The sequence below is a fragment of the Ranitomeya imitator genome, chromosome 2, assembly GCF_032444005.1.
Source record: "Ranitomeya imitator isolate aRanImi1 chromosome 2, aRanImi1.pri, whole genome shotgun sequence".
NCBI classification, from domain to species: domain Eukaryota; kingdom Metazoa; phylum Chordata; class Amphibia; order Anura; family Dendrobatidae; genus Ranitomeya; species Ranitomeya imitator.
In genome coordinates this window covers 791,065,786-791,125,625 of record NC_091283.1, presented here as the reverse complement: position 1 = coordinate 791,125,625, position 59,840 = coordinate 791,065,786, and the positions used below count along the sequence as shown (strand labels likewise).

The following is a 59,840-nucleotide window of genomic DNA, read 5'->3' as shown; positions in this document are numbered from 1 at the left end:
AGGCTATGTTGTGAGGCGAAATTTTAACCCCGTGCGTTCCAATTCACCAAACAATTTTGCCCCTATCTACATAATGGGGAAAAAGTGAAAAGAAAAGTGTTGGAGGCAAATTGACAGCTGCCAGATGTGAACAAGGGGGACTTAAAGAATGAGAGCGATGGCGCCAAAGAGTATATACCGTACAGTTGCTAAGGTGGGGCCCCGACATGGGATACTCACCACACACGGGGATATGAACACACACACAAAATGCGCCACACACTACCACGTGCTTGAACACATATACCACCCTCAGCACACATTTCACCACACATACACCAACCTTGCCACATAAAAGTCGAAACACAAAAGTCGCAGCTCAAAACTCGCCACGTGCAAAACTAGGCTCATGCAAAACTCGCCACAAGTGCAAAACTCACCTCATGGAAAACTCGCCACACGCAAAACTTGCACACGCGGAAAAATTGCCACATGCACAAAAGTTGCAACACATGCAAAAGTTGCCTCACACAAAACTTGCACATACTCAAAACGCACCACACATAAAACTCGCCATGCGCAAAACTTGCTGCACACATCTTGCTACACTAACCTGTCACATGCAACTCGACACAAAAAGTTGCTACACGCATGTCGCCACACGCAACTCAACACACACAACTTGACACATGAAACTCGCCCTAAAACACACACAAGTCTGGTATTCTCCTTCAAAAATAAAAATCTGATTAATAAGCAGACAAACTACAAGAGCAACAACTGTACCATATAGGAAATACGGCAGCTGTTAGTCACATGACCTGTCTATTATGTGTATGTGTGAGCTAATATATACTGCCGGGGGGGAGGGCTTCCTGTTGGCTGGGGATATATCAGGCTGCCAATTTAGCTTACAAATACTGAGGTAAAAATACTGACCAAATAACGTGTGAACGAGGTCTAATACAGGAGGAGGTAACACAGATATATACTATATACAGGAGATGACACACAGGTATATACTATATACAGGGATGACACACACATATATACTATATACAGCGGAGATGACACAGGTATATACTATATACAGGAGATGACATACAGGTATATACTATATACAGGAGATCACACACACTTATATACTATATACAAGGGAGATGACACATAAGTATATACTATATACTGGAGGAGATGACACACTGGTATATACTATATACAGGGGAGATGACATATAGGTACATACTATATAAAGGGGAGATGACACACAGGTATGTACTATATACAGGGGAGATGACACAAAGGTATATACTATATACAGGGGAGATGACACACAGGTATATACCATATACAGGAGCAGATGACACACAGGTATATACTATATACAGGAGATAACACACGTATATACTATATACAGGAGGAGATGACATACAGGTACAGTGGGGCAAAAAAGTATTTAGTCAGTCAGCAATAGTGCAAGTTCCACCACTTAAAAAGATGAGAGGCGTCTGTAATTTACATCATAGGTAGACCTCAACTATGGGAGACAAACTGAGAAAAAAAAATCCAGAAAATCACATTGTCTGTTTTTTTAACATTTTATTTGCATATTATGGTGGAAAATAAGTATTTGGTCAGAAACAAACAATCAGGATTTATGGCTCTCACAGACCTGTAACTTCTTCTTTAAGAGTCTCCTCTTTCCTCCACTCATTACCTGTAGTAATGGCACCTGTTTAAACTTGTTATCAGTATAAAAAGACACCTGTGCACACCCTCAAACAGTCTGACTCCAAACTCCACTATGGTGAAGACCAAAGAGCTGTCAAAGGACACCAGAAACAAAATTGTAGCCCTGCACCAGGCTGGGAAGACTGAATCTGCAATAGCCAACCAGCTTGGAGTGAAGAAATCAACAGTGGGAGCAATTACTAGAAAATGGAAGACATACAAGACCACTGATAATCTCCCTCGATCTGGGGCTCCACGCAAAATCCCACCCCGTGGGGTCAGAATGATCACAAGAACGGTGAGCAAAAATCCCAGAACCACGCGGGGGGACCTAGTGAATGAACTGCAGAGAGCTGGGACCAATGTAACAAGGCCTACCATAAGTAACACACTACGCCACCATGGACTCAGATCCTGCAGTGCCAGACGTGTCCCACTGCTTAAGCCAGTACATGTCCGGGCCCGTCTGAAGTTTGCTAGAGAGCATTTGGATGATCCAGAGGAGTTTTGGGAGAATGTCCTATGGTCTGATGAAACCAAACTGGAACTGTTTGGTAGAAACACAACTTGTCGTGTTTGGAGGAAAAAGAATACTGAGTTGCATCCATCAAACACCATACCTACTGTAAAGCATGGTGGTGGAAACATCATGCTTTGGGGCTGTTTCTCTGCAAAGGGGCCAGGACGACTGATCCAGGTACATGAAAGTATGAATGGGGCCATGTATCGTGAGATTTTGAGTGCAAACCTCCTTCCATCAGCAAGGGCATTGAAGATGAAACGTGGCTGGGTCTTTCAACATGACAATGATCCAAAGCACACCGCCAGGGCAACGAAGGAGTGGCTTCGTAAGAAGCATTTCAAGGTCCTGGAGTGGCCTAGCCAGTCTCCAGATCTCAACCCTATAGAAAACCTTTGGAGGGAGTTGAAAGTCCGTGTTGCCAAGCGAAAAGCCAAAAACATCACTGCTCTAGAGGAGATCTGCATGGAGGAATGGGCCAACATACCAACAACAGTGTGTGGCAACCTTGTGAAGACTTACAGAAAAAGTTTGACCTCTGTCATTGCCAACAAAGGATATATTACAAAGTATTGAGATGAAATTTTGTTTCTGACCAAATACTTATTTTCCACCATAATATGCAAATAAAATGTTAAAAAAACAGACAATGTGATTTTCTGGATTTTTTTTCTCAGTTTGTCTCCCATAGTTGAGGTCTACCTATGATGTAAATTACAGACGCCTCTCATCTTTTTAAGTGGTGGAACTTGCACTATTGCTGACTGACTAAATACTTTTTTGCCCCACTGTATATACTATATAAAAGAGGAGATGACACATAGGTATATAGAGATGACATACAGCAGGTATATACTATATACAAGGGAGATGACATACAAGTATATACTTTATACAGGAAATGACATACAGGTATATACTATATATATAGGAGATGACATACAGGTATATAGTATATACAGAAGAGATGACATACAGGTATATAGTATATACTGAAGAGATGACATACAGGTATATACTATATACAGGAGATGACACATAGGTATATACAATATACAGGAGATGACATACAGCAGGTATATACACTATTTACAGGGGAGATGACATACAGGTATATACTATATACAGGAGATGACATATAGGTGTATACTATATATAAGGGAGATAACAAACATGTATATACTGAGGGGAAAATGAGAGGTGTGAGGTGAAAATGAAGGGTGTGCGGTGAAAATGAAAAGGTGTGAGTGCAAAATGAGAGGAGTGAGGGAAAATAGTGGAGTGATCGGAAAATGACAGATGTGAGGTCGAAATAACAAGTGTTAGGGGGGAATGAGAGGAGTGAGGGGGAAAATGAGAGGCGTGATGGGAAAATAAGAGAAGTGAGGTGCTATAACTAGTAACCACAGATATTTACTATGGCCAGGCAACGCCAGGTTCTTCAGCTAGTTATATATATAGCACCATTGTTTCCATGGTGCTTTATATGAGAAGGGGTTACATACAAATTACAGATATCACTTACAGTAAGTAAACTAGTAAGTAAACTAACAATTACAGACTGATACAGAGGGGTGACGACTCTGCCCTTGCAGGCTTACATTCTACAGGATGGTGGGGATGGAGGCAATAGGTAGAGGGTTGTAGGAGCTCTGCTGTTGGTGAGGTGGTAGCTCCAGTAGTGATGAGGAGGCAGCGGGGTGCAGGCTGTAGGCTTTCCTGAAGAGATGGGTTTTCAGGTTCCGTCTGAAGGATCCGAATGTGGTTGACTGTCAGATGTGTTGGGGCAAAGAATTCCAGAGGATGGGGGATATTCTGGAGAAGTCTTGGAGGTGGTTGGGTGAGGAGCGGAGGAGTGTAGAGCAGAGAAGGAGGTCTTGGGAGGACCGAAGATTGCGTGAGAGAAGATATCGGGAGATTAGTTCAGAGATATATGGAGGAGACAGGTTATGGATGGCTTTGTAGGTCAGTATTAGTAATTTGAACTGGATACGCAGAGGGAATGGGAGCCAGTGAAGAGATTTGCAGAGGGGGGAAGTGGAGGAATAGTGAGGAGAGAGATGAATTAGTCGGGCAGCAGAGTTAAGGATGGACTGGAGAGGTGCAAGGGTGTTGGCAGGGAGGCCACAGAAAAGGATGTTGCAGTAGTCAAGGTGGGAGATGATGAGGGCATGCACAAGCATTTTAGTAGATTGACAGTTGAGGAAAGGACGGATTCTGGAGATTCTATGGTGCTATACTAAAAGAAGAAAAAGGCTAAAATCACTCAACATTGTGCAATGGTTTTTTTCCTAGGCTAAAAACGATGGGGCCAGATGTTACTCTGTCTATTGAAAAATTATTGAAATAATTCAGCGACTTATTAAATCTGTGCAATTTTTGGGATTAGTTGTGTTATTTCTCAACTATGACAGCATGCTTTGGATATAAAGGTTTTTTTTTTCCCATAGGCTTCTCTAGACTTCAGAAATGGAAGAAAATGCATGTCAGTCCAAAATTATAATGAAAATCTATAGCTGTATTAGAAATTTAGCTATTAAAAAAATAATAAATCTACAAAACAAATATGATTATCGAAAAGTATAACTAAACGTGATGTCTGCAGGAATTACTAGGTTGTGTTCACACTCAGCGTTTTCGCAGCATTTCCTTTTGCAGCCAAAACCTACTCTTTTGGCAATGAAAACTTTGCATTCATAAGAACGGTTTCACACGTCTGTTTATTTCCGGTACCGGAAAAACGGATACCGGAGATATATCCAAGTCCGTACGTGTAATACTTGCGGGACACGTGTGGCAACCGTGTGCCGCATCAGTACCACATGGATGGCCGCCGGGGAAGAAGTGCTACAGTAAGCGCTGTTCCCCGGCCGGCAGGTGCTGAAGATGATCTCATCATTCTCTCCTACTCTGCCAGCGATCAGCATGAGCAGAGGAGAATGATGAGCATTATACGATTAAACGATGACCGCAGGTGGGGGCTTTGGGACTCTTACCCCCATCATCCGACACCTGCTGCCGTTAATAACAGTGTGGCTGATCAAGTTATTCCTCAGCTGCCACCTGCAACATAACAAAATAAATGAATGAAAAACCCAATGTGGGGATCCCCTCTATTTTCTTGAACCAACCAGGCAAAACTCACAGCTGGCGTCTGCAACCTTCCGCCGTCAGCTTCTGCAAGGTTGGTTATCAAGAATAGAGGGGTCCCCACGCTGTTTTTTAAAATTATTTAAATATTTTAAAATGGTGTGGCATCCCCCATTTTTGACAACCAGCCTTGCTAAAGCTCACAGCTGGGGGCTGCTATTCTCAGGCTGGTAAGGGGTCATTGACATAGGTCCCCAGTCTAAAATCAGCAGCCCACAGCTGCCCAGAAAAGGCGCATCTATTATATGCACCAATTCTGGCACTTTGCCCGGCTCTTCCCACTTGCACTGTAGCTGTGGAAAGTGAGGTTAATATTTGTGGGGTTGATGTCACCTTTGTATTGTCGAGTGACATCAAACCCACGGCTTAATAATGGAGAGGCGTCTATTAGACACCTATCCATTACTAATCCTACTAATCGGTATGTTTACTTAATCTATGTACTGTGTATTTTCACAGCGGTGTATCTGGGACAGATGGACTTTCAGGCACGGGATAAAACGTGGCTGACTAAATTGGACCAGGTTTTTTGTGATGATGCATCTCCAACTTTTAATCCTGACTCCAAGGGCACTAAAGATCTCATTGCTAGGCTTAGGGCTCTTTTGAACAGACGCACACGGTGGTGGTGTATATTTACATAATCCTATAGTTGTATGTTAAATAAAGACACAGCCAGAATAGAATCCTTTAATTGAAAAAAATTACACAGACTCCTTTATTAATCTCAATTAAATCATAATCAAACCTGTAACGTCTAATTCCACCGAAGCCCTCGATCTCCTGTAATAAAAATAAAATAAAAAAACAACAATATACCAGACCTGTCCATCGTTCTGTCCCACGCTGTAATCCATGTCTGGGGGCTAAATAGTTTTCAACCTGGACGATGCCAAGATGCGACTGTCCCGGCTGAAAACCACTGGTGAATGAGCTTCTGAGAGCGCAGCTTCATTCACCAGCGGTGACATCATCACTGGCTTTTTCCTACGATCCTGAGGTTACCGCAGTTAGGCCGGCGTCACACTAGCTTGTTTTATGGACGTAAGAGAGGTGCTGAAAATACGGATTGCATACGGTACAATGCTTCTCTATGCCCCAGCTCCTATCAGCCGTATTTTACTGATCCGTATTATACGGTCTTCTACGGCCGTAGAAAAACGCAGCATGCTGCGTTTGTCACCGTATTGCGCAAAAAATATGCCAATGAAAGTCTATGGGTGCCAGAAAAATACGGATTACACACGGACCAACAGTGTGACCTGCGAGAAATACGCAGCGGTGTTCTAGCGAAAAGTCGGCAATTCACTGCGGTGTACAGTAAAATCACACTGACAGGTTAGAATAGAATTGCTAAAATAAATGTCTACACATAGTATAGGGGTATATATATATATATATATATATATATATATATATATATATGTCAGTGAGACACATATATGTATATATATTAATATTTCATACAGCGCTAGATAGCTTAAAAGACGGTAATTCAATTGCCGACTTTTGCTATCTCCTTTCCCAAACCCGACATGATACGAGACATGGTTTACATACAGTAAACCATCTCATATCCCTTTTTTTTGCATATTCCACACTACTGTTAGTAGTGTGTTTGTACAAAATTTGGGCGCTCTATTAAATTAAAGGGTTAAATCGCGCAATTTTCTCCACCAGAATGGTAAAGCCAGTGACTGAGGGCAGATATTAATAGACTGGAGAGGGTCCATGGTTTTTGCTTCCCCCCTGGCTAAAAACATCTGCCCCCAGCCACCCCAGAAAAAACACATCTGTAAGACGCGCCTATTCTGGCACTTGGCCACTCTCTTCCCACTCCCCTGTAGCAGTGGGATATGGGGTAATGAAGGGTTAATGTCACCTCGCTATTGTAAGGTGACATTAAGACAGATTAATAATGGAGAGGCGTCAATTAGGACACCTATCCATTATTAATCCAATAGTATGAAATGGTTAAAAAACACACACACACATTATTACAAAGTATTTTAATGAAATAAATACACAGGTTTTTGTAATATTTTATTATACTGGTAATCCACCTGAAGACCCTCGTTCTGTAAAAAAGGTGAAATAAAAACAACAATATCCCATACCTTCCGTCGTTCTGTCACGTCCCACGATGTAAATCCATCTGAAGGGGTTAACTAATTTTACAAGCAGAAGCTCTGCTAATGCAGCTGTGCTCCTGCCTGTAAAACCCCAGGGAATGAATGGAATGTAGGTGAATGACCTGTAGTTACCTTCAGTTGCGGTGATGCGCCCTCTGCTGGATGTCCTCATATGAACTCGAGCCTGGGAACTTTTCAGAATATTTTCCCACTATTAATCTGGCTTAATGTCTCACTGATATATATACATATATATATATATATATATCAGTATATATGTTTTTATGATTTTTTGAGCACATGGATCCATTGTATGTCGGTTTTGCAAGCCTGCGAGAAAGTCTCGCAGTACGGATGCCATACGGAGGATGCCATGCGCAAAATACGCTGACAAACCCTGCCTACGGAGTACTTACGGATCACCTTTTTTAAAATTTTGTGGCGTATTACGGCCGCAAAATACGGACCGTATTTTTATACGCTGAGTGTGAGGCTGGCCTTACGCCCGGCCTCGACTTTTTAAAATGTGGATACGAAAAAGAAATTGAGGGTTTTTTTCTGATAAAATGATGTTTTTGCCTCAAATTTATCATTTTCACAATGGTAAATAGGAAAAAACAGCAAAGGCAAGGGAACAGCACTTACAAGTTTTTTCCAATAGAAAATGTAAAGCACTGCGGCTTCTTGCCACAGCATCAGGGAGTGCACAGTTTGGGCAGGCATGCAGTCTAGCCGAATTGTCAATCCAACAGGAGAGTAACGACCCCAGTCCAGCCTTGGATTAGACCCTTGTGAAGAATAAAGTCCATAATGAATTCTGCACAATTAGGCTATATTCACACTTAGCGGTTTTTACCACGGAACCGCCGCGATTTTGATGCTGCGGGTCCGCAGCAGTTTCCATAGCGTTTACAGTAACATGTAAACCCTATGGAAACCGCAAACCGCTGTGCACATGCTGCGGGAAAAACCGCGCGGGAACGCAGCGGTTTACAACCCGCAGCATGTCACTTCTTTGTGCAGAATCGCTGCGATTCTGCACCCATAGGAATACATTGAACCGCTTACTTCCCGCATGGGGCTGTGCCCACGTTGCGGGAAGTAAGCGGATAATGTGCGGGTGGTACCCGGGGTGGAGGAGAGGAGACTCTCCTCCAGGCCCTGGGAACCATATTTGGGGTTAAAAAATAAAAAATCTGGTTATACTCACCCTCTGATGTCCGGAGCTCCTGGGCGCTGCACGCGGCCGTCCGGTCAGAGTTGCTGTGCGACCAGGACCTGCGGTGACGTCGCGGTCACATGACCGTGACGTCACGAAGGGTCCTTCTCCCACAGCATCTTTGGAACCGGACCGCCGGGTGCAGCGCCCAGGAGATCCGGACATCAGAGGGTGAGTATAACCAATTTTTATTATTTTTAACATTACTATTGATGCTGCATATTGCTGCATATGCAGCATCAATAGTATAGGCGGAAACCCGCAGCGGAAACCGCGGAACAAACCGCGATAAATCTGCAGGGAGAACCGCAGTTGTTTTGCCCTGCAGATTTATCAAATCCGCTGCGGGAGAACCCGCAGGGACCCGACGCAAGGTGTGAACATAGCCTTACGGTGTAGAAAACATTTTTCAGCTACACTGAGATACAATTTGTTGATATCTATGTCACCGGCAACACATTGTGCTGTGGATTTTTCTCATTCAAATCTCCAGTAAGAGTGTACAGCTAACAGAACGTGTGAACGCACCACCACAGTTAGGGCGCAGGGAAAATAATTTGTGTAAGCAACGCTCATTTGAAGAAACAAATCAAGGACATTGTCGCTCTGCTCTTATGGAAAGACGCCGTACAAAGCCCATGTTACATGCGGTATCACAAACACCGCTTTCCAGCAGTTCTAAAAGCATTTCGTTTTCATGAGCGCACAACATTTTCAATCTGCAGCACAAAGGAAAGTACAATATTACAGAAGTCAATAAACTACAAACATAAGGACTGAATTTATTAATGACAGAAATGGCAGAACTATAGATTTTTAACCCATTATGGTCCAATATCATGATAACATCCAGGAACTTTGGTAACCAATGACTTTATGTAACTCTAGGAGCACATTATATGTTTAGAAACCAGGAATACATTAATAGTAGCTCTTCCTTTAGTACTTAATCTCTGGATGAACTGGTCACAGCCTGGATTTCTGTGGCACTGGTCCCAGCCATTTCTCACCTGCAGAAATCATAGAGAAGACATGAAGAGTGTTCACATGTCAGGTCGACGCATCACTTGGACGTCAAAACCAAAACCCTAAGGACTCATACTCACATGCGAGAAACTCGGATGAGTCTCGCACGTCAATACTCGGCACTGCACCCGGCACTCAGATCGTGCGTGCGGCCGCATAGCAATACATGCAGTGGCACGCTCCGATCTGAGTGCCGGGTATTCACGTGCGAGACTCATCTGAGTTTCTCGCATGTGAGTATGAGCCCTAAAGCCACCGATTCATCAAGACTGCTAATTTTCTCATGGCTGGGGGTGGGGTGGGGGTGGCATGGTGGAGTCAGATGCTCCTGATTCCTGAAGATGTACATGCCTTTTCATGAATCCGGAGCATCTGACAAACACCATGCCAGAAATGACTTGAGTAAGGGTACCGTCACACAGTGCAATTTCGATCGCTACGACGGTACGATTCGTGACGTTCCAGCGATATCGTTACGATATCGCTGTGTCTGACACGAAGCAGCGATCAGGGATCCTGCTGAGAATCGTACGTCGTAGCAGATCGTTTGGAACTTTCTTTCGTCGCTGGATCTCCCGCTGTCATCGCTAGATCGGTGTGTGTGACACCGATCTAGCGATGCGTTCGCTTGTAACCAGGGTAAACATCGGGTTACTAAGCGCAGGGCCGCACTTAGTAACCCGATGTTTACCCTGGTTACCAGCGTAAATGTAAAAAAAAACAAACAGTACATACTTACATTCCGGTGTCCGTCAGGTCCCTTGCCGTCTGCTCCCGCACTCACTGACTGCCGGCCGTAAAGTGAAAGCAGAGCACAGTCAGTGAGTGCGGGAAGCAGACGGCAAGGGACAGACACCGGAATGTAAGTATGTACTGTTTGTTTTTTTTACGCTAGTAACCAGGGTAAACATCGGGTTACTAAGCGCGGTCCTGCGCTTAGTAACCCGATGTTTACCCTGGTTACCCAGGGACCTCGGCATCGTTGGTCGCTGGAGAGCTGTCTGTGTGACAGCTCTCCAGCGACCACACTACGACTTACCAACGATCACGGCCAGGTCGTATCGCTGGTCGTGATCGTTGGTAAATCGTATAGTGTGACAGTACCCTAAGATTTTTGGTGTAAGGAATGTCACAGCTTATCATGAATTAGATTAGTCGCGGCGTCCAGCCCTGCCATTACACCTAAGCTCTACCTGGCTAGGTTCGGCATAGCTGGGAGAAACTAGAGTGAACTCAGAGTTGCTCCTAACACTACACTTGCTAATTACACATATTACAGCCAGCACGATGATCCTGAATAGAATGAATTATACACATACATATATACACACACACATATATACATAATGTTTCTTATTAGTAAAAATGTTTTTCAGGTGTGGATTTGCACACTTTTTTTTATTGAAATGCATGTATTTTGTGCTATACATTTTTGGAGTTGGGTGTCATAAAAAATTTTGAAACGCTTGCTTGCTATGTGTTGACACCGACTACTGCTGACTGCAAAATGAGTTAACTAAGTACTAGACAGTGAGCTTGTTCTGACAGGAAGCGTGTAACTCTTAGGCTATGTGCACACGATGCGGATTTTGCTGCGGATCCGCAGCAGTTTCTCATGAGTTTACAGTAGAATGTAAACTTATGGGAAACCAAAAACGCTGTGCCCATGCTGCGGAAAAAGCTGCGTGGAAATGCAGCGGATTATTTTCCGCAGCATGTCAATTCTTTGTGCGGAATCCGCAGCGGTTTTGCATCTGCTCCAATAGAAAAATGCAGATGGAAAACCGCAGCAGAATCCGCATTAAAAACCGCGATAAATCCGCAGTAAAAACCGCAGCGGTTTTGCACTGCGGATTTATCAAATCCACTGAGTAAAAATCCGCAGCGGATTTTTCTACGTGTGAACATAGCCTCAGGCTGCCGTGACACTATCAGTATTTGGTCAGTATTTTACATCAGTATTTCTCAGCCAAAACCAGGAGTGGGTGATAAATGCAGAAGTGGTGCATAGGTTTCTGTTATACTTTTCCTCTATTTGTTCCACTCCTGGTTTTGGCTACAAATACTGATGTAAAATACTGACCAAATACTGCTAGTGTGACGGCAGCCTTATTTGTTTTTTTATGGAGATCCTCTCAGCTGATTTATGATCCCCAGCAACTTCAGCGCTCCTTAAAGGGACTGTCACCTGAATTTGGAGGGAACAATTTTCAGCCATAGGGGCGGGGTTTTCGGATTGCCTTGTGCAGGCATGTACTACGGAGGACAGAGAATGAACTTCAATCCAATATTGCAGCCAGCATGCAGCCAGCGGGTAAGGAAAGGGTGAATCAAACACCCGAAAACCCCGCCCCTATGGCTGAAGATTGTTCCCTCCAAATTCAGGTGACAGAGTCCCTTTAAGGCCTCATTCAGACATTTGATTTTCATGTATAAGTCCTATTTGTGTTTTTCACACATAGCACTTGTACCTGTGAAAGTTTATGGGGGCCATTTACACATCTGATTTTTTTTTTTCCTTGGACAGAGTAGTCCGCGGAAAATATTGGAGAAATGTCCGATTGTGATCCAAGGGACGGATGAACATCGGCAATGCAAGTCAATGGGTCCATGAAAAAAAGAAAAATCAGATGATATCGGGGTCCCATTTTCTTGGACTGTCAGAATGGAGAAGGTGGAGACTTTTTTTTTAAATTTTATCCATGTATGGGAAAATTGGATGACCCTCATACCACATTCTGATCAGAATAATCTCGTATGTAAAAAAATTGGATGTCTGAATGAGACCTAAATGTGGTTTATAATCATATTACATCGGCAGAGTTCAGCAAGTAGAGCAGGTGTGGGGAACCTCAGGCCCCTGGGCCATTTACGGCCCTCGATGACCTTTTATCAGGCCCCCGAGCAGATTCTCAGGGATCACATTCTTGGGAAAGGAGGTGTATTTTGATTACAACCAGCTCAGTAATTTCTTCTTGCTCTGTTCACACACACATGCAGTGTTCACTACTGAACACTGAAGGGCATGCAATGAAAGATTACATCCTGAAACCAGTGCCAGAGTCAGGATGCACTTTGTGGGCGGAGTTTGTACGGCACCCAAAGGATGGTATAAATATCCAAATAGCCCTTGGCAGAAAAAAAGATTCCCCACTCCTGAATTAGAGACTGGAGTTACAAACTCCCCATCAGAATGAACTCACTGTCTGATTTTAGCCAACTCATTTTGCAGCCAGCAATGAGCAGGGAAACCAAAGAGCTTGTAAAAACCAAATGGTGCAAACATATTTAATGAAAATCAATTGCAAATATTATTTCTAATTAAAATTACATGCTTTTAGTTTAAAAAAAGAAAATTTCCCCGACTGTGTCCATATCCTTTGTGTTTACTTTCATTATACATTTTGTAAAAAGCTGTTTTTCAAGAATGGAACAGACTCGTCTCTGGATCTGGACCCAAGATGCTGGTGACAAGTAACAACATACAGTATAAATGTACAGAATCTATTAGTCTATTCTCAGATTAACTGCAGCATACAAAGTAAGAATCAAGAAATGTAAGCCCCTATTCATCAAGGCTGGTCTTGATGAGGGATTATGGTGGAGTCAGATGCTGCTGATCCATGAAGCAGTGCGCGCCTCTTCTTAAATCCGAAGTGGCTGACGACTGGCGAGCGCCACACCAGAAACCTTACTCCAGTCCATTTTGGTGGAGCTGGGTGGAACTGGTGTGAAAACTCAAAAAGTGACAGAATTTTTGGTAAAATTGCTTTGATCTATTGTGGCCTTAATCTTTGGCCTAAATACTGACCCAACAGATGTGCTAGAAGCTCAAACCGGTCAGATCCAAAAAATAACTCCGGCTTTCCATCTATATGAGCCACTATGGAGGGCATTCCGAAAACCTGCACAGCAATACAAAATAAAGACAGTAAATCAATGAGAAGCAATAGTAAATCAATAGCTAGTAAATCTGATTGAAGTGCACCCATGGTCTGTTTGCAGAGGCCGACCTAGATAAAGCCACTGATGATAAGCTGCTTGTTTGTTGATCGGCGGACGTTTCGAAGCCTCTTTATACAAGCAGACCCCACTTAAGATACACATTGAATGGTCTGCAATATAAAAAGAGGAAAAAAAAGGTATATAATGCTCATTATTACCCCATATTCCAAGGCTTTATCTGTTGTTTCCTTGAGCTTGTTCTTTATTTCGGGTGTTGTGATTGTCGTCAGTAATTTTTTCGCCAGGTCTTCAGACATCCCAGCTTTCTTAGCAGCCTAAAGAAAGTTAGGAAAAAAATGGTCTATGAAAAATAACCTACAAGGTAGTCATAAGGGAACTCATAATTGACCCATAAAGAGACTAGGTGTTTGCTTTGAAGGTGTAAAACATGTCACCCGGTAAGGCCTCTTTCACACTTCCGTCTTCCAAATCTGCACAGGATCTGTCAAGACGTTGAAATGACAAATCCTGTGCAGATTGTGGAAAACGTGTGCACTGGGCCCGTCTTTCTGACGGACCCGTCGAGGCTGTGTGCACCTGTTGTGTATGCGTCTTCGCAGCGGTTTTCCGCTGTGAAAACGCATACACAACACAAACCAGGTTAAAAAAAATTTAAAATTGCAATATTCTCACCTACCGAGATCCCGCACAGCTTCACCGTGGCTCCCGGCAGCCAGGGTACCTAGTAATACATTGCGTAATCTCGCAAGAAGACCGTGAAATCTCGCAAGAAGACAGCGACTTCTCACGAGATTTCGCAATGTACTACTATGAACCCTAGCTGCCGGGAGCATCGCTGCGCGGGAGTCCGGTAGGTGAGGATATTGCGATTTTTTTATTATTTTTCACATTATATCTTGTTACTATTGATGCTGCGTAGGCAGCATCAATAGTAAAAAGAGAAAGAGAGCGAGCGAGAATTTCCCTGATGGGAAATTCTTCCATGCATGCTCTCTTTGAAAAGATGGGACCCGTCGCTGGATTCCTGCTTTTCACAGGCAGCGTCGCTGACCGATTTTCCGACGTGCAGAAAAAACGTTCCTCTGAACGTTTTCTCTGCCCAACGGACCCTTTTTTTATGCAGGATCCAGTGAAAGACGGATGAAACGGACGGCCATCCGTCACAATCTGTCGCTAATACAAGCCTATGGGAAAATGCAGGATCCTGCATTCTCAAAAAACGACGGATTGTGACGGGAGCTGAAAGACGGAAGTGTGAAAGAGGCCTAAGGTCCTAGAAAAAAAAATGATAGCATACAGGAATCTGGTCCATTTTACAGACAAGAGCAATGCATACAATAGAAGGCAGCCATTGAATCCTGGCCTAAATAGCTTTTTTGCTTTACTTTGAACTCGCGTTAAGCCAAAAGGAATGGTAAGGAGGACACATCTGAATTTCCGTATTATGGCATCTGATAGTATAGTACCATCATGAAAGCTGGCAGTCGCACGCTGCGGTAAAACATCGATAATAAAGCCTTTTCTGACCTGCACTATACTCTCCGGAGTTGTAATGTCTTTATCCTGTAAGAAAGAAACCAGACTGAAGAAACAATGTATAGGATGCCATCATAACACATACAGCTCTGGCAAAAATTAAGAGACCACCACATCAAATCCCTCTCATGGGCAGCCCATGGGGTTCCAGACCTGAACCCCATTGAAAACCTCTGGAATGTAATCAAGAGGATGATGGATAGTCACAAGCCATCAAACAAAGAAGAACTGCTTATATTTTTGAGCCAGAAGCAGAATGAAAGACTGGCCTAAAGCATGCCAAGACTCATGAAAGCTGTGATTAAAAATCATGGTTATTCCACAAAATATTGATTTCTGAACTCTTCCTGAGTTAAAACATTAGTATTGTTGTTTCTAAAGGATTATGAACTTGTTTTCTTTGCATTATTTGAGGTCTGAAAGCACTGTTTTTTTTTGTTTTTTTTTAATTTTGACCATTTCTCCTTTTCAGAAAAAAAATACAAAATTTATTGTTTGGAAATTCAGAGACATGTTGTCAGAAGTTTATAGGATAAAAGAACAATTTACATTTTACTCAAAAATATACCTATAAAGAGAAAAATCAGACAAACTGAACATTTTGCAGTGCTCTTAATTTTTGCCAGAGCTGTATAATACCACATGCTGTGCAGGAAACAAAAAATGCAATCACGGATTGAAAATAGATTATTCTATTTTCAATGCATTCAATATGGTTAAAGATTTTGAAAAAAAAACTTTGTTTTTTTACCAGGCAGAACAGCATAATGTACAACAATATTTTGCTTCTACAAAAAAAAAAGAAAAAAAAAGTTTCCTGACCATACAGCTGATAATCGATAAGTTGATGTTATCTGATTAAAGACCATGAAATGTTAATGGAAACATTCCTGTTCCTTTCCTTTTGTAAGAAAAACGATATGAAATAAAAAGTATCATAAACGGAGCATAAAAGTAAAGTAAACAGTGACCAATGGACAGAATACTCTTACACATAATGTAATACAGACCTCAGACCAGATCCGCAGCCACAACTGCCGGGAGACCTCCTCAAGGAACTCTGGATGCGACATCTGAACAGCTGCCAGAAACCGCATGGCTGAAAGGCTCCCTGCAAAAACAGACAAATATTTCAAAGAGCTGAACTGTGCAAGAAAGGAAAGGGCAGTCTATGAAATGGAACGTAGAAGCCAAATGTTGTAAAAGCTTAATACTGAAAGGTAGGAAGGGACAGAGCAGATTATGCCAGCGTCTGAAGCAGCAGACATATGTGTTAGGTGAAGGAGTTACACAGATTTTACAGCAACAAAATAATAGGAATTGTGTACTAAATTATTTAGGAAGTTGCTTAATTTTGTATTTAACCCCTTAATCCCATATGACGTACTATCCCGTCGAGGTGCCCTGGGACTTAATTCCCAGTGACGGGATAGTACGTCATATGCGATCGGCCGCGCTCACGGGGGGAGCGCGGCCGATCGCGGCCGGGTGTAAGCTGACTATCGCAGCTGACATCCGGCACTATGTGCCAGGAGCGGTCACGGACCGCCCCCGGCACATTAACCCCCGGCACACCGCGATCAAACATGATCGCGATGTGCCGGCGGTACAGGGAAGCATCGCGCAGGGAGGGGGCTCCCTGCGTGCTTCCCTGAGACGATCGGTACACGGTGATGTACTCACCGTGTACCGAGCGTCTTCTCCCTGCAGTCCCCGGATCCAAAATGGCCGCGGGGGCTGCATCCGGGTCCTGTAGGGAGCACTTCCGGGTCGCCTGCAGGCACTTGGTAACGCTGCAGCGATGAATGAGATCGCCGATCTTACAGAGTGCTGTGCAAACTGTAAGATCGGCGATCTGTGATGTCCCCCCCTGGGACAAAGTAAAAAAGTTTTTAAAAAAATTTCCACATGTGTAAAAAAAAATAAAAAAAAAATTACTAAATAAATAAAAAATAAAAAAAATATTATTCCCATAAATACATTTCTTTATCTAAAAAAAAAAAAAACAAAACAATAAATGTACACATATTTAGTATCGCCGCGTCCATAATGACCCGACCTATAAAACTGTCCCACTAGTTAACCCCTTCAGTGAACACCGTAAGAAAAAAAAAAAAAACGAGCCAAAAAACAACGCTTTATCATCGTACCGCCAAACAAAAAGTGGAATAACACGCGATCAAAAAGACGGATATAAATAACCATGGTACAGCTGAAAACGTCATCTTGTCCCGCAAAAAACGAGCCGCCACAAAGCATAATAAGCAAAAAAATAAAAAAGTTATAGTCCTAAGAATAAAGCGATGCCAAAATAATTATTTTTTCTATAAAATAGCTTTTATCGTATAAAAGCGCCAAAACATAAAAAAATGATATAAATGAGGTATCGCTGTAATCGTACTGACCCGACGAATAAAACTGCTTCATCCACTTTACCAAACGCGGAACGGTATAAACGCCTCCCCCAAAAGAAATTCATGAATAGCTGGTTTTTGGTCATTCTGCCTCACAAAAATCGGAATAAAAAGTGATCAAAAACTGTCACGTGTCCAAATATGTTACCAATAAAAACGTCAACTCGTCCCGCAAAAAACAAGACCTCACATGACTCTGTGGACCAAAATATGGAAAAATTATAGGTCTCAAAATGTGGAGACGCAAAAACTTTTTTGCTATAAAAAAAGCGTATTTTAGTGTGTAACGGCTGCCAATCATAAAAATCTGATATAAAAAATGCTATAAAAGTAAATCAAACCCCCCTTCATCACCCCCTTAGTTAGGGAAAAATAATAAAATTAAAAAAATGTATTTATTTCCATTTTTTCATCAGGGCTAGGGCTAGGGTTAGGGCTAGGGTTGGGGCTAGGGTTGGGGCTAGGGTTAGGGTTGGGGCTAGGGTTGGGGTTGGGGCTAGGGTTAGGGCTAGGGTTGGGGCTAGGGTTGGGGCTAGGGTTGGGGCTAGGGTTGGGGCTAGGGTTGGGGCTAGGGTTAGGGCTGGAGCTAGGGTTGGGGTTAGGGTTGGAGCTAAAGTTAGGGTTAGGGTTGGGGCTAAAGTTAGGGTTAGGGTTGGGGCTAAAGTTAGGGTTAGGGTTGGGGCTAAAGTTAGGGTTAGGGTTTGGATTATATTTACGGTTGGGATTAGGGTTGGGATTAGAATTAGGGGTGTGTCAGGGTTAGGGGTGTGATTAGGGTTACCGTTGGGATTAGGGTTAGGGGTGTGTTAGGGTTTCAGGTAGAATTGGGGAGTTTCCACTGTTCAGGCACATCAGGGGCTCTCCAAACGCGACATGGCGTCCGATCTCAATTCCAGCCAATTCTGCGTTGAAAAAGTAAAACAGTGCTCCTTCCCTTCCGAGCTCTCCGGTGCGCCCAAACAAGGGTTTACCCCAACATATGGGGTATCAGCGTACTCAGGACAAATTGGACAACAACTTTTGGGGTCCAAGTTCTCTTGTTATCCTTGGGAAAATAAAAATGTGGGGGGCTAATAATCATTTTTGTGGGAAAAATAAGATTTTTTTTATTTTTGCGGCTCTGCGTTGTAAAATGCAGTGAAACACTTGGGGGTTCAAAGTTCTCACAACACATCTATATAGGTTCATTGGGAGGTCTAGTTTCCAATATGGGGTCACTTGTGGGGGGTTTGTACTGTTTGGGTACATCAGGGGCTCTGCAAATGCAACGTGACGCCTGCAGACCAATCCATCTAAGTCTGTATTCCAAATGGCGCTCCTTCCCTTCCGAGCTCTGCCATGCGCCCAAACAGTGCTTCACCCCCACATATGGGGTATCAGCGTACTCAGGACAAATTGGACAACAACTTTTGGGGTCCAATTTATCCTGTTACCCTTGTGAAAATACAAAACTGGGGACTAAAAAATCATTTTTGTGAAAAAAAAAAGAATTTTTATTTTCACGGCTTTGCGTTATAAACTGTAGTGAAACACTTGGGGGCTCAAAGCTCTCAAAACACATCTAGATAAGTTCCTTAGGGGGTCTACTTTCCAAAATGGTGTCACTTGTGGGGGGTTTCAATGTTTAGGCACATCAGGGGCTCTCCAAACGCAACATGGCGTCCCATCTCAATTCCAGTCAATTTTGCATTGAAAAGTCAAATGGCGCTCCTTCCCTTCCGAGCTCTGCCATGCGCCCAAACAATGGTTTACACCCACATATGGGGTATCAGCGTACTCAGGACAAATTGCACAACAACTTTTGTGGTCTAATTTCTTCTCTTACCCTTGGGAAAATAAAAAATTGGGGGCAAAAACATCATTTTTGTGAAAAAATATGATTTTTTATTTTTACGGCTCTGCATTATAAACTTCTATGAAGCACTTGGTGGGTCAAAGTGCTCACCACACATCTAGATAAGTTCCTTAAGGGGTCTACTTTCCAAAATGGTGTCACTTGTGGGGGGTTTCATTGTTTAGGCACATCAGGGGCTCTCCAAACGCAACATGGCGTCCCATCTCAATTCCAGTCAATTTTGCATTGAAAAGTCAAATGGCGCTCCTTTCCTTCCGAGCTCTGCCATGCGCCCAAACAGTGGTTTATCCCCACATATGGGGTATCAGCGTACTCAGGACAAATTGCACAACAACTTTTGTGGTCTAATTTCTTCTCTTACCCTTGGGAAAATAAAAAATTGGGGGCAAAAAGATCATTTTTGTGAAAAAATATGATTTTTTATTTTTACGGCTCTGCATTATAAACTTCTATGAAGCACTTGGTGGGTCAAAGTGCTCACCACACATCTAGATAAGTTCCTTAAGGGGTCTACTTTCCAAAATGGTGTCACTTGTGGGGGGTTTCAATGTTTAGGCACATCAGGGGCTCTCCAAACGCAACATGGCGTCCCATCTCAATTCCAGTCAATTTTGCATTGAAAAGTCAAATGGCGCTCCTTTCCTTCCGAGCTCTGCCATGCGCCCAAACAGTGGTTTATCCCCACATATGGGGTATCAACGTACTCAGGACAAATTGTACAACAACTTTTGGTATCCATTTTCTCATGTTACCCTTGGTAAAATAAAACAAATTGGAGCTGAAATCAATTTTGTGTGAAAAAAAGTTAAATGTTTATTTTTATTTAAACATTCCAAAAATTCCTGTAAAACACCTGAAGAGTTAATAAACTTCTTGAATGTGGTTTTGAGCACCTTGAGGGGTGTAGTTTTTAGAATGGTGTCACACTTGGGTATTTTCTATCATATAGACCCCTCAAAATGACTTCAAATGAGATGTGGTCCCTAAAAAAAAAATGGTGTTGCAAAAATGAGAAATTGCTGGTCAACTTTTAACCCTTATAACTCCCTAACAAAAAAAAATTTTGGTTCCAAAATTGTGCTGATGTAAAGTAGACATGTGGGAAATTTTACTTATTAAGTATTTTGCATGACATATCTCTGTGATTTAAGGGTATAAAAATTCAAATTTGGAAAATTGCGAAATTTTCAAAATTTTCGCCAAATTTCCGTTTTTTTCACAAATAAACGCAAGTTATATCGAATAAATTTTATCACTAACATGAAGTACAATATGTCACGAGAAAACAATGTCAGAATCGCCAAGATCCGTTGAAGCGTTCCAGAGTTATAACCTCATAAAGGGACAGTGGTCAGAATTGTAAAAATTGGCCCGGTCATTAACGTGCAAACCACCCTCGGGGCTTAAGGGGTTAAGAAAGGAAGAGGACTAGAACTCTAGTGCCACCTATTAGAAGTAGCAATCCTAACAGTCAATGTCGACTCTTTAACGAGCCTTGTCACATGACTTCGGATAATAGCCAAACCAGAATCTCAATTTGCAGACACTGTGTTTCGGGGTACTGCTCCTTGTCAGTGCACTGACAAGGAGCAGTACCCCGAAACACAGTGTCTGCAAATTGAGATTCTGGTTTGGCTATTATCCGAAGTCATGTGACAAGGCTCGTTAAAGAGTCGACATTGACTGTAAGGGTATGTGTCCACGTTTAGAATTGCATCAGGATTTGGTCAGGATTTTATGCAGGTAATATCCTGACCAAATCTGCACCTGAGGTCACTGGCAGGTCACCTGCGCTGTCCTTGCGTTTTTTCTGCAATGTAAGGACATGTTGCGTTCTTAAAAGACGCGCCGCATGTGCGTTTTCACGGGTCTACCGCATGCGTCTTTTAATGCATAGTGGAGACGGGATTTCATGAAATCCCCTCCACTATGCTTTAACATCTGAACGCTGCGTTTGTGATGCTGCGGCTCAACGCGTCAAAAACGCAGCGTTTCCGGAACGTGGAAAAATACCCTTAGGATTGCTACTTCCAATAGGTGGCACTAGAGTTCTAGTCCTCTTCCTCTCTGAAGAGACATTTTGCATATTTCCCAGAGGAGCATTGCAGCTTTAGGTCTCCTCACCTCGACATGCTTATCATGTCACTCTCCGCAAGGAGAAATGATACTTCTTGGATCCCGTATTTAAGAAACAAATGAACAATTAAAAAAAACACAATATAGTATAAAAGATATTCATAGGCTTTAAACGGGTATTCTCAATATTACAAAATACATAGCATATGTGACAATTTACTGATTATTGAGGGTTAAACAGCTAGAACCTGACCGATCAAGAGATCTGCAGAATATCGGACCTCTAGTGCATGCTCTATTCATTGTCTAAGAGACTGTGGGAGATAGTTTGGTAAAATGGTTAAGTTTTTCAGGTAGTCTCACAGGCCATGAGCACACAATTAGTATTTAGTGATTTTTTTACCTCAGTATTTACAAGCCAAAACCAGGAGTGGGTGAAAAATGCAGAGTGGTGACTTCCAATTTGCTGTTCTTCTTTAATTAGGTTTCGGTGCACAAGGATATACAGTGGATCTTCTCCTCGCTGTCTGTGATTCCCCGGCCCCTCCACTTGCCTCTTGTCTATGAATAACTGCTCACTGCTGAAACTACAAGCAGAAGAGGTCGGTCATTCAATGTCCGGAGGCAGTCGGAGGGACGGGGGAATCACAAACAGGGAGGAGAAGACCCAGTGTACAGTCCAGACCCTGTGTACCAAAATCTAATTAGCAGAAAATGTCAAATGGTGATTAACTTCTTCAGGCCCAAACCAGTTTTCACCTACCTGACTAGGCCAAATTTTACAACTCTGGTAAGAACTCTGGAAGGCTTCAATATATCCCACTGATTCTGAGAAAGTTTTTTCATGACATATTGCACTTTATGTTACTGGTAAAGTTAGGCTAATTTTTGCATTTATTTGTGAAACCATAGGAATTTTGGTGAAAAATGTTGAAATTTCTGCAACTTTCAATTTTTATATCCTTAAACCATTTTTTCATGCCGTACAAAATAATAAATAACATTTCCCACGTGTCTACTTTACATCGGCATCATTTTTGAACTGTAATTTGTTTTGTTAGGAAGTTAGAAGGGTTAAAGCTTATCAGCAAATTTTCATTATTTTTCCAACAAAATTTACAAAACTTTTTATTTTTTTAGGGACCGCATGTTTCAAGTCACATTGACTATCCTATGTGACAGAAAATACCCAAAACTGACACCATTTTAAAAACTGTACTCCTCAAAGTTCATTAACCCTTTAGGCAGTCGATAGGAATTAAAGCAATGTGCAAGGAAAAAAATGAACATATACATTTTTCCCACCCAAATGTTCAATGTTGAATTAACCCTAAATTTTGCATTTTTACAAGGGTAACATGAAAAAAATGTAAAACTTTATCTAAAAGGTTGGTGAGCACCTTGAACCCATAGGTGCTTCACATAAATTTATAACCTTGAACCATGAAAATTAAAAAATACATTTTTTTCCCACAAAAATGTTGCTTTAGCCCCCACATTTTTCATTTTCAAAAGGGTAACATGAGAAAATGGACCGTAGGAGGGAAGAGAAGGCGCACCAGTTGACTTTTGGAGCATAAAATTGGCTGGAATAAATAGTTGATGTCAAGTAACATTTGCAGAGCCCCTGATGTGCCTAAATAATGCAAACCCCCCAAAAGTGATCCAATTTTGCAAAATACACAATACATTTATCTAGAGGTGTGCTAAGCACCTTGATTCCACAAGTGATTCACAAAATGTATTAAAGTTGAGCTGTGAAAATAAAAAAAATCACATTGTTCCAACTAAAATGTTGCTTCAGCATCAAATTGTTCATTTTTACAAGGGTAACAGGAAAAAATGGACAGTACAATTTGTTGTGTAATTTCTCCTGAGTTTGCCAATATCCTATATGTGGTCAAAAACTACTTTTCAGGCACAGTGAAAATCTCAGAAGGAAAGGAGCGCCATAATGCAGTACAGATTTGGCTGGAATGGGTTGAGGGTGCCAAGCCACAATGCCAGAGCCCCTGAGGTGTCAGCACAGCAGAAATCCCCATAAATGACCCCATTTTACAACTTATACTCTTCAATTAATTAATCTAGAAGTGCAATGAGCATAGTGACACCTCAGGTCACAACATTTTATACTATTGGGCGGTGTAGAAAAATAATTACATTTTTACCAGTAAAATGCTGTTTTAGCAACAAGTTTTTATTTTTCAAAGAGGGAAACAAAAGAAAATTAACCACTTAATTTGTTATGCAATTTCTCTGGAGTTCGCCAATAATTCATACGTTGTCAGAAACTACATTTTAGGCGCACTGCAAAGCTCAGAAGAAGTGCTATATTGAAATGCAGATTTTGCTGGAATGGAATGTCACATTGGCAGAGCCCCTGAGGTGCCAAAACAGTAGAACCCTCTAAGTGACCCCATTTTACAAACTGCACCCCTCCGTAAATACATGTAGTGGTGCAGTGAGAATATTGACATCACAAGTGTGTCACAGAATTTTATGCCTTTAGGTGGTAAATAACTAATAATTACATTTTTATCGCTAAAAAACAGTTTTAAAACCCACATTTTTAATTTTCACAAGGAAAAATGGGTGAAAAAAGGTCCCAAAATTAGTTACACAATTTCTCTTAAACGTGGCAATACTCCATAAGGCCATGTTCACACAGTGCGTTTTTTACCGCGGAACCGCGGCGGTTTTGCCGTTGCGGTTCCGCAGCTGTTTTCCATGCAGGGTACAGTACACTGTACCCTATGGAAAACAGGACACACTGTGCACATGGTCCGGAAATTGTAAAAAAAAAGCCGCGCTGAATAGCTCCCGGAAAAAAGAAGGAGCATGTCAATTCTTTTTCCTGAACCGCAGCGGTTCTGCACCCATAGACCTCCATTGTGAGGTCAAAATCGCAGTAAAACCCGCAGATCAAAAATATATCTGCGGGTTTTACTGCGATTTGATGTGCAGAACCGCTGCAGCAGGAAGTGCGGGGGAGCAGGCGGAAGTGCGTGGGCGGAGTGTGGCTGCCCCCCGTGCTCCGATCCCGCCCCCCGTGCTCCGATGCCCCCCCCCCCGTGCTCTGATGCCCCCCCCCAGTGCTCCGATGCCCCCCCCGTGCCCTAATCTCCCCCCCTTATACTTACCCGGCGTCCCGGTGTCCGTCCGGCCGTCTTCTCCCTGGGCGCCGCCATCTTGCAAAATGGCGGGCGCATGCGCAGTGCGCCCGCCGAATCTGCCGGCCGGCAGATTCGCTCCAAAGTGCATTTTGATCACTGAGATATAACCTATCTCAGTGATCAAAATAAAAAAATAGTAAATGACACCCCCCCCCCTTTGTCACCCCCATAGGTAGGGACAATAAAAAAATTAAGAATTTTTTTTTTTTTTTTCACTAAGGTTAGAATAGGGTTAGGGTTAGGGGTAGGGTTAGGGGTAGGGTTAGGGGTAGGGTTAGGGGTAGGGGTAGGGTTAGGGGTAGGGTTAGGGTTAGGGGTAGGGTTAGGGGTAGGGTTAGGGTTAGGGGTAGGGTTAGGGGTAGGGGTAGGGTTAGGGTTAGGGTTAGGGGTAGGGTTAGGGGTAGGGTTAGGGGTAGGGTTAGGGGTAGGGTTAGGGGTAGGGTTAGGGGTAGGGGTAGGGTTAGGGTTAGGGGTAGGGGTAGGGTTAGGGTATTTTCAGCCATTTTAGCCCTAAAAAGCTTCCTAGGAAACACACAGTAAAAAAAGGATAAAAAAACGCATCAAAAAACGCATCAAAAACGCATCAAAAAAGGACAAAAAAAGGACCTGCGTTTTCTGCCAAGAGCTGCAGTTTTTTAAAAAAACTGTCCTGAAAAAAAAAGGATGGAAATCCTGAACGTGTGAACATACCCTTAGGCTGTACAGTACTGTTTGGCAACAAGGTAATGCTTGGGATGGAAGGAACGCTATGTGTCTTTTGCGGCACAGATTTTTCTGGAATAGTTTATGCACTCCATTTGCAGAGCCCCTGATGTGCCTAAACAGTGGAAACACCATTTTTGGGGAGCGGTTTGATGAAAAAGCATAGATTTTTGCTACATTTTTTATGGTGTTCACTGAAGCGGTTAACTAATGCGACAATTTTATAGATCAGGTAGTTCAGGATGCGGCAATAGTAAATATGTAAACTCTTTGTTTTTACATAATTATTGGTATATTTTTACATTCTTTATTTTGGGATTTTTAAAAAATATTTTTAAAATTTTTTTTTTTTTTTAACATTTTATTCACTTTTTTACATAGTCCCTCTAAGGCTGGTTTCACATTGGCGTTTTTTCAGGTGCGTTTTTGCGGTAAAAAACGCAAAAAACGCATGGTGAAAAAACGCATGTAAACGCTGCGTTTTTTTGACGCATGCGTTTTTGCATGTGGTGAAAAAAACGCGGCGTTCTGACGCGTTTACATGCGCTTTTACATGCGTTTGCATTTTTTAAATGCATGCTGAGAAATGTGTGACAGCTGCCAATCATCAAAATAAAGTAAAAAACCCACTATAAACAGAAATAGTTAGGGTTAGGGTTAGGGGTAGGGGTAGGGTTAGGGGTAGGGATCATAACCCTAACCCTAACCCTAAAGGGATCCTACCCCTAACCCTACCCCTAACCCTAACCCTAAGGGATCCTAACCCTAACCCTAACCCTACCCCTAACCCTAACCCTACCCCTAACCCTAAGGGATCCTAACCCTAACCCTACCCCTAACCCTAACCATAAAGGAAATAGGGTTAGGTGTTATGTTTGCTAATGACAGGTGTTATGAAGGCAATCCAGAAACACAGTGTGCTTAGCGATCAGAGCGCACACAGTGATCTGACAAATACCCAAAAATACAAGAACGAGCTCTGAGACGTGGAAACTCTGTAGACTGCACACCTGATCCTATCCTAAACACAACTAAAAGCAGCTGTGGATTGCGCCTAACAACTACCTAGGCAACTCGGCACAGCCTAAGAAACTAGCTAGCCTGAAGATAGAAAAATAGGCCTGACTTGCCCCAGAGAAATTCCCCAAAGGAAAAGGCAGCCCCCCACATATAATGACTGTGAGTAAGATGAAAAGACAAAACGTAGGGATGAAATAGATTCAGCAAAGTGGGGCCCGATATTCTAGGACAGAGCGAGGACAGTAAAGCGAACTTTGCAGTCTACAAAAAACCCTAAAGCAAAACCACGCAAAGGGGGCAAAAAAAAACCACCGTGCCGAACTAACGGCACGGCGGTACACCCTTTGCGTCTCAGAGCTTCCAGCAAAACAAAAGACAAGCTGGACAGAAAAAAAGCAACAAAAAAGCAAAAAGCACTTAGCTATACAGAGCAGCAGGTCACAGGAACAATCAGGAGAAGCTCAGATCCAACACTGAAACATTGACAAGGAGCAAGGATAGCAGCATCAGGCGGAGTTAAGTAATGAAGCAGTTAACGAGCTCACCAGAACACCTGAGGGAGGAAGCTCAGAAGCTGCAGTACCACTTGTGACCACAGGAGTGAATTCAGCCACAGAATTCACAACAGTTAGGGTTAGGATCCCTTAGAGTTAGGGGTAGGGTTAGGGTTAGGGTTAGGATCCCTTAGGGTTAGGGGTAGGGTTAGGGGTAGGGTTAGGGGTAGGGTTAGGGGTAGGATCCCTTAGGGTTAGGGGTAGGGTTAGGGGTAGGATTAGGGTTAGGGTTAGGTTCCCTTTATCACCTTTATGTTGGGGGGTGGCATATCAGTGTGTTTTCTGGTTTTTTAATAAAAAAAGCATGCGTTTTTTACCGCAAAAAACGCATGCACCAAAAGACGCATGCGTCCCCATTGACTCCAATGTATTTTTTGACCCCAAAAAAACGCATGAAAACGCATGCGTTTTTTTTTGGTCCAAAAAACGCTTCTAAAAATACTACAAGTAGCATTTCAGAAAATGAACGCATGCAGTAAAAAAACGCATGCGTCAAAAAACGCGACCAAACGCGTACACAAAAAAACGCATGCGTTTTCAATGTTAAATATAGGGAAAAAAAACGCATGCTTTTTTTTAAAAAAAAACGCTGCAGACAAAAACGCAAGTGTGAAACCACCCTAAGAGACTTTAAATTCTATTACACTAAACACCGGCATAAAGAATTGCATAGCGTTATACCTGTTCGTTTACACTGACAGAAGCCTCTTAGACCGTGAGCGGGCACAGTTTAACAGGCCCCCATAGCTGACAGATCAGAATGTAGTCATGTGACCTCCTGCTGTAATGGCAACCATCAGGCCTCCAAGATGACTTCACGATTGGGGAGATCGGTTGGAGAGGGAGCCCCCTCCCTCGCCCAGCCTTTAGAAATAGCCAGGTATCATATATCACTTAAGCTCCCGGCGGGAATCGCACACAGCTTCTATGCCCGCACGATCGATAGGGATCAGGGCCATGCATACCAGGACAGGGATGAGGGGGCCATGCATACCAGGATGGGGATGAGGAGCCATGCAAACCAGGATGTTGATGAGGGGGCCAAGTATGCCTGGATTGGGCACATATACAGTGCCTTGCGAAAGTATTCAGCCCCTGGGAACTTTTCAACCTTTTCCCACATATCATGCTTCAAACATAAAGATACCAAATCTAAATTTTTGGTGAAAAATCAAGAACAAGTGGAATACAATTGTGAAGTTGAACGAAATTTATTGGTTATTTAAAATTTTTGTGGAAATTCAAAAACTAAAAAGTGGGGCGTGCAATATTATTCGCCCCCTTTAACTTAATACTTTGTTGCGCCACCTTTTGCTGCAATTACAGCTGCAAGTCGCTTGGGGTATGCCTCTATCAGTTTTGTACATTGAAATTCTTGCCCATTCTTCCTTGGCAAACAGCTCAAGCTCAGTGAGGTTTGATGGAGATCGTTTGTGAACAGCAGTTTTCAGCTCTTTCCACAGATTCTCGATTGGATTGAGGTCTGGACTCTGACTTGGCCATTCTAACACCTGGATACATTTATTTGTGAACCATTCCATTGTAGATTTTGCTTTATGTTTGGGATCATTGTCTTGTTGGAAGACAAATCTCCGTCCCAGTCTCAGGTCTTTTGCAGACTCCAACAGGTTTTCTTCAAGAATGGTCCTGTATTTGGCTCCATCCATCTTCCCATCAATTTTAGCCATCTTCCCCTGCTGAAGAAAAGCAGGCCCAAACCATGATGCTGTCACCACCATGTTTGACGGTGGGGATGGTGTGTTCAGGGTGATGAGCTGTGTTGCCTTTACGCCAAACATATCGTTAGGCATTGTTGCCAAAATGTTCGATTTTGGTTTCATCTGACCAGAGCACCTTCTTCCACATGTTTGGTGTGTCTCCCAGGTGGCTTGTTGCAAACTTTAAACAACACTTTTTATGGATATCTTTGAGAAATGACTTTCTTCTTGCCACTCTTCCATAAAGGCCAGATTTGTGCAGTGTATGACTGACTGTTGTCCTATTGACAGACTGTCCCACCTTAGCTGTAGATCTCTGCAGTTCATCCACAGTGATCATGGGCCTCTTGGCTGCATCTCTGATCAGTCTTCTCCTTGTTTGAGATGGAAGTTTAGAGGGACGGCCGGGTCTTGGTAGATTTGCAGTGGTATGATACTCCTTCCATTTCAATATGATCGCTTGCACAGTGCTCCTTGGGATGTTTAAAGTTTTGGAAATCATTTTGTATCCAAATACAGCTTTAAACATCTCCACAACAGTATCACGGACCTGCCTGTTTTGTTCCTTGGTCTTCATGATGCTCTCTGTGCTTCAAACAGAACCCTGAGACTATCACAGAGCAGGTGCATTTATACGGAGACTTGATTACACACAGGTGGATTATATTTATCATCATTAGGCATTTAGGACAACATTGGATCATTCAGAGATCCTCTATGAACTTCTGGAGTGAGTTTGCTGCACTGAAAGTAAAGGGGCCGAATAATATTGCACGTCCCACTTTTTCGTTTTTCAATTTCCACAAAAATTTAAAATAACCAATAAATTTCATTCAACTTCACAATTGTGTTCCACTTGTTGATTCTTCACCAAAAATGTAGATTTGGTATATTTATGTTTGAAGCACGATATGTGAGAGAAGGTTGAAAAGTTCCAGGGGGTCGACTACTTTCGCTAGGCAATGTATATACCAAGATGGGAAATATTAGTTAAGAATTGACTACATTTTTGCTTCCATTTTTTTTTCTATTTTCCTCCTCTAAAACCTAGGTGCATCTTATCGTCCAGTGTGTCTAAGGCTATATTCACACTTAGCGGTTTTTACCGCGGAACCGCCGCGATTTTGATGCTGCGGGTCCGCAGCAGTTTCCATAGCGTTTACAGTAACATGTAAACCCTATGGAAACCGCAAACCGCTGTGCACATGCTGCGGGAAAAACCGCGCGGGAACGCAGCGGTTTACAACCCGCAGCATGTCACTTCTTTGTGCAGAATCGCTGAGATTCTGCACCCATAGGAATACATTGAACCGCTTACTTCCCGCATGGGGCTGTGCCCACGTTGCGGGAAGTAAGCGGATAATGTGCGGGTGGTACCCGGGGTGGAGGAGAGGAGACTCTCCTCCAGGCTCTGGGAACCATATTTGGGGTTAAAAAATAAAAAATCTGGTTATACTCACCCTCTGATGTCCGGAGCTCCTGGGCGCTGCACGCGGCCGTCCGGTCAGAGTTGCTGTGCGACCAGGACCTGCGGTGACGTCGCGGTCACATGACCGTGACTTCACGAAGGGTCCTTCTCCCACAGCATCTTTGGAACCGGACCGCCGGGTGCAGCGCCCAGGAGATCCGGACATCAGAGGGTGAGTATAACCAATTTTTATTATTTTTAACATTACTATTGATGCTGCATATTGCTTGCAGCATCAATAGTATAGGCGGAAACCCGCAGCGGAAACCGCGGAACAAACCGCGATAAATCTGCAGGGAGAACCGCAGTTGTTTTGCCCTGCAGATTTATCAAATCCGCTGCGGGAGAACCCGCAGGGACCCGACGCAAGGTGTGAACATAGCCTTATAGTTTGAAAAATACGGTATTTATATGTCCCTTTAGATAATGTAAGTTCTAACAGAATACAAAAATGTGATGTATAAATGTATCCAAAAGCTGTGTGATACTGCCTCATTTTGCATTACATAGTCTATTCACCATACTTCTTACCAATAAAGCAAATACTAACCTTTCTTAATGGCAACTTCAAAGAAATTACTTGGGTGTCTTAAAGGAACCTGATAAAACTCAGTCAACCGTTCCACATCCTTTGTCATGTAGGCGCCTCTCTTTGGAACCATGGCAGGCGGTGAGTTACCTATAGATAAATGAGAGTCATTTCTGATCTTTCAGGAATATGTCACCTATATTGCTCCAGATCCTTTTTCAGTTTTCCCACCAAAAATATGTGAACAGAAGTTGGGATAGTTTTGGATGAGAGTTTGGCCAACACCTTGGCCAGTGATATGGTATATAGAGGTGTTATATGTCATTGTAATCCTGCTTATCACGATAATGACATGACCACTTAGAAGTGACCTATACAAAACAGCAAGTGTCAGCCTGATATGAGGCTCACTAGAAACTATATGGAGCAAATTGAAATCCACCAAAGATAATATAAATCAGGTAAATTTTATTAAGAAATCACATTAAAACCATGTCACACAAAAATTACACAATGACAATTTAGAGAACTGTGGAGGAGACATGAAGGTAGGCAAAGGAAGGAATAGGAGTCAATGTGTGACTTAAGGGGGCAGGGCAAAAGATCACTGCAGCGTAAATAGAGGCAGCATCAAGCTGGTGGGCAATGCAAATAGATGGAGTGTATAGCCTATCCACCAGTAATGTATGCTGCCATAAAAACGATATATCCCTTTGAAAAAGCAGGTATGCGAAACACGTGTCAGGTACCACAAGGAGGGCATCGTTGGTATTGACTCATAATAATGCCTACCACTATGTCTTTTACAAGTAAAATGCCTCTTTTCGTCCCTCTAGATGGTAAAATTGAGTCCTTGAAAATATTAGTGCCCTGTGCAAGTGCCCTAGAAAACAGTGCCCACTTTTCGGCCCTTAAAACGTAATAATGCCCTGAGTATGACAATTTTACAGACACAATACCCTGAGTGCCCCTATAACAAATGCTTCTTAAGTACTAACTTAAAGGGGTTGTCCACTACTATGACAATTTCTTCTTCATCTAAATGCTTGCCCCCCATAAAATAGTTAAGCTTATACTCACCTCCCGTGCATTCGCCATTCCAGCAATGTCAGCACTCGCGGTCCCGGGGCTCTCGTGCGTTTGTTGAGGCACATGACGCTGGCGTCCAAGCACTGGCGTTTCTGTTCCAGTCTTCGAACAAATCGAACATGAAGAGGAAGTCTGGGCTACAGCTGATCTGGGACTTGCTTTTCAGGCTCAAATCGACAGGAGGCGGGGACAGTGATGCCAGTGCTGATAGGGTGCCGACGTCACAACAACAGCACGGGAGCCCTGGAAAGCGAGTGCCGACACGGCGGGGAGTATAAACTTTATTATTTTATGGGGGCCTTGAGAGGATTATGAGGAGAAGTTCTCCAACTAGTGAACAATTTCTTTAACATTTAATAAATGTCCTCTGAATCCTTCCATATATAGTTCCCCTCTACACAGCATGATGCCCCCACATGCACAGCATGATGGATCCACAGATTCCCAATCACAGCAGGATGGCCTTCAGTAGTCCACCCCACAATGTATTATGTCCCTCAATAGCCCCGTCCCACACTGTAAAATAGCCAGTAGTCTCCACCACACTTTACGATGGCCCCCAGTAGTCTCCCCCACACTGTAGGATGGCCCCCAGTAGTCTCCCCCAAACTGTACGATGGCCCCCAGTAGTCTCCCCCACACTGTAGGATGGCCCCCAGTAGTCTCCCCCAAACTGTACGATGGCTCCCAGTAGTCTCCCCCACACTGTATAATAGCCCCTGGTAGCTTCCACCACACTGTACGATGGCCAATAGTAGTCTCCCCCACTGTATGGTGGCCCCCAGTATTATCCCCCAAGCACACTGTATGGTGGCCCCCAGTATTCCCCATCACACACACACTGTATGGTAACCCCCAGAATTTCCTCCCCCCACACTGTATGGTGGCCCAAAGTATTACTCCTCACACACTGTTTGGTGGCCCCCAATATTCCCCCCTTTATCACACTTTATGGTGGCCACCAGTATTTCTTCCACCATTGTATGGTGGCCTTCAGTATTACACTCCTCCCATACAATGTATGGTGGCGCCCAGTATTTTCCCCCACAACGTATGGTTATGCCAATATTCCCCCCTACACACATGTTGTATGGTGGTCCCTAGTATTCCCAAACACACTGTCAGGTAGCGCATTATATATATATATATATATATATATATATATATATATATATATATATATTTTCTGTGGGAGCATAAACTAAGGTGGCCATACTTTTTTTTCTTACTTCCTATTTCTGAACAAGTTGGAAATTAAAAAAAAAGGATTAATACAATTTCTGGGGCGGACAAACCCTTTAAACAGAATGGTCCTGACAACCGGCTGACTGACATGAGATCAAGTTTTTTTTTATCCCCTTCAATAATGTTATCACCAGATGAATCTTCATTTTCCATTACAGCAACTGATGCATCACAAAGTATCGTAACACGTTCTGGTCATTCAGATGAATGATTCTCCATGTCAGCAGGACCTGCTCTTATATAACAGCGCTTGCACTTTGAGCCCCGCTACCGAGAGGTACGAACTTTAATCACCCAGCAGTGTTTGGTCACGGTGATGGCTCCGGCACGCGTTCAGTGTCCGCTCTATGTATAGAGACCAGAGGCTGTAACCGCGGCCCTGGCAATGACTGACAGTAGGATCAGCTTTACAACCTACAGTCCATCAATGCCGAGGACACGGATACAGTTGCTGCTCTCCATAAACAAAGAAGTGACAGGTTCCCACTAAGAGCTCGTGCACGCACCGTATTATGGCGTCTTCCACGAGCCTCATGTTTAGCACCGGAGCATTACTGATCTCACATGACAAAATCCAATTTCTGCGATGGTTCTACATGTGAAGATCGTACACGGAAGTCATGTGAATGAGCTACAGACTCACTTTTTTTTTTAATACATTAAAGTGGTCCTCTAGGACATTGATGGCCAATCCATAGGACCATCAGGTCCACAACACATTGAAGTACTGGTTGAGCTTGGTATTGCTGGTCAACCCATTCACTGGAGGAACTATATTACCAGGCATCTTCTAGCATTACATACCAGTTGCATTCATTATTGCTCCAAGGAACGCAGGGCATAAATGGATGTTTATGTTCCATATGTTCTTATATCGTAATAGTATCTGTTGTGAGTAAAAAAATAAAAAGACAGATTGGAGATCCATTTTTTTTCTATACTAAAATAACAAATCTTATTCATAAACTTTGGAAATTTTCAGTGAAAGTTTTGTGCTGCGGTAAGAATTTTTAAATTTGTATTATGACCATTTGTTTTGGATTTTCACCATTACCAATCACATCCTCTGAAAAGATCATGAATAGTTATTATTATTTGCAATTTTACACGCTGTTAAAAAGAAAAAAAAATCAACTGAAGAGTAGTGATATTTTCTTACATAGCATGGCGCCATCTGGTGTACAAGTGTATTGCAATGTACAGGTTCACCAGGGGAGCTGAGTGCTGGACACACATGCTCAGTCATCACAACAACCAATTTGTCAGCTCGTTAGTTATTAGTTTGACCAATTTGTTCACATACACTTTTCACACCAGGTTGCGTCATACTATCTATATTTTAAAAAATATTTATTTAAAATGTTTATTTTTGGCTGGTGGTCTCCCTCATTGAACTGTTCAACATCTGTTCCTGGCCCACCCAAGTCATCGGTAACATATGGTCTCCAAGGGCAATAGCCAGGGCTATGGAGTCGGTAAGACAACCTCCAACTCCTCAATTTCCCAGACTCCCGACCCCACAGCACTGGTCATGGTCACTACTGAGCATGTGCATAAAGTGCAGCACAGATTCATCTCCACTAAAAGCCCAGATCCTTAGATCAGGAACAGAACAGACATTTATAGGACATTTCCGAACTTTCCCAAATTCTTATGAAAATATTTACAGCACTTCCTGTACTGTACCCAATGTATTATATATTTTTGTATTCTGAGTCAGTCTATTTTATACAGACTCCACGACTCTGACTCCACAGCGATGTCCATAGCACAAGTCCACACACTTAGCCAGGACACCCACCTTCATGTAACATGTCAGGGCATAAGAAACAAGTACCTCGCCCAAGGCTACCATGCCACGTTAAACAGTACCATATAAACAAAATCAACAATGCATATACAGTTATAGGAAAAAGTTTGGGCACCCCTATTAATCTTAAGCTTAATGTTTTATAAAAATAGTTTTTTTGCAACAGCTATTTTAGTTTCATATATCTAATAACTGTTGGACACAATAATGTTTCTGCCTTGAAATGAGGTTTATTGTACTAACAGAAAATGTGCAATCTGCACTCAAACAAAATTTGACAGGTACATAAATATGGGCACCCCACCAGAAAAGTGACATTAATATTTAGTAGATCCTCCTTTTGCAAAAATAACAGCCTCTAGTCGCTTCCTGTAGATTTTAATGAGTTCCTGGATCCTGGATGAAGGTATTTTTGACCATTCCTCTTTACAAAGCAATTCCAGTTCAGTTAAGTTTGATGGTCGCCGAGCATGGACATATCTCTTGAAATAATCCCAAAGATGTTCAATGATATTCAGGTCTGGGGACTGGGATGGCCATTCCAGAACAGTGTAATTGTTCCTCTGCATGAATGCCTGAGTAGATTTGGAGCAGTGTTTTGGATTATTGTCTTGCTGACAGATCCATCCCCTGCGAAACTTCAACTTTGTCACTGATTCATGAACATTATTGACAAGAATCTGCTGATACTGAGAGGAATCCATGCGTCTCTCAACTTTAACAAGATTCCCGGTGCCGGCATTGGCCACACAGCCACAAAGCATGATGGAACCTCCACCAAATTTTACTGTGGGTAGCAAGTGTTTTTCTTGGAATGCTGTGTTTTTTGGCCGCCATGCATAACGCCTTTTTGTATGACCAAACAACTCAATCTTGGTTTCATTAGTCCACAGGACCTTCTTCCAAAAAGAAATTGGCTTCTCCAAATGTGCTTTTGCATACCTCAGCCGACTCTGTTTGTGGCGTGCTTGCAGAAACGGCTTCTTTCGCATCACTCTCCCATACAGCTTCTCCTTGTGCAAAGTGCGTTGTATAGTTGACCGATGCACAGTGACACCATCTGCAGCAAGTTGATGCTGCAGCTCTCTGGAGGTGGTCTGAGGATTGTCCTTGACTGATCTCACCATTCTTCTTCTCTGCCTTTCTGATGTTTTTCTTGGCCTGCCACTTCTGGCCTTAACCAGAACTGTACCTATGTTCTTCCATTTCCTTACTATGTTCCTCACAGTGGAAATTGACAGGTTAAATCTCTGAGACAGCTTTTTGTATCCTTCCCCTGAACAACTATGTTGAATAATCTTTGTTTTCAGATCATTAGACAGTTGCTTTGAGGAGCCCATGATGCCACTCTTCAGAGGGGATTCAAACAGGAGAACAACTTGCAAGTGGCCACTTTAAGTAGCTTTTCTCATGATTGCATGCACCTGGCTTCAAAGCTCAATGAGGTTAGAAAACCAAAAAAAGTGCTTTAGTAAGTCAGTAAAAAGTAGGTAGGAATATTTAAAACAAGAAAATGATAAGGGTGCCCATACTTATGCACCTGTCAAATTTTGTTTGAAGGCAGATTGCACATTTTCTGTTAGTACAATAAACCTCATTTCAAGGCAGAAACATTACTGTGTCCAACAGTTATTAGCTATATGAAACTGAAATAGCTGTTGCAAAAAAAACAATTTTTATAAAACACTAGCTGAAGAGCCCGGCGTTGCCTGGGCATAGTAAATATCTGTGGTTAGTTATAGCACCTCACTTCTCTTATTTTCCCATTACGCCTCTCATTTTACCCCTCACATCTCTCATTTTCTCCCTTATACCTCTCATTTTCCCCCTCACTCCTCTTATTTTCCCCCTCACTCCTCTCATTCCCCCCTAACACTTGTCATTTCGACCTCACATCTGTCATTTTCCGATCACTCCACTATTTTCCCTCACTCCTCTCATTTTGCACTCACACCCCTCATTTTCCCCTCAGTATGTATAAGTATACATAGCACCTCACTTCTCTTATTTTCCCATTACGCCTCTCATTTTACCCCTCACATCTCTCATTTTCTCCCTTACACCTCTCATTTTCCCCCTCACTCCTCTTATTTTCCCCCTCACTCCTCTTATTTTCCCCCTCACTCCTCTCATTCCCCCCTAACACTTGTCATTTCGACCTCACATCTGTCATTTTCCGATCACTCCACTATTTTCCCTCACACCTTTTCATTTCACCTCACACCCCTCATTTTCCCCTCAGTATGTACAGTTAAGTCCATATATATTTGGACAGAGACAACATTTTTCTAATTTTGGTTATAGACATTACCACAATGAATTTTAAACAAAACAATCCAGATGCAGTTGAAGTTCAGACTTTCAGCTTTCATTTGAGGGTATCCACATTAAAATTGGAAGAAGGGTTTAGGAGTTTCAGCTCCTTAACATGTGCCACCCTGTTTTAATAGGGACCAAAAGTAATTGGACACATTAAATAATTTTAAATAAAATGTTCATTTCTAGTACTTGGTTGAAAACTCTTTGTTGTCAATGACTGCCTGAAGTCTTGAACTCATGGACATCACCAGACGCTGTGTTTCCTCCTTTTTGATGCTCTGTCAGGCCTTCACTGAGGTGGGTTTCAGTTGCTGTTTGTTTGTGGGCCTTTCTGTCTGAAGTTTAGTCTTTAACAAGTGAAATGAAGGCTCAATTGGGTTGAGATCAGGTGACTGACTTGGCCATTCAAGAATATTCCACTTCTTTGCTTTAATAAACTCCTGGGTTGCTTTGGCTTTATGTTTTGGGTCATTGTCCATCTGTAGTATGAAGCGATGACCAATCAGTTTGGCTGCATTTGGCTGGATCTGAGCACACAGTATGTCTCTGAATACCTCAGAATTCATTCGGCTGCTTCTGTCCTGTGTCACATCATCAATAAACACTAGTGACCCAGTGCCACTGGCAGCCATGCATGCCCAAGCCATCACACTGCCTCCGCCATGTTTTACAGATGATGTGGTATGCTTTGGATCGTGAGCTGTACCACGCCTTCGCCATACTTTTCTCTTTCCATCATTCTGGTAGAGATTGATCTTGGTTTCATCTGTCCAAAGAATGTTCTTCCAAAACTGTGTTGGCTTTTTTAGATTTTTTTTAGCAAAGTCCAGTCTAGTCTTTTTATTCTTGATGCTTATGAGTGGCTTACACCATGCAGTGAACCCTCTGTATTTACTTTTATGCAGTCTTCTCTTTACGGTAGATTTGGATATTGATACGCCGACCTCCTGGAGAGTGTTGTTCACTTGGTTGACTGTTGTGAAGGGGTTTCTCTTCACCATGGAGATTATTCTGCGATCATCCACCACTGTTGTCTTCCGTGGGCGCCCAGGTCTTTTTGCATTGATGAGTTCACCAGTGCTTTCTTTCTTTCTCAGGATGCACCAAACTGTAGATTTTGCCACTCCTAATATTGTAGCAATTTCTCGGATGGGTTTTTTCTGTTTTCGCAGCTTAAGGATGGTTTGTTTCACCTGCATGGAGAGCTCCTTTGACCGCATGTTTACTTCACAGCAAAACCTTCCAAATGCAAGCACCACACCTCAAATCAACTCCAGGCCATTTATCCGCTTAATTGAGAATGACATAATGAAGGGATTGCCCACACCTGTCCATGAAATAGCCTTGGAGTCAATTGTCCAATTGCTTTTGGTCCCTGTAAAATCAGGGTGGCACATGTTAAGGAGCTGAAACTCCGAAACCCTTCATCCAATTTTAATGTGGATACCCTCAAATGAAAGCTGAAAGTCTGAACTTCAACTGCATCTGAATTGTTTTGTTTAAAATTCATTGCGGTAATGTCTATAACCAAAATTAGAAAAATTTTGTCTCTGTCCAAATATATATGGACTTAACTGTATAAGTATATAAGGGGACAATACAAATATCTCGCTGAGGATCTGTTTATACCAAGGAAGGTGACGGGCACAAGGGGGCATTCTTTGCGTCTGGAAGAGAGAAGGTTTTTCCACCAACATAGAAGAGGATTCTTTACTGTTAGGGCAGTGAGAATCTGGAATTGCTTGCCTGAGGAGGTGGTGATGGTGAACTCAGTCGAGGGGTTCAAGAGAGGCCTGGATGTCTTCCTGGAGCAGAACAATATTGTATCATACAATTATTAGGTTCTGTAGAAGGACGTAGATCTGGGGATTTATTATGATGGAATATAGGCTGAACTGGATGGACAAATGTCTTTTTTCGGCCTTAGTAACTATGTTACTATGTATATACATGTTTGTCATTTCCCTTATATATAGTATATGTTATGATCTGGTGGCCTTGGAGCAGCATGAGACGTACTCTGGAGAAGGTGGTCCCTGTACTGACCGCAAACCCTGAACCTAGCAGCGCAACTAAAAGTAGCCGTGGGGGGTACCTAACACTCCCTAGACCCCTCGGCACAGCCTAAGATCTAACTACCCCTAAAGACAGAAACAGGAAACCTATCTTGCCTCAGAGAAAATCCCCAAAGGATAGATAGCCCCCCACAAATATTGACTGTGAGAGGAGAGGGAAAAAACATACGTAGATATGAAATCAGATTTTAGCATAGGAGGCCATACTAGCTAAAAAGAAAGAATAGAACAGAGTACTATGCGGTCAGTATAAAAACACTAGAAAATATCCACCGCAGAAAATACGGATCACCACATCTGACTAAAGACATGGGGGGTATATCTGCATCTCCAGAGAAATAGCTAGGCTGCAAAAAATCCTTCACAGACCAAGCTGGACAAGACAAAAACATGAAAATGCACAGAACTATAAGGTCCACTGCAGGTGGACAGCAAAAACAAAGCCAGGACTTATCTTTGTAGAAAAACACAGCAAACTGGAGAGACCAGCAGGGAAGTGAATCCTTCAAGAACAATGGACAACTGGCACTGACTAAAGGATCCAGCAAAGCTATATACCCCAGTCAGTCCTGCAATTAGTAGATACACATGTCCACTCCTGCAATCCAGGCACAACTGCATTACCCTCTACAACCACCGGAGGGAGCTCAAAAGCTGAATTCACAACAAGTATATACCTGTATGTCATCTCCTTTATATACCACAACACATCAGACTCTCGCCTACCATCGTAACCTTCAAAAAGAACCTGAAGGCCCACCTCTTCAGACAAGCCTACAACCTGCAGTAACCACCGATCGACCAAACCGCTGCATGACCAGCTCTACCCTCACCTACTGTATTCTCACCCATCCCTTGTAGATTGGGAGCCTTCGCGGGCAGGGTCCTCATTCCTCCTGTACCAGTTATGACTTGTATTGTTTAAGATTATTGTACTTGTTTTTATTATGTATACCCCTCCTCACATGTAAAGCGCCATGGAATAAATGGCGCTATAACAATAAATAATAATAATATAGTGTATATACCTGTATGTCATCTCCCCTGTAAATAGTATATACCTGCTGTGTCATCTCCTGTATATTGTATATACACACCTATGTGTCATCTCCTCCTGTATATAGTATATACCTGTATGTCATCTCTTCTGTATATACTATATACCTGTATCTCATCTCCTCCTATATATGGTATATACCTGTATGTCATCTCATGTATATAGTATATACCTGTATGTCATCTCCCCTGTATATAGTATATACCTGCTGTATGTCATCTCCTCCTCTATATACCTGTGTCATCTACTCTTTTATATAGTATATACCTGTATGTCATCTCCTCCTGTATATAGTATATACGTGTGTCATCTCCTCCTGTATATAGTATATACCTGCAAGTCATCTCCTCCTGTGTATAGTATATACCTGTGTGTCTTCTGCTCCTGTATATAGTATATACCTGTGTGTCATCTCCTCCTGTATATAGTATGTACCTGTATGTCATCTCCTCCTGTATATAGTATATACCTGTGTGTCATCTGCTCCTGTATATAGTATATATCTGTGTGTCATCTCCTCCTGTATATAGTACATATCTGTATGTCATCTCCTCCTGTATATAGTATATACCTATGTCATCTCCTCTTGTTTATAGTATATACCTGTGTGTCATCTCCGCTGTATATAGTATATACCTGTGTGTCATCTCCCCTGTATATAGTATATACCTGTGTATCATCTCCCCTGTATATAGTATGTACCTGTATGTCATCTCCCCTGTATATAGTATATACCAGTGTGTCATCTCCTTCTGTATATAGTATATACCTGTGTGTCATCTCCCCTGTATATAGTATATACCTGTGTGTCATCTCCCCTGTATATAGTATATACCTGTGTATCATCTCCCCTGTATATAGTATGTACCTGTATGTCATCTCCCCTGTATATAGTATATACCAGTGTGTCATCTCCTTCTGTATATAGTATGTACCTGTATGTCATCTCCTCCTGTATATAGTATATACCAGTGTGTCTTCTGCTCCTGTATATAGTATATACCTGTGTGTCATCTCCTCCTGTATATAGTATGTACCTGTATGTCATCCCCTCCTGTATATAGTATGTACCTGTATGTCATCTCCTCCTGTATATAGTATATACCTGTGTGTCATCTGCTCCTGTATATAGTATATATCTGTGTGTCATCTCCTCCTGTATATAGTATATATCTGTATGTCATCTCCTCCTGTATATAGTATATACCTGTGTGTCATCTCCCCTGTATACAGTATATACCTGTGTGTCATCTCCCCTGTATATAGTATATACCTGTGTGTCATCTCCCCTGTATATAGTATATACCTGTGTATCATCTCCCCTGTATATAGTATGTACCTGTATGTCATCTCCCCTGTATATAGTATATACCAGTGTGTCATCTCCTTCTGTATATAGTATATACCTGTGTGTCATCTCCCCTGTATATAGTATATATGTGTGTGTCATCTCCCCTGTATATAGTATATACCTGCGTCATCTCCCCTGTATATAGTATATATGTGTGTGTCATCTCCTCCTGTTTATAGTATATACCTGTGTGTCATCTCCCCTGTATATAGTATATACCTGTGTGCCATCTCTCCTGTATATAGTGTATACCTGTGTGTCATCTCCCCTGTATATAGTATGGACCTGTATGTCATCTCCTCCTGCATATAGTATATACCAGTGTCATCTCCTCCTGTATATAGTATATATGTGTGTGTCATCTCCTCCTGTATATAGTATGTACCTGTAAGTCATCTCCTCCTGTATATAGTATATACCTGTGTGTCATCTCTCTTGTATATAGTATATACCTGTGTGTCATCTCCTCCTGTATATAGTATATACCTGTGTGTCATCTCCTCCTGTATATAGTATATACCTGTGTGTCATCTCCTCCTGTATTAGACCTCGTTCACACGTTATTTGGTCAGTATTTTTACCTCAGTATTTGTAAGCTAAATTGGCAGCCTGATAAATCCCCAGCCAACAGGAAGCCCTCCCCCTGGCAGTATATATTAGCTCACACATACACATAATAGACAGGTCATGTAACTGACAGCTGCCGTATTTCCTATATGGGACATTTGCTGCTCTTGTAGTTTGTCTGCTTATTAATCAGATTTTTATTTTTGAAGGATAATACCAGACTTGTGTGTGTTTTAGGGCGAGTTTCATGTGTCAAGTTGTGTGTGTTGAGTTGCATGTGGCTACATGCATGTAGCGACTTTTGTGAGATGAGTTTTGTGTGGCGACATGCGTGTAGCAACTTTTTGTGTGTCAGGTTAGTGTAGGAAGTTGTGTGCAGCAAGTTTTGCGCATGGCGAGTTTTATATGTGGTGTGTTTTTAGTATGTGCAAGTTTTGTGTGAGGCAACGTTTGCATGTGTTGCAACTTTTGTGCATGCGGCTATTTTTCTGCGTGGGCAAGTTTTGCGTGTGGTGAGTTTTCCATGACGTGAGTTTTGCACGTGTGGCGAGTTTTGCGCGTGGCGACTTTCGTGTTTCGACAGCTATGTGGCGAGGTTGGTGTATGTGTGGTGAAATGTGTGCTGAGGGTGATATAGGTGTTCAAGCATGTGGTAGTGTGAGGCACATTTTGTGTGTGTGTGTTCATATCCCCGTGTGTGATGAGTATCCCATGTCGGGGCCCCACCTTAGCAACTGTACGGTATATACTCTTTGGCGCCATCGCTCTCACTCTTTAAGGCTACGTTCACATTAGCGTTATGCGCCACTGCATCGGCGACGCAACGCACAACGCACGCAAATACGCACCAAAACGCACGCAAAAACGCTGCATTTTGCGACGCATGCATCGTTTTTTGCCGAAATTTGGACGCAAGAAAAATGCAACTTGTTGCGTTTTCTTGGTCCGACGCTTGCGGCAAAAAGACGCATGCGTCGCACAACGCAACAAACAAAAACGCATGCGTCCCCCATGTTAAATATAGGGGCGCATGACGCATGCGTCGCCGCTGCGTCGCCCGACGCAAACTAGCATAACGCTAATGTGAACGTAGCCTTAGTCCCCCTTGTTCACATCTGGCAGCTGCCAATTTGCCTCCAACACTTTTCCTTTCACTTTTTTCCCCCCATTATGTAGATAGGGGCAAAATTGTTTGGTGAATTGGAACGCGCGGGGTTAAAATTTCGCCTCACAACATAGCCTATGACGCTCTCGGGGTCCAGACCTGTGACTGTGCAAAATTTAGTGGCTGTAGCTGCGACGGTGCATGTGCCAATCCCGGACATACACACACACATACACACACATTCAGCTTTATATATTAGATTAAAGGGAACCTGTCACCCCGAAAATCGCGGGTGAGGTAATCCCACCGGCATCAGGGGCTTATCTGCAGCATTCTGTAATGCTGTAGATAAGCCCCCGATGTTACCTGAAAAAGGAGAAAAAGACGTTAGATTATACTCACCCAGGGGCGGTCCCGCTGCTGGTCAGGTCGGATGGGTGTCTCCGGTCCGCAGCGGCGCCTCCTATCTTCTTTCCATGACGTCCTCTTCTGATCTTCAGCCACGGCTCCGGCGCAGGCGTACTTTGCTCTGCCCTCTTGAGGGCAGAGGATAGTGCTGCAGTGCGCAGGCGCCGGAAAGGTCAGAGGCCCGGCGCCTGCGCACTGCAGTACTTTGTCTGCCCTCAACAGGGCAGAGCAAAGTACGCCTGCGCCGGAGCCGTGGCTGAAGATCAGAAGAGGACGTCATGGAAAGAAGATAGGAGGCGCCGCTGCGGACCGGAGACACCCATCCGACCTGACCAGCAGCGGGACCGCCCCTGGGTGAGTATAATCTAATGTCTTTTTCTCCTTTTTCAGGTAACATCGGGGGCTTATCTACAGCATTACAGAATGCTGCAGATAAGCCCCTGATGCCGGTGGGATTACCTCACCCGCGATTTTCGGGGTGACAGGTTCCCTTTAAGCTTAAGATTAATAGGGGTGCCCAAACTTTTTCATATAACTGTAAATAATACCGCACTCCGCAGCTGCGACCAGGGGCAGACACACTATAGGTGCAACCTGTGCAGCTGCACAGGGTCCCAAGAGGTGAAGGGACCACCGCACCCTCCATAGCATGTGGAATTGTGTGTTATGAGGAGCTTTTGGTCTGCAAAAGGCCAATAAATTGTTCTTACACAGGGGCCCTTTGTCTGGGTCCACCAATAGCAGGGACACTACTATCAAAGGGGCACCTGAAAAAGTATTAGGCAGAGAGCCTTATTACAGCCACACACATGCGGCTATAGACACAGGAATAGCACTCGAGGCAATTCCCTAATATGTTTAAGAAAGAGAAATGCTGCAAATTACAATTCTCCAAATAAAACCTCTCACCTCAAAGCCCAGCCAGGAATAGGGGGAGACCACATCGTAGAACAGCTCCAGCACCTTCCTGTTAGACATGTCTGCTGCTTACCCTGCAAGGAGCATTGTGGGAAGAGAGCAAAGTTTACTGCAACCTGTTGTACAGCATTTGTCTGACCTTGTGTCGGAGCAGATGGTGAAGGCTCTCACTGCCACCTACTGTGAACTTCCATGTTGGCACCCAACTAGCTGAAAGCACAAATACACAGGCAGTCTGGTGCAGTTCTGTTTGTGCGTTGAGGCCATGATGAGCGTTTTATGAGTTTTTGATGTTGCAGATTTTCTACACCCATTAAGTAAAATAGGTTATTTGCATTTATGGAGCTTAAAAAAACTCACCAAAAAACAAGGCACATCTGCAGCAGAACTTTGAGGCTGACATTCAGATTTCTGGCACAGATCTGCTGCCAGCCATACAGAAGATATACTCAAGGATTGGACCCATTGGGCCCGATTCATTAACTCAGTGATAAACATTTAGTAGATGCCCAGGGCGGCAGGACGCAGACCCAAACCCGGGACTGTCCTGCAGTATTCGGGACCTATGGGTTTATTTTTTTGTTCATTCATTCATAGTGTAGCAGCCATAATGTTCATATTTACGTAAGCTGCACTATATGACATCTTGATTTTTTTTTTGTGCCTGTAAGGCCGTGTTCACATATTGCATATATAATGTTTTTTTTATTTTCTGCAGGTGTCTGATCTAATCTAATCAAGTCCAATCTAAGCAATAATGATCTTCTCTGGTTATTTCATTTTTTGCTGCATTTTTAATGCATTTTATCCCTTGTTTGATGCACTTTTAGTGCAGATGTAAGGGTATGTGCACACGTTGCGGTTTTGTTGAAGATTTTTTGCGGTGCAGAAATGCTGCAGATCCGCAGTTGATTTACAGTACAATGTAAATCAATGAGGAAAAAAAACGCTGTGCAGACGGTGCGGAAAATTTGGTGCGGAAACGCTGCGGATTAAAAGAAGTAGCATGTCACTTTTTTTTTTGCTGATCTGCAGCGTTTTTGTACCCATTCCATTATAGAAATCCGCAGGGGTAAAACAACGCTGAAAATCCACAAAAAATCCACAGCAAAACCGCACCAAAAACGCTGCGGATCCGCACAAAAAACGTGACAAATCCGCTGCTGTGTTTTCTGCTAAGAGATGCAGAATCCGCACCAGAAATTCCTGAGGCTAATCCGTAACGTGTGCACATAGCCTGAAGCAGTGTTGTTAATGTGTTTTTTTTTAAGTCCAGAAAAGCTTTAATTCTGCAGTTTAAAAATCAACTGCATGTTTTACATGCATTTTTTCCACGCTCCCCATTGAAGCCTATAGGGAAAAAGGCACCAAAACCCCACGGTTCAGCAGCATCATTAGACGTTCAGTGGGCGCAGTTTTTGTGAAATCGCATCCACTTTGTGTGGACAGTTAAATGTGGCAAAGTTTGTGCACCAACAAAGCAGCACAAAATCACAGCATTTATTCTGCATGTGAACATGGACTAAACATTAAAGCAAAGTGGATGTGATTTCATGAAAACGCTGCCCTTTGTGCATCTAAAGACGCTGTTGAACTGTGCGGATTTGTTGCATTTTTTCTCTTTAAGTTTCTATGGACAGACTGAAAAAGCTGTAGCTGGGGAAGCATGTATCCTCTTTCAGATTTTCTTTAATTGCTTTTGTTGTTCTTTCTGCTCCAAAAATGCAATAAACAGTGAACAAGAAAATCATAATGTACCATAACATTGTACTACAGAAAACAGCCTTGTTTTGCAAATATTTAATAGTCAAACATGTGGCTGAAATAATTAAGCCATAGTCTGATGTGTGCTGTCAGTGGATCAGCTGTCAGGTTCCCTTGAAATGGCATTTATAATTATTTACAATAATTAATGTCAACTTTATTCTGCAGGCCAATAAAATGACAGCAATAATACATTTAGATTTAGGGGTTTTTTAACCTTTTTGTTACTTTTGTACAAAATATAAGTTACCACCCTTTTTTTAAGCCATATGCTATGTGCACACGTTGCAGATTTGACTGTGAAGTTTTCTGTGCAGATTCTGCATTTCTTGGCAGAAAAGGCAGGTCAGAATCTGCGCCTTTTTTTGGTATGTGCACAAGTTGCAGATTTTTGTGCAGATTTCTTCCTTTTTTTACCCCTACAGATTTCTATTATAGAATGGGTGCAGAAACGCAGCAGATCTGCACAAAGAATTGACATGGTCCTTTTTTGAATCTGCTGCGTTTTCTGTGCAGATTTTTCCCTACCATTAGCACAGCATTTTTTTTGCCATTGATTTATATTGTACTGTAAATCACTTGCAGATTTGCAGCGTTTCTGCGCGGAAAAAAAAGCTGCAGATCTGCAGGAAACTGCAACGTGTGCACACACCCATAAGGAAACCTGTCACCAGAAAAAACGCTATTGACATGCAGATATGGGGTTAATCTGCAGGTTATACCATTATTAACCTGCCTGGCGCTAGCACTTACCCAAACGCTGTGGGGAGAAAATGAACTCTATTCCACCAGGAAGTGTTTCAGTTACAGTCATGGGAGTAGCACCGGCGTGATTGCAGACCCAGGGACAGTTAGTGCCGAGCGTGCGGTTACAGCCGTCGCTCTGTCTGAACACTTGCCGGCGCAACTCCTGTGATCGATACTGGAACGCTGCTGGGGAGAATAAAATTAATTTTCTCCCCACAGTGCTGGGCAGGCTAGTAACGCTATTAACCTGCAGATTAGCCCCATATCTGAAAGTTAATAGCGTTTTTTCTGGTGACAGGTTCTCTTTAATTCCAAGAGACCCTTTACTGCTTTTCTTCCCCTTAGGCCGGGATCACACATACGAGAGATATGGCCGAGTTTCGCAGGTGAAATCCCTCCTCTGGTGCCAGCACTCCGGAGCAGAGCGTGCAGCCGCACAGCAACACATGGAGCTACATGCTCCGCTCCCAAGTGCTGGCGCCAGAGGAGGGATTTCACCTGCGAGACTCGGCCGTATCACGTATATGTGTGATGCCGGCCTTAGATGAAGCTTTGTGAGGGATTGTTTTTTTTTTGTTTTTTTTGTAGTGCAAGCTGTAGTTTTAGTAAACTACAGCAGGTACAGTTCCTCTGCACATCCTAAAATTACACCACCAGAAGAAATGCCTGAGTCTACCTTTCGTGGTGTGTTAAATTATGCTGTTATCATTGTGCACCACAGGTCATATCATTAAAATAGTTTTCTCAACAAACCCTTCTGCAAAAGGAAGTTGGTGTTGATCATAAAACACCTACTAACTATCAGCTGGCACATCTATGAGAATATGTGGTGTGAATTTATATTCCCTGTAGTTCCCACTGCAGGAGAAATGTAGTGTTATGTGACAAACATTCAAATCAAGTGCAAGTGTTACGTTAGTAAATGTAGATATAGGTTGTCCAGCTCGGACATCCCCTTTCATTATTCAAATAAATTACTTGGGTATCAACCAAATTGTTTTTAGTAGGAAGTAATGGGCTCCTAGTTGGCTTCAAATTGGGCCCAGAATTTCCCTTTTAATCGGCATATCATGTTTTCATTGATATATATGCAAACAAAAAAATGCCCCAAACCCTCTCACCACGGCGCAAAACACAAAGCAAAGATTTGCAAGGTAACCATATTGGCATCTTTTTGTACCACTAATCCCCCTTGTCTAAGGCAAATTATTTGGGAGGCGAGGTCCAGTTGGTTGATTTGAATAGTGTGTAAGTTGTCGTGAAACTAAATGCAAAAAAATGGATTTGTTACCCAAGTCGGAGCTTATGTGTGAGTACAAGCTCCTGTGATTTGTTTCTTTTCTAGCACTCGGTTACTGGAATTTTGCTTATCTATTGAAAGGATTATTACTTTACATATTGTGTTAAAGGAGTTCACGAGCTGATAAAAGCAAAGATTTCTTGAGTCAAGGACACCAACCTCCTTGTCTTTCAAAGTCTTTCATATCTCCCATTAGTACTATTTGAAAAATAAAGAGGATCCTTTAAAAGTCAGTGCGCAGACACATGTGAGTCGCCCTCCAGGGCTTGGGGTACTCGGTACCGGGTCCGGTCGCTCTTAAAGGGGATGTCACGGTGGCTGCTACCTGGTCTATGGCCCTGGGACTCAATTAAAGGGGAAAGATCTTTCAAGGGAAAAACACCTGTGGTGTTCGGTCAATAGTGGGACCAACGCTGCATTAAAGGGGTGCTCTAGGGGGATGTTATTGCAGCACTGATGGTACACTTCCAACAGGTGAAGAGAGGTCCCCAGGGGTCCTAAGGTGTATGGTGGTGAACTGATGACGGTTGCCGGTAAATGAGTAAAGGACACAAGTTGTAAGTCTTTACCTGGTTTACTGTAGTTGACAGGTCACAGTCCAGGGCCCCGGCAACAGGTACATAGGAGTCCAAGCAGCCCGGAAAAAAGCGGAATCCCCTTGGCAAGTCAGGTTAGGAGCCTTCCACTCTGCACTTGCTAAAGTCCCTTGCTGATTGAAGTGTTCCAAACAAGGTCCTAATTCTTTCAGTTCTTTCTCCTGTCCTGGGACTGGTACCTGTATGGCAGACAGCTTGAGCCGTACTTTCTGGGGTCTCTACACGGTGACTCCAGGCTCCAGGATGCTGCTGTGTCACAGGCATAATTTGGGCAATGTCTGTATGATCTTATGCCCTCTGATTCTGCTGAGTGTTCTGTAGTTCCACTCTAGCCTCGGGCTCCCGGTACCCGGCCTCTGTGCACTGACTGCTCGGAGGTCTATTCTCAGCCTCCTTGAGCCCTGAATCTCTCCTCTGTTCCTTTCCTGTCTGTCCTCACTCACAGACTGCCTGTAAAAAGTGAACTGACTCCTCCTCCAAACCAGGATCTTTATCCAGGGAAGCTGCCCTAAAACAGGGTTTTGAGCTCCCCCTCTTGGCCTGGATTTGGAAGGTGTTGTGTGTGTGATAACCTGCCAAAGAAAATCTCACTTGTCTCTAGGCATAGCACTACCCTCCCCGAGAGGAAGGCAGCACTACTGTGGTACCCAAGCTCCTGGGGTTCCACACATGCATTTCTGTTGGATTTGGTGTTGACATGTGGAAATGCAAGTGAGTCGCCCACCAGGGCAGCGAGGTACTCAGCACCAGGTCCGGTCACTATTAAAGGGGATGTCATGGTGGTTGCGACCCCGTCCGTGGCCCTGAGACTCACTGTAAAAGGGGAACGGTTTTTAAAGGGAATTGTGATAAAGTCTGTCATGACGCCACCTGTGGAGTTCGGTCAATAGGGGGACCAACGCTACTTTAAAGGGGTCCTCTGGGGGATGTTGTTGCAGCAATGATAGTGACGCTTCCCACAGGTGAAGAGGGGTCCCCAGGGCTCCCAAGGTGTATGGCGATGATGGTGCATGCTGCTCAATGAGTAAAGGACACAGCGTTGCAGTCTTTATCTGGTTTACCGAAGATGTAACAGGCCTCAGTCCAGGGTACCGGCAACAGGTACATTAGGTGTCCAGCAGCCCGGAAACAAGTGAAATCCCCTCGGCAAGTCAGTTTAGGAGCCTTCCACTTTGCGCTCACTATAAGAACCTTGCTGCCTGAAGTGTCCTAACAAGGTCCTGGTTCTTTCCCCTGTCCTGGGACAGGTACCTGTATGGTATGCAGCTTGAGCCATTCCTTTTGGGGTCTCTGCACGGTGACTCCAGGCTCCAGAATGCTGCTGTACCACAGGCTTAATTTGTGCAATATACGTGTAGTTCTGTGTTATGAAAGGTAATTCAGTACCACAATGGACATAGAGGTCAGCGCACATACAGTGACCTGGCAGTAACCCAAAAAACAAGAACGAGCTCTGAGACGTGGGAACTCTGTTGACCGCAATCCCTAATCCTCTCAAACCACACTAAAGGCAGCCGTGGATTGCGCCTAACGCTCCCTATGCAACTCGGCACGGCCTGAGAAACTAGCTAGCCTGAAGATAGAAAATAAGCCTACCTTGCCTCAGAGAAATACCCCAAAGGAAAAGGCAGCCCCCACATATAATTACTGTGAGTTTAAGATGAAAAGACAAACGTAGAGATGAAATAGATTTAGCAAAGTGAGGCCCAACTTTCTGAACAGAGCGAGGATAGGAAAGGTAACTTTGCAGTCAACACAAAACCCTACAAAAACCACGCAAAGGGGGCAAAAAGACCCTCCGTACCGAACTAACGGCACGGAGGTACACCCTCTGCGTCCCAGAGCTTCCAGCAAGCAGAAAAAAACAAATTGACAAGCTGGACAGAAAAAAACAGCAAACTAATAGCAAAGAGGAACTTAGCTATGCAGAGCAGCAGGCCACAGGAACGATCCAGGAGGAAACAGGTCCAATACTAGAACATTGACTGGAAGCCAGGATCAAAGCACTAGGTGGAGTTAAATAGAGCAGCACCTAACGACTTCACCATATCACCTGAGGAAGGAAACTCAGAAGCCGCAGTACCACTTTCCTCCACCAACGGAAGCTCACAGAGAGAACCAGCCGAAGTACCACTTGTGACCACAGGAGGGAGCTCTGCCACAGAATTCACAACAGTACCCCCCCTTGAGGAGGGGTCACCGAACCCTCACCAGAGCTCCCAGGACGACCAGGATGAGCCATATGAAAGGCACGAACAAGATCGGGAGCATGGACATCAGAGGCAAAGACGCAGGAATTATCTTCCTGAGCATAACCCTTCCACTTAACCAGATACTGGAGTTTCCGCCTTGAAACACGAGAATCCAAAATCTTCTCCACAATATACTCCAACTCCCCCTCCACCAAAACCGGGGCAGGAGGATCAACAGATGGAACCATAGGAGCCACGTATCTCCGCAACAATGACCTATGGAATACGATATGTATGGAAAAAGAATCTGGAAGGGTCAGACGAAAAGACACAGGATTAAGAACCTCAGAAATCCTATACGGACCAATAAAACGAGGTTTAAACTTAGGAGAGGAAACCTTCATAGGAATATGACGAGAAGATAACCAAACCAAGTCCCCAACCCGAAGTCGGGGACCCACACAGCGTCTGCGATTAGCGAAACGTTGAGCCTTCTCCTGGGACAAAGTCAAATTGTCCACTACATGAGTCCAAATCTGCTGCAACCTGTCCACCACAGTATCCACACCAGGACAGTCCGAAGACTCAACCTGCCCTGAAGAGAAATGAGGATGGAACCCAGAGTTGCAGAAAACGGTGAAACCAAGGTAGCCGAGCTGGCCCGATTATTAAGGGCGAACTCAGCCAAAGGCAAAAAGGACACCCAGTCATCCTGATCAGCAGAAACAAAGCATCTCAGATATGTTTCCAAGGTCTGATTGGTTCGTTCGGTCTGGCCATTAGTCTGAGGATGGAAAGCCGAGGAAAAAGACAAGTCAATGCCCATCCTACCACAAAAGGCTCGCCAAAACCTCGAAACAAACTGGGAACCTCTGTCAGAAACGATATTCTCTGGAATGCCATGTAAACGAACCACATGCTGGAAAAACAATGGCACCAAATCAGAAGAGGAAGGCAATTTAGACAAGGGTACCAAATGGACCATCTTAGAGAAGCGATCACAGACCACCCAAATGACTGACATCTTTTGAGAGACGGGAAGATCTGAAATAAAATCCATAGAGATATGTGTCCAAGGCCTCTTCGGGACCGGCAAGGGCAAAAGCAACCCACTGGCACGAGAACAGCAGGGCTTAGCCCGAGCACAAATCCCACAGGACTGCACAAAAGTACGCACATCCCGCGACAGAGATGGCCACCAAAAGGATCTAGCCACTAACTCTCTGGTACCAAAGATTCCAGGATGACCAGCCAACACCGAACAACGTACCTCAGAGATAACTTTATTCGTCCACCTATCAGGGACAAACAGTTTCTCCGCTGTTCAACGATCAGGTTTATTAGCCTGAAATTTTTGCAGCACCCGCCGCAAATCAGGGGAGATGGCAGACACAATTACTCCCTCTTTGAGGATACCCGCCGGCTCAGATACACCCGGAGAGTCGGGCACAAAACTCCTAGACAGAGCATCCGCCTTCACATTTTTAGAGCCCGGAAGGTATGAAATCACAAAGTCAAAACGGGCAAAAAACAACGACCAACGAGCTTGTCTAGGATTCAACCGCTTGGCGGACTCGAGATAAGTCAAGTTCTTATGATCAGTCAAGACCACCACGCGATGCTTAGCTCCTTCAAGCCAATGACGCCACTCCTCGAATGCCCACTTCATGGCCAGCAACTCTCGATTGCCCACATCATAATTTCGCTCAGCAGGCGAAAACTTCCTGGAAAAGAAGGCGCATGGTTTCATCACCGAGCAATCAGAACTTCTCTGCGACAAAACAGCCCCTGCTCCAATCTCAGAAGCATCAACCTCGACCTGGAACGGAAGCGAAACATCTGGTTGACACAACACAGGGGCAGAAGAAAAACGACGCTTCAACTCTTGAAAAGCTTCCACCGCAGCAGAAGACCAATTGACCAAATCAGCACCTTTCTTGGTCAAATCGGTCAATGGTTTAGCAATACTAGAAAAATTGCAGATGAAGCGACGATAAAAATTAGCAAAGCCCAGGAACTTTTGCAGACTTTTCAGAGATGTCGGCTGAGTCCAATTATGGATGGCTTGGACCTTAACAGGGTCCATCTCGATAGTAGAAGGGGAAAAGATGAACCCCAAAAATGAAACCTTCTGAACACCAAAGAGACACTTTGATCCCTTCACAAACAAAGAATTAGCACGCAGGACCTGAAACACCGTTCTGACCTGCTTCACATGAGACTCCCAATCATCCGAGAAGATCAAAATGTCATCTAAGTACACAATCAGGAATTTATCCAGGTACTCTCGGAAGATGTCATGCATAAAGGATTGAAACACTGATGGAGCATTGGCAAGTCCGAATGGCATTACTAGATACTCAAAATGGCCCTCGGGCGTATTAAATGCAGTTTTCCACTCATCGCCTCGCTTAATACGCACCAGATTATACGCACCACGAAGATCTATCTTGGTGAACCAACTAGCCCCCTTAATCCGAGCAAACAAATCAGATAACAATGGCAAGGGGTACTGAAATTTAACCGTGATCTTATTTAGAAGTCGGTAATCTATACAAGGTCTCAGTGAACCATCCTTCTTGGCTACAAAAAAGAACCCTGCTCCTAATGGCGACGATGACGGGCGAATATGCCCCTTCTCCAAAGACTCCTTCACATAACTCCGCATAGCGGCGTGCTCAGGCACAGATAAATTAAACAGTCGACCTTTTGGGAATTTACTACCAGGAATCAAATCGATAGCACAATCACAATCCCTATGCGGAGGTAGGGTATCGGACTTGGGCTCATCAAATAAATCCCGGTAATCAGACAAGAACTCAGGAACCTCAGAAGGGGTGGATGACGAAATAGTCAGAAATGGGACATCACCATGTACCCCCTGACAACCCCAGCTGGACACAGGCATGGATTTCCAATCTAATACTGGATTATGGACTTGTAGCCATGGCAACCCCAACACGACCACATCATGCAGATTATGCAACACCAGAAAGCGAATAACCCCCTGATGTGCAGGAGCCATGCACATGGTCAGCTGGGTCCAGTACTGAGGCTTATTCTTGGCCAAAGGCGTAGCATCAATTCCTCTCAATGGAATAGGACACTGCAAGGGCTCCAAGAAAAACCCACAACGCCTAGCATACTCCAAGTCCATCAAATTCAGAGCAGCGCCTGAGTCCACAAATGCCATGACAGAATACGATGACAAAGAGCAGATCAAGGTAACAGACAGAAGAAATTTTGACTGTACCGTACCAATGGTGGCAGACCTAGCGAACCGCTTAGTGCGCTTAGGACAATCAGAGATAGCATGAGTGGAATCACCACAGTAGAAACACAGCCCATTCAGACGTCTGTGTTCTTGCCGTTCAACTCTGGTCAAAGTCCTATAGCACTGCATAGGCTCAGGTTTAAGCTCAGGTAATACCGCCAAATGGTGCACAGATTTACGCTCGCGCAAGCGTCGACCGATCTGAATGGCCAAAGACATAGACTCATTCAGACCAGCAGGCATAGGAAATCCCACCATGACATCCTTAAGGGCTTCAGAGAGACCTTTTCTGAAAATAGCTGCGAGCGCACCTTCATTCCACTGAGTGAGTACGGACCACTTTCTAAATTTCTGACAATATACCTCTATTTCATCCTGACCCTGACACACAGCCAGCAAATTCTTCTCTGCCTGATCCACAGAATTAGGCTCATCGTACAGCAATCCGAGCGCCAGGAAGAATGCATCGATATTACTTAATGCAGGATCTCCTGACGCAAGAGAAAATGCCCAGTCCTGAGGGTCGCCACGCAAAAAAGAAATAATGATCCTAACTTGTTGAACTGGGTCACCAGAGGAGCGAGGTTTCAAAGCCAGAAATAGTTTACAATTATTTTTGAAACTCAGAAATTTAGTTCTATCTCCAAAAAACAAATCAGGAATAGGAATTCTCGGTTCTAACATAGAATTCTGAACCACAAAGTCTTGAATACTTTGTACTCTTGCCGTGAGCTGATCCACACATGAAGACAGACCTTTAATGTCCATTGCTACACCAGTGTCCTGAACCACCCAAATGTCTAGGGGAAAAAAAAGGCAAAACACAGTGTAAAGAAAAAAAAATGGTCTCAGAACTTCTTTTTTCCCTCTATTGGGAATCATTAGTACTTTGGGCTTCCAGTACTGTTATGAAAGGTAATTCAGTACCACAATGGACATAGAGGTCAGCACACATACAGTGACCTGGCAATAACCCAAAACACAAGAACGAGCTCTGAGACGTGGGAACTCTGTTGACCGCAATCCCTAATCCTCTCAAACCACACTAAAGGCAGCCGTGGATTGCGCCTAACGCTCCCTATGCAACTCGGCACGGCCTGAGAAACTAGCTAGCCTGAAGATAGAAAATAAGCCTACCTTGCCTCAGAGAAATACCCCAAAGGAAAAGGCAGCCCCCACATATAATGACTGTGAGTTTAAGATGAAAAGACAAACGTAGAGATGAAATAGATTTAGCAAAGTGAGGCCCAACTTTCTGAACAGAGCGAGGATAGGAAAGGTAACTTTGCGGTCAACACAAAACCCTACAAAAACCACGCAAAGGGGGCAAAAAGACCCTCCGTACCAAACTAACGGCACGGAGGTACACCCTCTGCGTCCCAGAGCTTCCAGCAAGCAGAAAAAAACAAATTGACAAGCTGGACAGAAAAAAACAGCAAACTAATAGCAAAGAGGAACTTAGCTATGCAGAGCAGCAGGCCACAGGAACGATCCAGGAGGAAACAGGTCCAATACTAGAACATTGACTGGAAGCCAGGATCAAAGCACTAGGTGGAGTTAAATAGAGCAGCACCTAACGACTTCACCATATCACCTGAGGAAGGAAACTCAGAAGCCGCAGTACCACTTTCCTCCACCAACGGAAGCTCACAGAGAGAACCAGCCGAAGTACCACTTGTGACCACAGGAGGGAGCTCTGCCACAGAATTCACAACAGTTCTGTACCCTCCAGTTCTACTATGGGGCTTGCAGCTCCCCACAGGCTGAGGCTCCCGGTACCCGGTCTCTGCGCTCTGGCCCCTTGGAGGCCCACTTGCAGCCTCCTTGAGCCCTATTCTCTCCTCTGTGCTCCTTTCCTGTCTCTACTAGACGTCTGCTCTCTCTGAACCAGCTGTCTGACTCCTCCTCCAGACCAGGATTATTATTCAGGGAAGCTGCCCTAAAACTGGGTTTTGAGCTCTCCCTCCTGGCCTGGATTCAGAAGGTGCTGTGTGTGTGCGGTTACCTGCCAAAGAGATCTCTCTTGTTTCCAGGCATAGCAGTACCATCCCCGAGAGGAAGGCAGCACTACTGTGGTACCCAAACCCCTAGGGTGCCACTCAAGGCATGATTAGTTGATGTGCATGCCTTCCAACCATCTCGGATACAGTTGGACAGGTTTAGATCTATTTAACTATCACATTGTCCTGGGGATTGGCGCCATGTCTTGTATCTGTGTCTTTGGGATAAGGGTGCAGTTGAATATAATGGTAGAGTGGGGAGCTGTAAGTTCCTAGTTCCACCATTCACTTGTGCACATGGGACTTGGTGCAGGTGGCGTGATGATGTCACTACAATACTGCTGCACCCAGCAATGCTCTTAAACCCCCAAATATGGCACTCCACTTGAGGATGGTTGAGTGTCAGATACAGGTATGGCAGGATTTAACTAGACTAAACTTGATTGCATGCATATTGATGCTGAGGGGAGCACTTTAGGGCCTTACACACTTTGCAGGGATAACTTTGGGAGCATAATATGTGGGCATCATACTGTGCAAGGAAGAATTATGGGGGCAGCATCATGCTGTGATGTGGGCTCTTAGGGCATTAATATGTGTGTGGGGGCACTGTGAGGCCATTATGAAGGCATCATAATAGGGGTGGGACAGTGAGAGTATGATGATATGAGGTGTACTATGGGGGCATCTGCAGAATTTTATGAACCAAAGATGCCCCCACACATTGCCCACATATTATGATGTCTTGCACGGTGACCATTTTCCTCTGCCCCCTTAGTATAAAGTCCAAAATATTCTATGCTCCCACAGCACCTTCCACAAATGTTGGTTCTACAGTGACCAAAATCCACATTATGGTGCCCCCATACACATTATGCTGGCTATGGTGCCTCCAAACGATTCCACCATAGTATGATGCCCTCAAAATGCTACCATTAGACATTATGTTGTCTATATATTATCATGCTCTCCCTACACCACAACTATTATGATGCCTCCATACTGCCCTCACAATTTTACTAGCAACTAGAGTGCAGCAAAAGTTAAAGGGAAAAATATTTGCTTTTTATGGACTGTTCCTCACCTACTGTACCCAATGATACCTTGGTTATGCATTTTTGACCCGGAGTATATCTTAATTATTCTAATGACTATGTTCTCCCATCTGTCACAGCACACACATAAATGCAAATAGTCTCTTCAGAAAAGAAGAGGACCAGAACTCTTACGCCACCTATGGGAAGTGACAATCCTTAAAATGAATATTGACTCTCTAACGATTCTTGTCACATGACTTAGGATAAAAACCAAAGCCAGAGTCTGTTATGTGTCAATTAATAACGGAAGTTCATCACTATGCACTGCTGCAGTTCTCTACCTGACGGTGGTGCGCCTGTTCATGGGAGATATCACACAGGTGCTCTGATCTCTTGCCAGAGTTGTGGCTATTAGCACATTGAGCCTTCCGGGCCCCAAATGGCCCCCTCCCAACCTGTAATCATAACCGAGGTCAAACGTGGTACCGTTTGTCAAGGCTAGAATTGACGGCCCTGTTCACTCGCGCCATCTCCCTACGGTGCACATATTGTCACCTCCGTACTGAAACCAATCTCTGTATATTGTCCCCCCACACTTTTCCACATTTTCATAATTATTTTACTCACTCATATAGCGCCATTAATTCTACAGCACTTTACAGACAACATCACTGTCCCCAATAGGGGTCATAGTCTAAATTCTCTATCAGTATGGCTTTCGAGTGTTGCAGGAAACTAGGGTGCCTGGAAGAAATCCACGCAAACATGGGAGGAATCATACAATCTCCATGTATATGTTGTCCTTGGTGGAATTTGAACCCAGGACCCAAATGCTGCAAGGCTGCAGTGCTAACCACTGAGTCACCATTAAAGATGAGATGAGGTGTATATTGTTGGGGATAGACAACAGATATGCATTCTATAAAATATTATGTAGTGAGAGAGCAAACAATAATGATAATAATTATTATTTATTTATATAGCACCATCAATTCCATGGTGCTGTACATGAGAAAGGGGTTATGCACAGAGTTATAGATCTCGTTTACAGTAAACAAATTTACAATGACAGACTGGTGCACAGGGGAGAGGACCCTGTCCTTGTGGACTTACATTCTATGGCATAATGGGGAAGAGACAGAAGGTCGGGGCTGCGGCAGCTCTGGTGGTGGGGAGACGGCAGCTCGGGTGGTGGTGACGCGGCAGCTCGGGTGGTGGTGAGGCCGCAGCTTGGGTGGTGGTGAGGCTGCAGCTCGGGTGGTGGTGAGGCAGCAGAATGGTTATTGCAGGCTGTAGGCTTTCCTGAAGAGATGGGTTTTCAGGTTCCGTCTGAAGGATCCAAGAGTGGTGGATAATCGGAGGTGTTGAGGCTTGGAATTCCAGAGGATGGGGGATATTCGGGAGAAATCTTGGAGGCGGTTGTGGGAGGAATGAATGTGTGTGGAGGAGTGGAGGAGGTCTTGGGAGGATCGAAGATTACGTGAGGGAAGATATTGGGAGATTTGTTCAGAGATATAGGGAGGGGATAGGTTGTGGATGGCTTTGTAGATTAGTGTTAGTTTGAACTGAATTCATTGGGGAATTGGGAGCCAGTGGAGGGATCTGCAGAGGGGAGAAACGGGAGTAGCAAGGAGAGAGGTGGATTAGTCGGGCAGGAGAGTTGAGGACAGACTGGAGTGGTGCAAGAGAGTTAGCGGGGAGGCCACAGAGTGGAGTGTTGCAGTAATCGAGGCAGGAGATGATGAGGGCATGCACAAGAGTTTTAGTAGATTGAGGGCTGAGGAAGGGATGGATTCTGCCAATATTTTTGAGTTGGAGGCGACAGGCATTAGAAAGAGTTTGGACGTGCGATTTGAAGGACATGGCAGAGTCGAGAGTTACCCCGAAGCAGCGGATTTCAGGTGCGGGAGAGAGCGTTATGCCATTTACCATAATAGATAGATTGGGTAGACGGGACACACGATATGGAGGAAAGATGATGAGTTCAGTTTTGTCCACATTGAGTTTTAGGAAGCGAGAGGGGAAGAAGGAGGATATGGTTGATATACACTCCTGGATTCTGGACAGCGGAGAGGTGACATCTGGGCAAGAGAGGTAGATCTGAGTGTCGTTCGCATATAGGTGGTACTGGAAGCCATGGGACTTTATGAGTTGTCCTAGGCCAAGGGTATAGATGGAAAAAAGTAGGGGCCCCAGGACAGAGCCTTGAGGGACTCCA

The 59,840-nt window shown here is 43.6% G+C and overlaps 1 protein-coding gene across 1 annotated transcript; it reads right to left on the bottom strand.

Annotated features, from left to right (window-relative positions):
* Positions 1 to 9,493: 9,493 nt before the first annotated feature.
* Positions 9,494 to 44,829, bottom strand: LOC138665799 (glutathione S-transferase kappa 1-like). Its single transcript, XM_069753641.1, has 8 exons — positions 44,704 to 44,829; positions 33,907 to 33,988; positions 30,790 to 30,918; positions 16,270 to 16,370; positions 15,251 to 15,286; positions 13,921 to 14,037; positions 13,569 to 13,662; positions 9,494 to 9,741 (listed from the first exon to the last, which is right to left on the bottom strand). Exons 1-8 carry the CDS (start codon positions 44,770 to 44,772, stop codon positions 9,698 to 9,700), a joined length of 672 nt encoding a protein of 223 aa, XP_069609742.1. The 5' UTR covers positions 44,773 to 44,829; the 3' UTR covers positions 9,494 to 9,697.
* Between the last annotated feature and the right edge of the window lie 15,011 nt (positions 44,830 to 59,840).

Bases quoted from the DNA above. Each gene is read 5' to 3' on its own strand.
- LOC138665799 (XM_069753641.1), bottom strand. From the start codon at position 44,772: ATGTCTAACAGGAAGGTGCTGGAGCTGTTCTACGATGTGGTCTCCCCC. The intron at 15,287-16,269 runs GTCTGTATTACA...TCTTTCTTACAG, and splicing joins GGCTGCGGATCTGGTCTGAG to GATAAAGACATTACAACTCC. The intron at 9,742-13,568 runs GTCAGTATTTAG...TGATTTCTGCAG, and splicing joins GCTTCTAGCACATCTGTTGG to GTGAGAAATGGCTGGGACCA.